Source organism: Poromitra crassiceps (genome assembly GCF_964638095.1).
Source record: "Poromitra crassiceps genome assembly, chromosome: 23".
NCBI lineage: Eukaryota > Metazoa > Chordata > Actinopteri > Beryciformes > Melamphaidae > Poromitra > Poromitra crassiceps.
This window is the reverse complement of record NC_139639.1, coordinates 12078127-12150065: the sequence shown is the minus strand read 5'-3', so window position 1 is coordinate 12150065 and position 71939 is coordinate 12078127. Positions and strand designations below refer to the sequence as shown.

At 44.5% G+C, this 71939-nt stretch overlaps 4 protein-coding genes across 4 annotated transcripts in view; 1 reads left to right on the top strand and 3 right to left on the bottom strand.

Moving 5' to 3' along the window:
- spdl1 (spindle apparatus coiled-coil protein 1) overlaps positions 1-2698 on the bottom strand; it is a 50524-nt gene extending 47826 nt beyond the window's left edge. The window contains exons 1-2 of the mRNA XM_083658783.1: positions 2620-2698; positions 14-181 (exon numbers count right to left, since the gene is read on the bottom strand). Of these exons, the coding sequence (XP_083514909.1) occupies positions 14-181 (168 nt within the window). The 5' untranslated portion in view covers positions 2620-2698. The remainder of the gene's footprint in view (positions 1-13; positions 182-2619) is intronic.
- A 2282-nt stretch (positions 2699-4980) lies between these two features.
- Positions 4981-21406, bottom strand: tmub1 (transmembrane and ubiquitin-like domain containing 1). The gene is made up of 6 exons (XM_083658869.1): positions 21329-21406; positions 19988-20333; positions 14966-15082; positions 14338-14473; positions 9822-10020; positions 4981-5843 (listed from the first exon to the last, which is right to left on the bottom strand). Exons 2-6 carry the CDS (start codon positions 20214-20216, stop codon positions 5673-5675), a joined length of 852 nt encoding a protein of 283 aa, XP_083514995.1. The 5' UTR covers positions 20217-20333; positions 21329-21406; the 3' UTR covers positions 4981-5672.
- A 2762-nt stretch (positions 21407-24168) lies between these two features.
- klhl18 (kelch-like family member 18) lies at positions 24169-56400 on the top strand. Its single transcript, XM_083659282.1, has 10 exons — positions 24169-24349; positions 32450-32580; positions 35850-35990; positions 39236-39434; positions 42215-42375; positions 47188-47324; positions 47956-48178; positions 48904-49008; positions 51443-51554; positions 52666-56400. Exons 1-10 carry the CDS (start codon positions 24215-24217, stop codon positions 53050-53052), a joined length of 1731 nt encoding a protein of 576 aa, XP_083515408.1. The 5' UTR covers positions 24169-24214; the 3' UTR covers positions 53053-56400.
- A 2224-nt stretch (positions 56401-58624) lies between these two features.
- On the bottom strand, positions 58625-66346 carry bfsp2 (beaded filament structural protein 2, phakinin; the record flags this gene model as incomplete). Its single annotated transcript, XM_083658960.1, has 7 exons — positions 58625-58763; positions 60063-60307; positions 60850-60978; positions 61487-61651; positions 62665-62821; positions 64835-64917; positions 65921-66346. 7 exons carry the CDS (start codon positions 66344-66346, stop codon positions 58625-58627), a joined length of 1344 nt encoding a protein of 447 aa, XP_083515086.1.
- Positions 66347-71939: the final 5593 nt, after the last annotated feature.

Genomic DNA, 71939 nt, shown 5'->3' with positions numbered 1-71939 from the left:
TGTAGGGTCTGACCTCCAGAGCGTTGGTCATCTCCACTCTCTGCTCCTCCAGACTGCTCTGCAGCTCCATGTTTTGGGTGAGGAGGTCCAGGCCGGCCTGCGCCGCCTGCTGCACCTGCTCATCTTTCTGCTTCAGCTGGCTCCTCAGCCTCCGCACGTCCTCCGAGTATGACTCACACATCTACAGGAAGAGAAGAGAGACCTTAACACATCTACAGAGAGAAGAGAGAGACCTTAAAATCGAGCTGAACCCAATTTTTTTTTTGTTCAAATACCTGGGTATTCAGTGCACCTATTTATCAAATACCTGGGTATTCAGTGCACCTATTTATTCATGTATGCAAAGAAAATCACTCAAATCCAATTTCTTTACTTTTCCACATCAAAAGTTCATTTTTCAAGATTTAATTGATAACAGTAATCTACGGTTTGCTGACGTCACATAGTACTATCAAATTTCTACCCCATTTCAACCAATCATATCACACATAGCAGCTGTCAATCAATCTTTATTTCAGGAGAATTTTCTCCTCCAAATGAAGGATAAAATGGCGCCTAGTGCATGTAATATGGCAGAATTTCTAGCCCATAAACTAACTACTAACTTGGCCAATTGTATGTCACATACAAAATAAAGCAAACGGTAATGTATAAGAATGCAAAGAAATGTAACTGGCTCGTTAAACTCTTGGGGGGTTGCCCCTCTGAGATTCCAGGCGGGCAGGCAGCACTCATGATGGATCAGTGTCCACTCCGCTCCACACAGAAGCAGCTGGCTGCCTGGTACTCGGCGGATCCCACTTGCGTAGCACCACAATACGCTGAATCGGGCTCGGCACCACGAGGGGGCGCCAGGGGGCTTTGCACCCTCAGTTCAATTTTCTGCCCCTTCACTTTATTATTATTACCGTAGTTATTATTATTAGTTATTAATACAACGTATCTAGCCTACTTGAGAGCACAAAAATGAATATATAAAAACATATTCCAAAGTGGTAAGTATTAAGGCTTCATTTAAATGTAGCCTGCAACAAGTGCAAGGCTTCAGTCCTTGATTAATTCAACAGGAGCCATTTTTTTCTTTTTCTTTTGAATGCAATGTATTTTTCATATGGGGACCATATGAATGGCGACTCGCTGTTTCCAGAGAGCTGATTGGTAAGCAGGTGGGTCTTTCATGGGTTTTGATCTTATCCTCTGAACTTAACCTGCTACAAAGCAGGTTAGCGGTCAGTGGTGGCCGGCCACTAGAGGGCGCCAGGGCGCCGCCCCACCTACCCACAGGAGGGGAAAATAAAACGTTATATATATATATATATAGATATGTGTTTTTATGAGCGAGGTGAATATTAGATAGTGAGTATATAATCTGCAATAAATATGTAGATTCATAATGATCTACATGTGTACTGTTTTTGGGTCAATATTTTCTTGCACCGAATTGCCACGGACGCCGTGCGGGGACTTGCGGTTTCCACCAGTGCAGATCGGGATCTGTGTAAGTTGCACATGCGCTGTTCACTCTCAAAAACAAAGCGATTTGGGAGGGCTCTGGGCACGCGTATCTAGCGACCAGGTGGTGGTGGGGTCAGGTAGAGTGGTGATGTAGGCTAGGCTACTTAGTGACGTAGATGGGTAGCGACGCAGTATATATAAACACTAGCAGTCCCACGCCGACAGCTTTATTGTCTTCCTGCAGCACGCGCGAAGCAAAGAAGTTTGTTTTCAACTGCCATGAAACACAAAAGACGTTTTGCAAGAATGGAGAAAGAAAATTATGTGAAGTCACTCAAAACGACGCCGTTTGAGAGACGGACTTTACAGGAGAGTGAAAGAGCTTGGACCAGATCACCCTGAGCTTACCATTAAACAACAGGCTACAGACAGAGGAAGAAAATACACTCTGTCTTTTTCAGACGTTTCTAGTAGCTAGTAACGTCCGTTACTACTTGCTTGATTTAGGGCTGGAGTGGACGATAATTCAATAGCCTATTGTTTGTTGTCTTTCGGTGGAATCATCGTGATGATATGAAGTTATTTTAATAGTGACATTTCTGCTGTCTAAATTGATGAGGACAAGCAAATGTTACTTAAAAACTGATCAAATGAGGTATGGCAGGAATATTATTTGAAAATATAAGGTTTGTTTGACATCACCATTCAGTTCAATGAGATGAACACTGATTTTGCATACGTGAAACATATGATATTGATATTGAGAAGAATCCTTATGATTATCATATTGATTTCAACCCCATCGTCCAGGCCTATATTTGGTATAGCCCTCCCTGGACAAAAATGCACCAGCCGCTACTGTAAATAGCGGTAGAGCATAAGTTGCTATGGTGATCTATCTCGGTAAGAATTTAACTAGCGTAGTGGTATTTCACCTATCAGCCAGCCCCATAGAAAAACATACCTGTCTGTGTGTCTGTAGATGTGAGGAATGGCTGAGCCAGCTGGTCATATTTGAATTTTAGCGCGCCTAGCTCAGCTACAGGAGCAAGCTAACGATGCTAGCTGGCTGGCTCCCGACCATTGACTCTATATAATATCTCCGACCGACCCAAACTCTTGCTAGGCGTCGTTACAGATATCAACATGTCTTGACATTCTTACCTCTCCCGCTCCTGCTACTTCACCCACACCTCCGAACAACACAACAAACAGCTTTCCCTCTGTCGTGTTTACAACTAAACCGTGCCGCTGCTACTGCACATGCGCAGTCTTTCCAGCTCGACGCTTTGGCTTCTTCTTCTTTGGACTTGTACGGCGGATGGCATCCGCATTTGCATTACCGCCACCTACTGTTACCCAAAATGCTCCCATTCACAATTGTCAATTTTTTTGCCAGAGCCAACGGTGTTACGGCGGGCATTTTCTGTTTTTGGTTGTTTCTTTTATAGTGGCAATTAGGGTACAGCAGGCAGCTCATCTTTTTCACCTCCACCCAAAGAACCACCAAGGAACCACCAAAGAACTTTTATGGAAAGAACTGAAAGCTCCATATTGCCCCATTGCAACATCAGCGCCCAGCAGCCTCCGCCATTTTTTATTTTTGGAAGCGTGACAGCGCCAAAAGAACCTCGCACAGGCTCGCAGTGGTCAGCTGCGGTAGCGCGGGCCCCTATAATCAGCCTCTCTAAACAGTAACTCAACGGGAGAACACTCTAAATTTCGTGGATTCACATCTTTTCTGGGCGTACTGCAAATCATGATTGAAGTGGTGTAGTACAGGGATGTAAAACAACAACCATATTGTGGAAACTAAGCAAAATTTTTCGTTTTCTTTGTTTAGTTTTTTCAAGATAAATAGCTAATGCGGCTGTCGTCCACTCCGTCAGAAGTGCGTTGCCGTGGTTTTAACCTCGGGTCCTTTGCATTTACTATTTATCTTGAAAAAAATAAAAGAAAAAAACGAAAATTTTTGCTTAGTTTCCACAATATGGTTGTTGTTTTACATCCCTGCACTACACCACTTCAATCAAGATTTGCAGTACGCCCAGAAAAGATGTCAATCCACGAAATTTAGAGTGTTCTCCCGTTGAGTTACTGTTTAGAGAGGCTGATTATAGGGGCCCGCGCTACCGTAGCTGACCACTGCGAGGCGCATTCTGTTTCCAAAAATAGCCGGAGTTTCGTCTCTTTCCTTCCATGCTCTTTGGAACCACCTCGCCCTCCGTCTTCTTCTCTCCTCGCAACACCACTCTCCAACTCTCCTGCTATCTCTGCAGCGCCGTCTAGCGGCCGACTCCAGACATTAGCCTACTGTGTGTATGTAAAAATAAATAAATAAAAGGGGCAAGTGGGCAATCTCTGTCCCACGGTCTGTCCTCTGTTTCAATGTTTGTCCCATTAATGATGTCTTAGTGATGTCATAAGAGCAACATCATCTTATGAAATCACTGATGATGTCATAGAGGCGATTACTAGGCGAGATGATAAAAAAAAATCACACTCAGAAAATTATCTGTATTTTGAATGTCTGGGGTCACTATAGAGTTTTGTGATGTCAAAGTGGGCTCAGCAGCCAAAAGAGGTTGGGACCCCCTGGTTATAGTGGAGGGAAAACCCTGAAGTCAGCTCGGCCGGAAGGTTAAAAAAGACACAAAGACCACGATTAAATAAAAGAATGATTTAATAGAATTAATTTTTCTTCAAAAGCCATTATTTTACACAAAAGATTTTCCTCTACTATCCCTGCAGTCTCCCTCGCTACAGACAGACAGGTCCTATCCCCAGCAGGCTCTGGACCAAAATGAGACAGTGACCGAGGCACGATGAGAAACGAGAAGGAGCTAAAAAAAAAAGTCTTCTGTCGCTCAGCAGAGAAAACAAATCTGATGCTAATGCTAAGCTAACAGTGTTTTCACAGAGCGAGTCATGCAACGCCACTACACCAGGTCAGAGGTGGACCGTGGAACAGCAGCCCAGTGGCCAGAATAACATGTTGGCAGTTGGGGTTTTCTGCAAAACACAGTGTCAAGCAAAAACACCTCGCACATCAACATTTCACATTAACCCACATTTTCCAACGGCCATTTGAACATGTTGCAACAAATAAAAATGTGGTTATGGTTAGGCAACTAGAGAGTGCCAATGTCACATCCTATTCCGGTTTAGGCATACGAACCAAGGGATTTCATGCGCCATTCATCTTTTGTAAAATGCTTATAAAAAGGTTTTACTTGGTCAAACCAAGCGATTCAGCTATATTTAGAAACAGGAGAGACAATAGGATATTTCACTCAGACAAAAAAATAAAAAGAAATCTGTTTTATTTTTAAATACGGCTCTCTGGTGTGAAAGGCAAGCGTTTACAGCCTCCATCAACCCCGGCCACAACGCCCTTACTGGCCACCGCGCTATTTCAACAGCAGACTCTATAACGTTGATATATATATATATATATATATATATATATATATATATATATATATATATATATATATATATATATATATATATATACACTGTATATATAGACATATAGACACATCAAGAAAATGTCAATATGCAATGTCATCTTTTGGCTCACAAATGTTGGCATTCTGCGTGGTTTGCAGAAATGTAAACTGCCAACATTTTATTCAGGTGACCGGGCTAGGACCAGAGCGGGCGTGGCCTCAGAGCAGACCAAAAGAACCTCAGAGCGGGGGCGTGGCCTCAGGCTGGGACCAGAGGAACCTCAGAGCGGGGCGTGGCTGGGGCTCAAAGAGTCTCGGGGGGATGGGGGGCTCCTCCTCTTGAAGCTGTGTTTCCAGCCATTCGGAGAGCAGAGTCACTCCCACTTCTGGGTTAGGCATACAAACCAAGGGATTTCATCTGCCATTTTATATTCCCATAGAATTTTTTACTTGGTCAAACAATCAGTTGAGACCATAGAACATTTCACTCAGACCACAAAACAAAACAAAACAATGTTGATTTTTTTTGTATAAATATTGTCTTTGTTTTGGTCTGAATGAAATGTTCTCTGGTCTCTCCTGATTCAAAATATACCTAAATTACTTGGTTTGACCATGTAAAACTACTTTTATAAGCATTTCACGAAATGTCCATGGGGAAATCAATGGCAGATGAAATCCCTTGGTTTGTATGCCTAACCCGGAAGAGGGTGTGTCTTTGGCTCTCTGTCGTAGAATGGTTGCCAGCCAATCAGAGCGCAGCGTCTAGCGGCGGTAGACGCCAAAGGCGAGGAGGCTGAGGAAGACGGTGAGGCCCAGGAGTGAGGCAGTGGCGGGCGCGGTGAAGACGTGACGGTACTGAATGTGACAGTACCACAGAGCTGACAGCATCAGCACCAACACAGGAACCATCAGACTGCCCACATTCACAGCCACCTGCAGGGAAGGGGAGGGGAGGGAGAGAGAGAGAGATAGGTAGATACTGTAGATTCTTTGTCCTGTGAGAAAATTGGTTTGCAGCATAATCACAGGAATTTCATCACATGCACGCAACGTGCGCATGCACACACACACACACACACACACACACACACAGAGAAGACATACAATCCCAATGCAGATAACAGATGTAGCCACGCCCCTGCCAACCTTAGTCAGATGTTCTATTTCTGTCTCAATGTATGTTCATTTTGGGACATATTCTTTGAAACCCTATCTGACATCTTAGGAATCGAGCTGCAGCCGTGTCCCCTGGTTGCCATTTTGGCATTCCTGGTATTTATTTTAAATTTGCGCACCAAACACCTAGACATAATCGCCTTTTCCTCCCTCCTCGCACGAAGGAGTATCTTACTATCTTGGAAATCACCTGCACACATCAGCAGCTTCATGGTTAGAGGACATGATGAGTTTCCTTAAACTAGAAAAAATTAAAGGAGAATTTCGGTTTTTTACACCACGGTCCTCATTTCCAGCTTAAAATATGATGTTTTACTCACCGAAATATGTTTGGCTTCATTCGGATGCCCACGGAAGATTTTGAGCTCCGAGTAGTCTCCTCAAACAGGCTAGAACGGGAGCCTGCGGCCAGTGCGGGGCATGCTGCACGCGCTCTCTAAATGACACTTTTTCTGTCAGATCACGGTTCATTATGGTTGTAAATATAATTATTTAGCTAATAGCTAGAAGCTAAGCTAACAACAACACAGCAGTCGGTGTTGATCTGCCCCGGATGGGGTCACAGTGCCCATCTTCCCCCTCTGTGAAACCACACTTCTTCAGAGAAACCACAGAAGGGGGAAGATACGCACTGTAACCCCATCCGGGGCAGATCAACGCCGACTGCTGTGTTGTTGTTAGCTTAGCTTCTAGCTATTAGCTAAATAATTATATTTACAACCATAATGAACCGTGATCTGACAGAAAAAGTGTCATTTAGAGAGCGCGTGCAGCATGCCCCGCACTGGCCGCAGGCTCCCGTTCTAGCCTGTTTGAGGAGACTACTCGGAGCTCAAAATCTTCCGTGGGCATCCGAATGAAGCCAAACATATTTCGGTGAGTTAAACATCATATTTTAAGCTGGAAATGAGGACCGTGGTGTAAAAAAACGAAATTCTCCTTTAATTAAGTTCTCACTAAAAGGTGCTGTTGGAAAATGTACTGAGGGGAACCCTTTCTTTCATATGTAAATAGCCTTCAGAGGCTTCCAGCTGAGCAGCAGGTGTAACTCACCTTCCTTTTTTGTTTTTTTTGGGGTTATGGTTTCTTTTGTTTCTTTTCCCTTTCCTTATCCCCCTTCCCCTATGTGTGTGTATGTATAACACATGTTTTCACCCTGCTCACAGTGTACCTACCCCTTGCTCTTAAAGCAGGACTAAACCCCCCAGATTTCTTGCAAAACTGTATTCTACTTGATTTGAAAACTCTGCAGGCAAGATGGCCGCCTATACTCCCTCCTTTAGCTGGCAGAATTCCTCCCCCATAAACTAACATATCTTGGCCAATAAGTATGTAACATACAAAATAAAACAACCCATAATATCTTAATTTGATGTAGAATGCAGAGGACATGTAACTGTTTAGTTAAACTTGCATTCCAGGAATATTGTGCTCTAAAGATAACGTTAGTGGCAATATCAATTTGGTCATTCAGTGGTGGTTTTACTGCCATATAACATAACTAACTAGCAGCTAATATTAGCCACAGTAGGCATTACCCATGGATGCATTGGTCTTAAAGGGCTCGCGCCGCGTGAACTATGGTAATAATCAATGGGGAAAAAAACAATTTTTCACATGAGTGGGGCGCGTGCTAACCCCACCGTGACGTCACGATGTACCAAATATCCCATTCAATTGAGGGCACAAAAAAAAGCAGTGTTCAACCCATAGAGGGAACTTATGCTGCTGAAAATGATACAAATGGTACAATGGTAACAGTTTGGTCTCAAATGTGGAAATTTTGATCAGAATTCTTCACACACCACCCCCAAAGTCATATTGGTTAAAAGCTGAAAAAAAGTGTTTTGGGGTTTAGTCCTGCTTTAAGTGTTGTAAATGTATGTATGTGTGTGTATGTATAACACATGTTTTCAACCTGCTCACAGTGTATGTATGCATAAAAAATACAAACAAAATTAAAGTAACACCAAACACAGGAGAAAACCTTGTTGAAACAGTGTCCAAACTATTATTATTATTATTGTGGTGTTAAGCTTGAAGAAACTCACAATCAAAGTAGGCTACATGATATAGGCTAAACTAAATAAGGCAGTTGGTGAGAGTTGACAAATTAGGACAGCCTAACAGTTATCCTAAAGTTAGGACAGTATTTTTAAGATTTTGGGATAATACGCTGGGATTATACGCTTTTCCTATCTTAAATTAGGATAAGAACATTGACTTAGGAACTGTTAATCTGTAACGGGTATGTGTCCTCACAGAATCCTGGTTGATCAGCCACTCGTCGTGGTCGTTGGGTAATTCGCCTAGTTCGTCGTTGCTAACATACATTGTCTCAGGGCTGCCCACAAGGGCGCTTTGGAGGTCCCACCTAACCCGTTCCAGCATGCCAACTGGTCTGTGTTGTTGGCCAGTGCCTCCGGTACGTCTCTCTAGTTGGTCTATTGGACTAGAGCTTGGTATACTTGACATGGTTTTATCTTGCATAACGTGTCGTGAACATCTCTCGAACGTACTGAGCTGCCATGTGGCGCAAACGTGGCATCAATGACATCACAGATGATGTCATAACAATTATGACATCATCGGCATCGTGATTATGACATCATCAGCATCATGATTATGACATTGGCATCGTGATGATATTCGTGACTCTGATGACGTCATCGCCAAGACGTCACATCACCGGTGCGGACATTGCATCCGATGATGTAATGTGTGCCCCCATTGTGATCTCATACATCATTGATGATGTCACTATTTGCGGTAGCTCCAGGGAACCAGCCGGCCTGATTGGCCCTGGATTGGGCCCCTTGGCCTTGACGGCCGCCCTGCCGCGAATAAGCACCTAACTGGGAATCTTTCTAACAGTAAGGCTGAGGGAACATAGATGAGGCAACATAGAGCTGAGGGAACACAGGACTGAGGGAACACAGATGAGGGAACATAGAGCTGAGGGAACATAGAGCTGAGGGAACACAGGGCTGAGGGAACACAGATGAGGGAACACAGGGCTGAGGGAACATAGATGAGGGAACATAGAGATGAGGGAACATAGAGCCGAGGGAACACAGGACTGAGGGAACACAGATGAGGGAACACAGGGCTGAGGGAACATAGATGAGGGAACATAGAGATGAGGGAACATAGAGCTGAGGGAACACAGGGCTGAGGGAACACAGATGAGGGAACACAGGGCTGAGGGAACATAGATGAGGGAACATAGAGCTGAGGGAACACAGGGCTGAGGGAACACAGATGAGGGAACACAGGGCTGAGGGAACACAGATGAGGGAACATAGATGAGGGAACATAGAGCTGAGGGAACATAGATGAGGGAACATAGATGAGGGAACATAGATGAGGGAACATAGATGAGGGAACATAGAGCTGAGGGAACACAGGGCTGAGGGAACACAGATGAGGGAACACAGGGCTGAGGGAACATAGATGAGGGAACATAGAGCTGAGGGAACACAGATGAGGGAACATAGATGAGGGAACATAGATGAGGGAACATAGAGCTGAGGGAACACAGGGCTGAGGGAACACAGATGAGGGAACACAGGGCTGAGGGAACATAGATGAGGGAACATAGATGAGGGAACATAGATGAGGGAACATAGAGCTGAGGGAACACAGGGCTGAGGGAACACAGATGAGGGAACACAGGGCTGAGGGAACATAGATGAGGGAACATAGAGCTGAGGCAGGGAGGGAGTAAAAGCCCACCTGTACGTTATGAGCAGGGCCGTGGTTGGGCCCCTGGGTGGCAGGGCCGCGCCCCCCGGCGCCCCCCTGTGGGGACACGTGGCAGTGCAGCACACAGCCGTGGGTCAGCTGCAGAGAGCCCAGTGTCTGACCATCATCCTGCAGCAGCTGCCCCGCGTAGATCAGACGCACCTGCTGCTCCTGACCTGCAAAGTAGGTCCTGAGAGAGAGAGAGAGAGAGAGGCCAAGGGTTATAAAGCAGGTCAGGTGTCAGAGGGCATACTCTCATGCCAACATTTTTGACTAGTACTCTAAAGCCTACAAAATAACTCTACAGCCGGAGGCAGAACTCGCCATCTTCGGCTGCTCTGAGTCCTCTCTGAACTTCCCTACAGCTGTGCAACAATCTCTGACACTGGGGACAACTGTCACCAAAAGACTCATTCTGAAGGAATGGAAGTCTTCCTCTTCACCTTCTTTTCAGGTGTGGCTAATGGACATGATCTCTGCTATCCACCTTATTTCTAGCGGCCATGATGGCTATGCGTTTTTCTTCCGGTGTTATCCTCCCAGCCTTGTTGCTGACAGCTTGAAACCCGTCTGGGCGAACGGAGCAAATCACTAATCAGGTCCAGCTTGGCAAAAATCTCGTCGATAAATAGTCGATAAATATCCCTTTAAGAGCGCAGTGCACAGCCTACTGTGGCTAATGTTAGCAGCTATCTAGCTATGTTACATGGCAGTAAAACGCCACTAAATGACCAAATTGATTTAACTTTTAACCATTTCGAGTAACACTGTTTCCATACGGACCCCCAGCGTTGGTTAGTTGTTTATAACGTGACTATATTTATAACTTTTATAACGTACTCCAGTTTCCGGTTTATAATTCAGGTCTGCAGCCGAGTATAACAAAGGAAATGGCAAGCTGCAACAATAAGTCACGTTAAACCGGAACTTGTACCCACAATTCTTTGTACAGTGGGACATTCAAAAGTAAGGTGGATACAGATGGAGAGACTCAGGTCCCTGAGAAGAACCAACTCGCTTGGAAGGTTCTCAACTATCTGGGACCCGTTTTTGGCCGACTTCAACGAGGTTAAGAATGACCAGTGACTGAGGTTCCTCCTGTGATGAGGTGAAGAGTGACCAGTGACTGAGGTTGTTTTTGGCCTCCTGTGATGAGGTTAAAGGGATAGTTCGGTTTGTTTGAAGTGGGGTCCTATCAGCTAGTGAGATACACTAACTTAATTAGGTACTGTGTTCAGGAGTGAGTGCGCATTGTGGAACGAGACCGCGCACTCAGCGCAGCAGCCAAACCAGCCTTTTCTCTCTAAGTACGGGGGTCAACAACTAAAACGTAATTTAGCCACCTAAAACACCTAAAACAACGCCCACCTAAACAAATCGATATCTGTGTACATGCACGCTCTATTTTGACAATTTTCAGCGCTTTACTTTTCCGCAAAACAGCAGTTTCATTCGGCACTGCTTTTTCTCCCAACCGTACAACCACCGTATTCCTCCGCTAAAGCCAGCACAGAGCACAGAGCCGCGGTTTACAAAACAGGAAGGCTTAGAAGAGAGATAAAACACTGTCAAGTCACCTGGCCTCTCTGGTCTGGGTCGTTTTCCACAATTTATCCTGGGAATGGTGAATAAGGTCTGCAGCCAGGGCACCCAGGCATTTAGGCAGCAGGCGCATCTCTCTGCCTGTTCACTCTCTGCAAAAGTTCCTCTTCTGTATTCTCTCTGGTTCATAATTGTATCCTCTTGTCACTAAGGTGAATGGCATATCATCCTCGCTATCAAAATCACTCATATTTTCGTTCGTGTATTCTATTTGTTGTGTCTTCAAACCGGGAGAAATAAAATAGCCTACCCCCAAATAACTGCGGAGTAATCCAGTGCTGCGGCTCGGAGCTGGCTTTTAGCGGAGGAATACGGTGGTTGTACGGTTGGGAGAAAAAGCAGTGCCGAATGAAACTGCTGTTTTGCGGAAAAGTAAAGCGCTGAAAATTGTCAAAATAGAGCGTGCATGTACACGGATATCGATTTGTTTAGGTGGGCGTTGTTTTAGGTGGCTAAATTACAGTTATAGTTTTAGTTGTTGACCCCCAGTACTGAGAGAGAAAAGGCTGGTTTGGCTGCTGCTCTGGGTGCCGGATCTCGTTAGACGCTGCGCCCCGCTTCAAGACCACTGTACCTAATTAAGTTAGTGTATCTCACTAGCTGATAGGACCCCACTTCAAACAAACCGAACTATCCCTTTAAGAATGACCAGTGACTGAGGTTGCGGGTGACGGATGGCTCGTCCAGCTGGTATCTTATGGACCCTTTGCGTGGGTGGGATCCCTTGATTATTATTTCACCCCATAATCATCAAAGTAAGTATTTGACCCATTTTCCTCAAGCCACATATCTTCTGAACATCCTGACACTAAAATGCACTAAAATTTTTCAGACAGGCAGATCAGGAGAAAATGTACTTTGTTCGAGCCCCTGTCTCTGTCTCAGCAACACACTCGCCAGATTTGGCAACAGGAGCTAAAGTTAGCAGGGAGCGATTAACTAAAGCTACATGTGAAGTTAACAGTAGTAGTAGCTAAATCTGTGGTGGAAAAAAAAACAATTTCAGCTGATATCTTAGTTACAACTTGATTGAGCTAACAAGGGGTGTGTTTATATGCGTTTGTGGAGTTTTGGGAGCTCACGGTCTCTAGCTTGCTTGCTAGGTCAGCATCACACTTCAAGGGGAGAGCTGACCACCCCCATTTAGAAGACCGGAAGAGTATATTTCATACTACTGGCGGAGCCTGGAATGAGCTCTGTATATAGTCCATTATCTCTGGTAGTGGTATTAAAATAATGAGCAAAACAATAGAGAAAGTCCTAAATTAGAGGAGAGAAGTATGTACTTTTTATGTATCCCACGGTGTGCATGCATGTGTACCTTTTTATGTATCCCACGGTGTGCATGCATGTGTACCTTTTTATGTATCCCACGGTGTGCATGCATGTGTACCTTTTTATGTATCCCACGGTGTGTGTGCATGTGTACCTTTTTATGTATCCCACGGTGTGCATGCATGTGTACCTTTTAATGTATCCCACGGTGTGCATGCATGTGTACCTTTTTATGTATCCCACGGTGTGCATGCATGTGTACCTTTTAATGTATCCCACGGTGTGTGCGCATGTGTACCTTTTAATGTATCCCACGGTGTGCATGCATGTGTACCTTTTAATGTATCCCACGGTGTGCATGCATGTGTACCTTTTAATGTATCCCACGGTGTGCATGCATGTGTACCTTTTAATGTATCCCACGGTGTGCATGCATGTGTACCTTTTAATGTATCCCACGGTGTGTGTGCATGTGTACCTTTTAATGTATCCCACGGTGTGCATGCATGTGTACCTTTTAATGTATCCCACGGTGTGTGTGCATGTGTACCTTTTAATGTATCCCACGGTGTGCATGCATGTGTACCTTTTAATGTATCCCACGGTGTGCATGCATGTGTACCTTTTAATGTATCCCACGGTGTGCATGCATGTGTACCTTTTAATGTATCCCACGGTGTGCATGCATGTGTACCTTTTAATGTATCCCACGGTGTGTGTGCATGTGTACCTTTTAATGTATCCCACGGTGTGTGTGCATGTGTACCTTTTAATGTATCCCACGGTGTGCATGCATGTGTACCTTTTAATGTATCCCACGGTGTGCATGCATGTGTACCTTTTTATGTATCCCACGGTGTGCATGCATGTGTACCTTTTAATGTATCCCACGGTGTGCATGCATGTGTACCTTTTAATGTATCCCACGGTGTGCATGCATGTGTACCTTTTAATGTATCCCACGGTGTGCATGCATGTGTACCTTTTAATGTATCCCACGGTGTGCGTGCATGTGTACCTTTTAATGTATCCCACGGTGTGCATGCATGTGTACCTTTTAATGTATCCCACGGTGTGTGTGCATGTGTACCTTTTAATGTATCCCACGGTGTGCATGCATGTGTACCTTTTAATGTATCCCACGGTGTGCATGCATGTGTACCTTTTAATGTATCCCATGGTGTGTGTGCATGTGTACCTTTTAATGTATCCCACGGTGTGCATGCATGTGTACCTTTTAATGTATCCCACGGTGTGCATGCATGTGTACCTTTTAATGTATCCCACGGTGTGCATGCATGTGTACCTTTTAATGTATCCCACGGTGTGTGTGCATGTGTACCTTTTAATGTATCCCACGGTGTGTGTGCATGTGTACCTTTTAATGTATCCCACGGTGTGCATGCATGTGTACCTTTTAATGTATCCCACGGTGTGTGTGCATGTGTACCTTTTAATGTATCCCACGGTGTGTGTGCATGTGTACCTTTTAATGTATCCCACGGTGTGCATGCATGTGTACCTTTTAATGTATCCCACGGTGTGTGTGCATGTGTACCTTTTAATGTATCCCACGGTGTGTGTGCATGTGTACCTTTTAATGTATCCCACGGTGTGTGTGCATGTGTACCTTTTAATGTATCCCACGGTGTCCTGTGGTCTGACCTGGGCTGCTCTCTCCGTGTCATTGAGGAACTTGAGTCGTACCACCATGCTCCCCTCTGTGCCCCCCTCTCTGTGTCTCAGGCCGTCTGGCTCTCCTCCCTCTAGTAGTAGGGGGCAGGGGGGAAAAAAACGTCCACTTACCATGTCGTGAAGGGGGAGGGGCATTCATATGGACTCATGTTGTATCATGTGTCATCTATGTTTCGCTCTGATTCGAGCAATATGTGAAATTCAGCATTCAGCATGTTTGGTTATTGTTAGCTAGCAGGTAGCTACAATGCTAACAACACGGGTTGCTATAGCAACCCGTGCGGTATCTGTTCAAAATACGTTGAATGGAAGGACAGTGTATCAGCATGAGGTAGCAATACTTATTTATTTTAATTGAAAAGCATTTTGGGTTATGTCAATTACAATTAAAGCCGATCCTTGAACCTATATTCATTGCAAAGTATAATGAAGGGCAGAATATAGATTATTTTGGCAGAAATGGGGCAATACGAAACAAAATGGGCAGGCTCTCAGTATCGGCAGATTGTGTTTGCGAAATCGTCTGTTATTGGCCAAAAGTTTCCATATGTGTGCACCCTTACCTCCAGCCTCCCTCTCCACGCTCCCCTCATCCTCCTCCTTCACCTCCTCGCCGGGTGGGGGGGCAGTTGCGGCGTCAGCAGGGGGTGGAGCCTCCGAGCCATCGCCAATGTGAGAGTCTGGAGCAAGATTATTATCGTTAGCGAAAACTATAACGAAAACTAGGTGTGAAAATTTTTCATTTTTCAGTTAACGAAAATGTTGCTTCACATGTACTTTTTTTGTTAAAAAAAAAACTTACAAAAAAACTAAATAAAAACGTATAAAAAAGTATTTTCAAAACATAAAAACTAAACAAAAAACTAGCAAACTCGCTTTACAAACTAATCAAAACTCAACTGAAAACAACAAGTTAAAACAGATTAGAAATAAAAGAAAATAATGAAAACTGCAAAAACTATTCACAGGTTGCAGTCACACTTGAGGAACACTAGCAGAACACAAACATCAATAGACCCTTTTAGAGTGGACGTCACAGGGTTAGCTGCGCACGCATCGCGGTATCCAAAACTCCACGTAACTCAAGCCGAAACAACGGAGATCCCCGGAATACAGGAAAAAGACGTCTTGTGCCTTGTGTGTATGCATGTAGACGCTGGACATTCCCACTAGGAATATGACGATGTCTCTGTCTGTCACTGCAACTTTGCGATGTTTGGATCCTAGACCCATCCTCCTGACAGCGGGTGAAGAAACCTCACCCCATTGAAAGAATTAGCGTATTTGTGTAAGGTAACCTGTCTGTTGCTGGCAAAGCTTTAAAATATGTGGAGGGCCACTGTCTTGTTGTTCTTGTTTTTGATTGTCTGTCATTCTATGTCTAGTATATGTCTATATAATATAGTCTATACTTAACTATGTTGGAAAGCCTCGTTTGTATTGATGTCTGTATAGATTAATTGATGCTTGAGATGGTGGGAGAGCATTTATGTGTGTATTTGTTAATTGTTTCGTTGAATGTTACCTTTGTTTTGTATTCCTGAAATGTTTCATGTATTGTGTTCGAGGACCCCCTCGTAAACGAGATGCTGCATCTCAAGGGGCTTATCCTCAGACAAAATAAAAATGTCTATATATATATATAACCACTCAGCTACCGGTTCAGTGCTGTCCGTACCCCTAACCCACACCATAACCCTAACCCACACTCTTACCCACACCCTAATCCTAATCCTCTTCATGTTGCTTGGGCGGAAGTCGCGTAGTACTTTTTTCTTTTGCCACTGAGGGGCAACTGAGGGGCACTAGTCTAGCAGACGTGCTATATGGTTGTATTGGAGTGTAGTGGAGAGGCTGCTCGCCTGGCTGCATAAACACAGCCTGTGAAAGCTGCGTAACAGTGATGCAACAGTTAACCAGCATTCTTAATTTAATAATTACTAACTGACTAGTATTTCTCATACCGACTAGTGAGGGAGTGGGCGTTTAAACATTTAAGCAACTAGTCGCCAGCATCCCTACTTAAAACATCCCACCCAGGTGTTTAAGTAAGCGAAGCAGGTTTGGAGGTCCCACCCTTCTCCTCCACCCCCCTCTCTCTGACACTGTGTTTCAAGCTGCTCTCTCCATAGTGTGCCACAGTTTCAACAATGAGGATATGAATTCATTCTCCATTCATTCCCAGACGTTTCTCAAACTGTGAGTGGGTGTGCATGTGTGTGTGTGCGTCTGTTTTACCGGCTTTATAACGCTATCAACCTCGATACGAGACGCTCTCTCTCTCTCTCAGCCTGTGTCTCTGTCTGTGCAGACGGGGGACACACCTCGGTGCAAACATCTTGTGCTCTAACACAGTGGTCCCCAACCACCGGGCCGCGGACCGGTACCGGGCCGCAACGCATTTGGTACTGGGTCGCGAGCCGGTCCAAAAAAATAAAATAATAATAATAATAAACATAGACTATAATATTATAGGCTGTGTGTGGTAGTTGAAACATAGTTTCAAGTTGACGTTTATTTATGTTTGTAGTTGAAACAAAAACAAAAAATACTGTAGGCTACATAAATGGAAATGTTTGATCAAATATCTACTTTTAGAAATTGTATAGGCTGAAATCAAATCACTGCATAATTGTGAAAGTGTCTTTATTGACAGATGAAAAGGCTGTTATTTACCCTTTGTCACCACCAGGGGCCTGTACTACGAATGTTGGATAAGAAGATCCAGGATCTGTCCCTTGATCTGCTTTGTCTAAACCAGATCAGCTCGATTGTAGTTAACTTGTACTACGAACATCGATTGCCACTCGTTAACTCGAACCAGGTTTTTCTAATCTAGCTGGCAGCTCGTGCACATGAAAATGCCCGTGCACTGGAGCTCGTGCCCGCAAAAGAGGCGTGGTTTTTAACAACTGCCAATCACAGTGCAATATGGACTGCTCCAACTCTGACAGCGCCAGACACGCCTATTTCCTCATTGAATGAAACCGCAAATACAAATCTGCGTTGGATATTATTACTGTTCCCGAATGACTGTCTAAAGTGACCACTTTTATCCACACCAGTAATTTCTTTGAAGAGCGGTTTCGTAGGCTATCTACAGCTTTCTATCTACAGTCTTTTGTGGAAGCAATGTGTAATCTATCTCAGTCCAAAATCTGTATGTATAGACCATTTAGGCTCAATGAATAATAATGATCTCATGATGTGTTTAGTTGCACTGTGCGACTAAACACATCATGAGATCATTATTATTTGATTGAATAATTCCTATAGGCTAATCAATTAAAAAAGAATGATAATAATGTAAGGTGCTGCAGCGACCTTAGGTGCTGCAGCGACCTGCGACCTGCGACAACGTTACAATAAAATAAAAAAATGCTTCTGAACTGAATCGACACGGTACGTGCGGGCATAGATTTAATTAATAAAAAAATAGCCTATTTTGTGGTCACATATATAGGCTAGGCTATTGTCAGCAGAGTCGCATATCTCCATATTTCATATAATGATGCTGGAAATATGAAGTTCAATCACATCATACAGGCCAAAAGCAACACAGTTGCAGCTGCAAAATGCAGGAGTAGCCTAGATATGAATCATCTTAATATGATTAAGATGATTAATCATCATGATGATATGTGCAGGTGATCCCATGTTAAATTGCTTAGATGTAGTAGGCTATTCTAGCATGTAGGCTATGACCATTTCAATTCCAACCCAACGTCAGTCTCAGCTCCCTTGCGCACACGGCACTGTGCGCTTTGGAGACGTTTATGTAACCTTTTTATGCCGGTTTAGTGATATTTCTCCACTCACTATTCAGCTGCAATCGATCAGCGGGGTCAAACAATGTATCTAGGCTACTTGAGAGCACAAAAATGAATATATAAAAACATATTCCAAAGTGGTAAGTAGGGCCTAATTAAATTATTCGTCCTTGATTAATTCAACATTACAATTCGTGCTCCTTCCTAGATGGGAAACTCATCCAGAAAGGGGTTGGCCATTTTTCCAAACTGCTGATTCGATTGGTTCGTGGGCGGTGTATTTAAGGTCTAATCTTATCCTTGCAACTTAACCTGCTGCGGACCAGGTTAACACATTGAGTGCCAGCGACGCCATATGGCGTCATTAGAAATTTACCGTAGAGTGCCAGCGACGCCAAATGGCGTCAATAACTCGAAATTGTTTTTTTGACGGGGGGTGTCCATCTCAGCTTCTTACATCGCCTCTTACAATATGAGAGCTATTGAATGTGTCTAACCTATTTTACAGAACCCTTAGGTGGCGACAGCGCTCTCCAGATGAGAGAACGTGGAGTAAAACACACAGAAGAAGTCGTTGGGGAAAAGGAAATCGCATCGCATCCGTCCGTATGCAGCTGCTTCATTGAAGCATAACGTTTAGCTGTGCCCCTGCAGCAGCCAATCTGCTATCACAATTGAGCACCTCGGTGTGCGCTGCAACAGCCCATTCGCATGATCAGCCGTGGATTTGTTATTATTCTCAACTGGAAGCATGGGAGCTGGTACACGCGGCTGTAAAAAAGCTGGATCTAGCGGACTTTTCAAGTGCTGAGCACACGCAGAGCAAACAGCAGAGCCGAGCAGAGCAGAGAGACACTCCTCCCACAACGGGGGGGGGGGGGGGGAGGAGGGGGGGAGGTGGGGCACGCAGAGCAGCACACAACACTGACCCAGACAGAGCCAGACAGCAGGACAGGGTTGGCAAACGCAAGCCAGAATATCCGATGCCCACCAGCAGAAGCAAGAAGCTGCAACCAGCAGCGCACGCAGGGGCCAGCGCTGCTGGTTGCAGCTAAAAATATTATTCTTCCAAACAAAATTCCCTGGCCTTCACTGTTTTATTGAAGGAAATTATTTTTGAGGTGTGACTACATCAGAAAATTAGCTTCAGAGTCAGTGATGTGCTTGAAATGTTTAATTTCACAAAAGGCTCATTATCTCAGCTCGTAGAAAAAAAAGTCTGTTTTTCGTTCAATTAAGCTATCTTCTCCGGCTCATAACTAAAGAACGGAAAATGGGATCAATAAACTTTTTTTTGCAGGTGATAGAAGAGAGTCTCATCGTTATTTGTGCGTGTTCAGTGTTTACATAGTAGTTATTAAAGAAATTATATGACTGTTTTAAAATGCATTGCGGCCTATGTGGCACAGCAAGCAACCTTTTGCCCAAGGGCCGTGGCACTCAAAGTGTTAAGTGTGAAGCATAAGTTGCTATGGAAATATATGTCGGTAAGAAGTTAACTTGCTTTGTAGTACGGCTAAACCAGGGTTAAACCTGAAGTTACCTCGCTAAACCACTAATCTTGCTTTGTAGTACAGGCTCCTGGTGAGTAAATATATATGTAACTAAAACCATTAAAATTGACAACCGGTCCGTGACTTTTTTCTCCATGTATCTACCGGTCCTTGGCACAAAAAAGGTTGGGAACCCCTGCTCTAACACACATAGTCACTTATAGAAGCGGCTGCACCGTTTAAAAGGTCCTGTGCTGTGTTCGGTCCTCAAGATGGCCACCTCAACAAAAACATTCTGTGACTGCAACCCATGAATAATAACCTTGGTCTGAAGAGGAGCCAGAAGAGGGGGGCAGGTCCAGGGAGGCGTGGCCAGAGCCAGGGGGTGGGGTGGAGGGTGTGTGGCCTATGCCGGGGGGCGGGGTGAACAGGTGCTCAGGGGGCTCAGGGGCGGGGCTAGTGGAGGCCCAGGCCAGGGCCAGAACCAGAAGCACCAACAGGGCAGAGAAGAGCAGGGTCACCTCATCCCCCACGCCCTCTATCAGAGCCATGACACACAGGCCACACCCACTGAGGCGGACAGGCCACACCCACTAACAGACAGGCCACGCCCACTGAGGCAGGGACAGAACAGGCCACGTCCACTAAGGCAGGGACAGCACAGGCACCTGGGAGGGAAGAGAGACAGTTTATAAACTATAAGTGCACTGGGAGAGCACAGACCTCCGCCAAGGCAAATACTCCAGTCCAGTGTGCTATGATGATATGCACATTTTGTGAGTTGGATCGAAACCCTGAAACCACCAACATCCCCCAGCCACTCCCCCTACCTAGCCCTCGAACCAGACAGCAAAATGCCTGGACACTGAGCTGAGATTAAACAGGTGCACATAAATTAAGCAAAAAAAACAAAAACATATCTGGATTATTTCAGGGGTGGGGTGGGACCCCCTATATTCCCACCATGTCTAGGACTACAAATACACTTGACTTGACTAGCTTTTGTCACAGTAAATCAGCTGATGAAGTTGACCACCCCCTACAATAAACTGGATTCTAGGCGCTGACGATGGATATCGTAATTTAGGCTCATTTTAGGACCTTTACTCCTGTTTGATGAGAACATGTTTGATGTAATTTTAAAGCGTAGTTTCTTAGCTTTCATTCAAGCCCAGGTGTGAGTCTGTCTGACCAATAAAGAGGTCACATGATGGGCTCTTATAATGTCCGTAACATCCAGAGCTGAGCATCTCCAGACGGTCCCATGCTCCGTGCAGACATCCAGTCTGTTGTTGGTGTCTGTCAGTGAACAGCTGACACAGCGACACTAGCTGCCAGCTATGGAGGTAACGCAAACTCAGCTTAGCCCTATGGAGCTATTAGCTCAGGATAGCTGGCTGGTAGCCTCAATTAAGTCTAGTCTCGCGTTGAGCCTAGCTGGCTGGCAGCTACTTGCGACATATACGACGGATAAGCCTTTAGCTTTCGTTTAGCACTTTTAGCTATGTATTGGCTAAAGCTAACCCCAACCCTTCATAGCAGTCCAGCTCGCTACGTAACGTTAGCTTCATGAAGAAAAACAATCAGACCTGTGGCTATGTGACGTCACACACACTGTTCTGCTGTGTTGTGTTGAGATATGATGGTGAGAAACGTTACTCACTGTTTGGGTTAGAAAGCAGCACATAGCAGGGAGCTCCCGTTAGCCAGCAGGCTAAAGCTACACAAGTCTCTACTATTGTTGCCGCTAGCGACAATACGACGAGGAACAATAAGCATTTCCGGTGGCCTTTTTCCAAAGTAAAATAATCTTTCTGCACAAGCCTAGAGCACACAGAAGCCATTGAAAAATGATACATTTGCACACTAAAACTATAAATTAAGCATTTAAACGAAGCTATACAATACAAATGTTTCTGTATAACAATAACTGTTTTAAGTTAGATCACCAAATGATTCCCGAGCGCGGCGCACGCTGCCGCTCACCGCTCCCCAAGGGATGGGTCAAATGCGGAGAACAAATTTCGCACACTCAGGTGTGTGACAATCGTTGGGACTTTAACTTTAACTTAACTTTAACTTTAATAACACTGAGAACATTCTTCTCAGTATCTAAAATTTAAATGGATAAATGCTCTTCACTGGACTGCATAGCCTTTACAAATTGTGACACTGGATGGGTGTGTGTTCAAAGTGGCAGCTTGCCAAACATCCGCACCCGCTCAGAAAGACCTCTATGACACTCTCAGCTAACCTCTATGACACTCTCAGCTAACCTCTATGACACTCTCAGCTAACCTCTATGACACTCTCAGCTAACCTCTATGACACTCTCAGCTAACCTCTATGACACTCTCAGCTAACCTCTATGACACTCTCAGCTAACCTCTATGACACTCTCAGCTAACCTCTATGACACTCTCAGCTAACCTCTATGACACTCTCAGCTAACCTCTATGACACTCTCAGCTAACCTCTATGACACTCTCAGCTAACCTCTATGACACTCTCAGCTAACCTCTATGACACTCTCAGCTAACCTCTATGACACTCTCAGCTAACCTCTATGACACTCTCAGCTAACCTCTATGACACTCTCAGCTAACCTCTATGACACTCTCAGCTAACCTCTATGACACTCTCAGCTAACCTCTATGACACTCTCAGCTAACCTCTATGACACTCTCAGCTAACCTCGGGAGGAGGCCGTCAAACCCACCAAAGGCACTAATAGTGACATTTCTGGACAACTATTGGACACAGGACACCCCGTGTCTAAAGTGGCAGCACAAACGAGTGCATATATAGTTTGTGCTGCCACTTTGGACACGGGGGTGCCCAGTGTCCACTAGTTGTCCACAGAGACAAGGTGGAGCAGCTGTCAGGGTGGTGCAGGGACAACAACTTAACACCGCCAAGACCAAGGAGCTGATCATCGACTACAGGAAGAATAAAACAGTAATTTAACCGCTCTATATCAGTGGGGTCAGCGTGGAGAGAGGGTCCCGACGTTCCGATTTCTGGGCATCCAGATCAAGCAGGATCTGACCTGCAGCACCAACACCAAGGAGCTGACCAAAAAAGCGCAGTCTCTACTTCCTGAGACTCCTCAGGAAGAACCATCTCCCCCAGAAGCTGCTTGTGGCTTTCTACCACTGCGCCATTGAAAGCGTGCTCACATACGGTGTGTGTGTGTGTGGTATCACGCCATACTCTTGATAAGAACCACAGAATTTAGAAAATTCACTTGCAAAAACACAAGTCTGAGGGAGGGTATGGCCTTACCAGTATTTAGGGACTACTACTGGGCTGTCAATGTTAGGGCTCTGACGTACTGGCGGCAAGGGACTCCGGGTAACTTGGCTTCCGGGGGCTCCCTGTGGTTAAAAATGGAGGCCGGCTCCATTGTCAACTCTTCCTAGCCAGCCATGCTATTTGCTAAGAATACAGAGACTTTAGAATTTTTAAATTTAAGTTTTGTCATGAACAACTTCAACTTGGAACAACTACCAGATGTTTCTGTCCACACGCCAATTTGTTTCAATCAAACTTTTTTAGCTCCATGGTCAGACAGAAATTACCATGACTGGAGTGAGAAAGGACTCATTTCCATCAAAGACCTATATAGATGGTAATTTCATCCTTTGATCTACTGAGGAAGTTTGAGTTGCCTGGCACGAACTGGCTCAGATTGTTTTTGTTTTTTGTTTTTTCTCTTTTAACAGGGACTTGTTTACATTATTTATATTTAATCTGTTTTTAGTTTGAAATGACAATGACAATAAAGGATCTTGAATCTTGAATCTTGTCCGGAAATGTCACTATTAGTGCCTTTGGGGGGTTTGACGGCCCGCCATCTCTTTTCTTTTTTACTCCTAGGCTACTGGGTTTAACTGAGAGTGTGATGTCATAGCGGAGGTCTACCCGGGCTTGTGGATATACTGTTACTTGGACACGTGGTTCTCTCATTTTCAGGACTTGTCACGCACTTGACATGACCACTGATGACTCCGACTTGGACTCCAGCAGCATTCATGCATTCGGATTCGGAAGTGGGAGACAAGGACCTGAATTGTTAATTGATGGACGTTTTTGTAATGGCTGTAGGCCTAATAATTTGTCATAAAATATCTTATTCAATTTCGTGCAATTAAGGGCAGGCACGAGATGTGACTTGACTACAACACTGCTCACCGACTCTAGATTAGGATTTTATTTTGAAGTTTGTGACCGGAAGTATCGCTGTTTACTGCGCTGAGGTCTTCCTGCCTGTGTACGGCGTCTCGCTGGGCTCAGCTCGTCCTGTGTGTGTGTGTGTGTGTGTGTGTGTGTGTGTGTGTGTGTGTGTGTGTGTGTGTGTGTGTGTGTGTGTGTGTGTGTGTGTGTGTGTGTGTGTGTGTGTGTGTGTGTGTGTGCGTGCGTGCGTGCGTGCGTGCGTGCGTGCGTGCGTGCGTGCGTGCGTGCGTGTGCGTGCGTGCGTGGGTGCGTGCGTGCGTGCGCTCGTGTGAGCGTATGTGTGTGTGTGTGTGTGTGTGTGTGTGTGTGGGGGATGAGGATGGGAGAGGTCCTGTGTGAAGAGCTCGAGGATTTAGTTCATTTCTCAGTGCATGACCTGCCGGCGCGAGGCTATGTCGTCATGGAGGAGATCCGACGTCAGGGGAAGCTCTGTGACGTCACTCTCAAGGTACACTGGCAAAGATATAAATGTAGCTAACAGCCCTAACAGACAAGCTAGCATGCTAAGCTAGCAGCTTAACATGCTAACAGACTGGAGCCGATGATCAACACGGTAACGCCTAGCGAAGAGAGACAGACAGGTGAGACAGGCTGTTTGTCCCTCACAGGGCAGTGAGACAGGCTGTTTGTCCCTCACAGGGTAGAGAGACAGAGAGGTGAGACAGGCTGTCTGTCCCTCACAGGGAGTGGGACAGGCTGTTTGTCCCTCAGAGGGCAGTGAGAGTCTGGCTGGCTGGCTGGCTATCTGTCTGTCTGTCTGTCTGTCCGTCCCTCACAGGGCAGTGAGACAGGATGTCTGTCCCTTACAGGGCAGTGAGACAGGCTGTCTGTCCCCCACAGGGCAGTGAGACAAGCTGTCCCTCACAGGGCAGTGGGACAGGCTGTTTGTCCCTCACAGGCCAGTGAGATAGGCTGTCTGTCCATCATAGGGCAGTGAGACAGGCTGTCTGTCTGTCCCACACAGGCCAGTGCAGTGAGACAGGCTGTATGTCCCTCACATGGCAGTGAGACAGGCTGTCTATCCCTCACATGGCAGTGAGACAGTGTGCTTCACTTGTCATGTCAGTTGGTGTTATGTAGCCAGTGTTGTGTCATTGACTCTACAGTATGTCACTGTTGTCTTGTCAGTTGACGTCTTGTTGTCACTTGTTATATTGCCTGTTATCAGTTGTCAATGACGACTCATCTACTTCCTGTATTCAGAAAAGGAATGGTTATTTTCTTGTGAGGGGGTGGGTGCAGTTTGTTACTACCCTGACTGAAACCCCACCGCACACTACTGGTTGTCATGTTTCAGTTGCCAGTTGTCATGTTTCAGTTAGATTGCCTGTTGTCATTTGTCATATTGTCAGTTTCAGGTTCCCAGCAAACACTAGGCCAGTGGTTCCCAACCTCAGGGTCGCGACCCTAAGTGGGGTCGCCTGGAATTCAAATAGGCTCGCCTGAAATTTCATTAATTTATTTTTTTTATTTTTACCAGACACAATTTAATATACCGAAGATGATTAGGGTCACTTGCGATTTATTGTATTTTATTTATTTTAGTTCTTGATCATTTGTAAGATTTCAGATTTGTTCTCTTGGGTGACACCTATGGCGATGAGTGGTAATTGCAGGTGACATCCACACTGTTGCCTTATGTGACATTACTGATGTCACATAATACTGCAAAGTATATAGTACTTTTCAAGGACCAGCCAGAGCAAAGGGGATAAATCCTTGATGTGTCTGCATGTGTGTCTGCATATATGACTAATAACTAATACCAATTAATTATGTGTTATGCAATTATAGCTTATTAATTATGAAATGCCAATCAATGGAACTTAAATTTTCCACATCACTGATGTCACATAATGTTACTATATACTGCAAAGGCTTCCATCATCGGATCATAGCCTCAATCAACATTGTGAGTGACTCTTAATTATTATTATTTTTAGATGAAAATGAGATTATAACTTTAAATCAGTATTCTGAGAATAAAGTCAGAATAATGAGATTAAAGTCAGAATTCCGAGTTACTGTCAGAATTTAGAGAAGTTTTGAGATTAAAGTCAGAATTCTCAGATTAAAGTCAGAATTATTGGGGAAAAAGAAGCATACTATGTGACATCACTGACGATGTCACTGATGATATTATCGATGGTGTACCGGAATGAGAAATGAGGCAGAGAGTTTACTCACCTACTTTCAATTCAACTGTATCAATGAGGGGAAACAAGGTACAGTAGGTAAAGTACTCACTTTGGATAGTTTACGCAAACTTTACGGTACCCACCTGTATTTACCACTACTACACCACTGTTTATTTGCTTTTTCTAACTGAATGTTGGTATTGGCAGTGGTAGAAGGAGATTTTAATTCATACATTACATTACATTACATTATGTCATTTAGCAGACGCTTTTGTCCAAAGCGACTTACAATATCACATCTCATCAAGAGCACAGAAAAACAAACAATGCAACTTTGCTGTAAAAAGTAGTCTGGGGCGGAACAAGGAAGTAACATGTCACATTAGTAACTAGTCTGTAAAAAGTAGTCTGGGGTGGAACAAGGAAGTAACATGTCACATTAGTAACTAGTCTGTAAAAAGTAGTCTGGGGTGGAACAAGGAAGTAACATGTCACATTAGTAACTAGTCTGTAAAAAGTAGTCTGGGGTGGAACAAGGAAGTAACATGTCACATTAGTAACTAGTCTGTAAAAAGTAGTCTGGGGCGGAACAAGGAAGTAACATGTCACATTAGTAACTAGTCTGTAAAAAGTAGTCTGGGGTGGAACAAGGAAGTAACATGTCACATTAGTAACTAGTCTGTAAAAAGTAGTCTGGGGCGGAACAAGGAAGTAACATGTCACATTACTAACTAGTCTGTAAAAAGTAGTCTGGGGCGGAACAAGGAAGCAACATGTCACATTACTAACTAGTCTGTAAAAAGTAGTCTGGGGCGGAACAAGGAAGTAACATGTCACATTACTAACTAGTCTGTAAAAAGTAGTCTGGGGCGGAACAAGGAAGCAACATGTCACATTAGTAACTAGTCTGTAAAAAGTAGTCTGGGGCGGAACAAGGAAGTAACATGTCACATTACTAACTAGTCTGTAAAAAGTAGTCTGGGGCGGAACAAGGAAGCAACATGTCACATTAGTAACTAGTCTGTAAAAAGTAGTCTGGGGCGGAACAAGGAAGTAACATGTCACATTACTAACTAGTCTGTAAAAAGTAGTCTGGGGCGGAACAAGGAAGCAACATGTCACATTACTAACTAGTCTGTAAAAAGTAGTCTGGGGCGGAACAAGGAAGCAACATGTCACATTAGTAACTAGTCTGTAAAAAGTAGTCTGGGGCGGAACAAGGAAGTAACATGTCACATTACTAACTAGTCTGTAAAAAGTAGTCTGGGGCGGAACAAGGAAGTAACATGTCACATTAGTAACTAGTCTGTAAAAAGTAGTCTGGGGCGGAACAAGGAAGTAACATGTCACATTACTAACTAGTCTGTAAAAAGTAGTCTGGGGCGGAACAAGGAAGTAACATGTCACATTAGTAACTAGTCTGTAAAAAGTAGTCTGGGGTGGAACAAGGAAGTAACATGTCACATTAGTAACTAGTCTGTAAAAAGTAGTCTGGGGCGGAACAAGGAAGTAACATGTCACATTAGTAACTAGTCTGTAAAAAGTAGTCTGGGGTGGAACAAGGAAGCAACATGTCACATTAGTAACTAGTCTGTAAAAAGTAGTCTGGGGCGGAACAAGGAAGCAACATGTCACATTAGTAACTAGTCTGTAAAAAGTAGTCTGGGGCGGAACAAGGAAGCAACATGTCACATTAGTAACTAGTCTGTAAAAAGTAGTCTGGGGCGGAACAAGGAAGTAACATGTCACATTTAGTAACTAGTCTGTAAAAAGTAGTCTGGGGCGGAACAAGGAAGTAACATGTCACATTACTAACTAGTCTGTAAAAAGTAGTCTGGGGCGGAACAAGGAAGCAACATGTCACATTACTAACTAGTCTGTAAAAAGTAGTCTGGGGCGGAACAAGGAAGTAACATGTCACATTAGTAACTAGTCTGTAAAAAGTAGTCTGGGGCGGAACAAGGAAGTAACATGTCACATTACTAACTAGTCTGTAAAAAGTAGTCTGGGGCGGAACAAGGAAGTAACATGTCACATTACTAACTAGTCTGTAAAAAGTAGTCTGGGGCGGAACAAGGAAGCAACATGTCACATTAGTAACTAGTCTGTAAAAAGTAGTCTGGGGCGGAACAAGGAAGTAACATGTCACATTAGTAACTAGTCTGTAAAAAGTAGTCTGGGGCGGAACAAGGAAGTAACATGTCACATTACTAACTAGTCTGTAAAAAGTAGTCTGGGGCGGAACAAGGAAGCAACATGTCACATTACTAACTAGTCTGTAAAAAGTAGTCTGGGGCGGAACAAGGAAGTAACATGTCACATTAGTAACTAGTCTGTAAAAAGTAGTCTGGGGCGGAACAAGGAAGTAACATGTCACATTTAGTAACTAGTCTGTAAAAAGTAGTCTGGGGCGGAACAAGGAAGTAACATGTCACATTAGTAACTAGTCTGTAAAAAGTAGTCTGGGGCGGAACAAGGAAGTAACATGTCACATTACTAACTAGTCTGTAAAAAGTAGTCTGGGGCGGAACAAGGAAGTAACATGTCACATTAGTAACTAGTCTGTAAAAAGTAGTCTGGGGCGGAACAAGGAAGTAACATGTCACATTTAGTAACTAGTCTGTAAAAAGTAGTCTGGGGCGGAACAAGGAAGTAACATGTCACATTACTAACTAGTCTGTAAAAAGTAGTCTGGGGCGGAACAAGGAAGTAACATGTCACATTACTAACTAGTCTGTAAAAAGTAGTCTGGGGCGGAACAAGGAAGTAACATGTCACATTACTAACTAGTCTGTAAAAAGTAGTCTGGGGCGGAACAAGGAAGCAACATGTCACATTACTAACTAGTCTGTAAAAAGTAGTCTGGGGCGGAACAAGGAAGCAACATGTCACATTACTAACTAGTCTGTAAAAAGTAGTCTGGGGCGGAACAAGGAAGTAACATGTCACATTACTAACTAGTCTGTAAAAAGTAGTCTGGGGCGGAACAAGGAAGTAACATGTCACATTACTAACTAGTCTGTAAAAAGTAGTCTGGGGCGGAACAAGGAAGTAACATGTCACATTACTAACTAGTCTGTAAAAAGTAGTCTGGGGCGGAACAAGGAAGTAACATGTCACATTACTAACTAGTCTGTAAAAAGTAGTCTGGGGCGGAACAAGGAAGTAACATGTCACATTAGTAACTAGTCTGTAAAAAGTAGTCTGGGGCGGAACAAGGAAGTAACATGTCACATTTAGTAACTAGTCTGTAAAAAGTAGTCTGGGGCGGAACAAGGAAGTAACATGTCACATTACTAACTAGTCTGTAAAAAGTAGTCTGGGGCGGAACAAGGAAGTAACATGTCACATTAGTAACTAGTCTGTAAAAAGTAGTCTGGGGCGGAACAAGGAAGTAACATGTCACATTACTAACTAGTCTGTAAAAAGTAGTCTGGGGCGGAACAAGGAAGTAACATGTCACATTACTAACTAGTCTGTAAAAAGTAGTCTGGGGCGGAACAAGGAAGTAACATGTCACATTACTAACTAGTCTGTAAAAAGTAGTCTGGGGCGGAACAAGGAAGTAACATGTCACATTAGTAACTAGTCTGTAAAAAGTAGTCTGGGGCGGAACAAGGAAGTAACATGTCACATTTAGTAACTAGTCTGTAAAAAGTAGTCTGGGGCGGAACAAGGAAGTAACATGTCACATTACTAACTAGTCTGTAAAAAGTAGTCTGGGGCGGAACAAGGAAGTAACATGTCACATTAGTAACTAGTCTGTAAAAAGTAGTCTGGGGCGGAACAAGGAAGTAACATGTCACATTACTAACTAGTCTGTAAAAAGTAGTCTGGGGCGGAACAAGGAAGTAACATGTCACATTACTAACTAGTCTGTAAAAAGTAGTCTGGGGCGGAACAAGGAAGTAACATGTCACATTACTAACTAGTCTGTAAAAAGTAGTCTGGGGCGGAACAAGGAAGTAACATGTCACATTACTAACTAGTCTGTAAAAAGTAGTCTGGGGCGGAACAAGGAAGTAACATGTCACATTAGTAACTAGTCTGAGAAGTAACAAGTAATATTAGTGATTTTTCCCCTTATATAATGCTGGATATTATATAATAAAAACACCCAAAGATTTTGCTACTTTTTTTGTTAAAGCTGCAGCTACAATTAACCTACCACTTGTTTCGTTTTTTTTTCTCTTAAAATAACAAAAATAACTGTTAAGAGTACCGGATCGATAAGCAGCACCCATAAGAGTAGTATTGTTAATTCCTTAACGATACCCATCCCTATTGTGGAGTGAGCCAATGTCGGGGACAAAATCCCTTATCTGCAAATACCTGAAGAAGTCTTGTCTAGGCAATCCTATTTTATCGGTAAGTTGTTGAAATGAGGCAAATATACCGTCAATGTACAGATCTGAAATGGTCACAATACCTGCATTTTCCCATACCTTGAAAGAGGGATCAGAAATGGAGGGGAATGAAGTCTTTCCTGTAAATAGCATCAGTAGATACAATGAACTCCAATCATTATTATCATCCTATATGTTTCCCAATGACATCTGATGAACGTATTAACGTTGCTCAGTTGTTGAGACAATTGTTTTACAACTAGCTCAACTCGAGATAGCCTGTGTTGCTAGCTGCTGTAATTGACGTTACGCTGCACAGCAACTGTGTTGGCTCTATAATGTGCAGGGAGCCAGAAGGGACTATTTTATTTACAACATTATGATTTATGAATAACAGCCATTTAAATTGGAGTTGTAATATTTGTTGTAATTATCAGTTATCGTATCGGCTATAAAACCATATCATGCATCCCTAGTTGCTGTTGCAGCAGTTCCAGGTTCTGCATGTTAATCCTCTTTGTGCTCCCTCAGCTGGAGGGGGGTCTTTTATCTTTGAAACATTCTTAAAGGGATAGTTCGCTTTGTTTGAAGTGGGCTTGTATGAGGTACTTGCTGACAGTCAGTGTAGTAGAATGCAGCCGCCGTGGTCCCAGTTTGTAGAAAAGGAGACCAGCCGCGTCAGGCAAGTAGAGCTGTCTGCTGAGTGTGAAGGAGGCCATGAGCAAGAAGGTAGAAAACAACAGAAAAAATACATGAAATGCTTCTATACCTTTCACCTGGCATAATCCAAGTGTCCACAAGCCCTGAGATGCCAAGTTGACAAAAAAGGCATCATTTACACCCTGTTTTTAGCTGAAATCTTCAATGTAGCCAGGGGGTGCAGCAGCCCCACTTATCGTAGCTACTGCCACTACAGTGAAGATTTGACAGGATGTAAATGACGTCTTTTTAAATCAACTTGGCATCTCAGGGCTTGTGGAGATGTGGATTATGCCAGGTGAGAGCAGTATGGAAGCATTTTATTTTTTTATTTTTTATGTTTTTGCTCATGGCCTCCTTCACATTCAGCAGACAGCTCTACACAGCCGCTCTCCATTTCTCCAAACTGGGACTGCGCCCCCTGCATTCTACTGCATGTAGTCCACTGACTGCATGTAGTCCACTGACTGCATGTAGTCCACTGACTGCATGTAGTCCACTGACTGCATGCAAGTACCTCATAGGACCCCACTTCAAACAAACCAAACTATCTCTTTAATTCATAATTGTTCTAATGGTTTCAATGGTTTTAACGTGTTATTTGCTTATAGAATGACATTCTTTTATGTGAATATTGGGCCTCCTGAATACAGTTTGTAATTAGATTAGATTAGATTACGTTTATTGGATTAGATGTTATTGGTGTTGTGGGGAACATGGCAGCAGCAAAATAGAAATGGAAAAGTAGAATCTAAATTAGAATTATAGCAAAATGGAGGTTATTAAACTCAACACAACCAACAACAACAACACAAGAACATGAATTACAGAAGTAGAAAAAAAAAGTGTGAAGATATGAAGCACAGCATTATGAGGGAATGGAAAATAAATCCAATGAGAGATTTGGTAGAAAAGAGAGAAACATGAAGAGAGCAGTTACAGTGTGTAGGTCAGTGTGTAGGTCCTACATACTGTAGGTCAGTGTGTAGGACCGGACCTACACACTGTATATACTATACAGGATGCCATGTAAATTGCTATTGGCCTTATCAATATATTTACTAATAACTGTGAGGTTAACTGACATCACAGACAATTCACAGACTGTGAACTGTTCCCACGGGTCCTTCAAATCCTCTCAAGCTTGTGGATTTGAGTTGTAGCCTAAGGGCTTGAAAGTGTTTTTTGTAAATAGGGTCATTGAAAGTGCTTGAATTTATATTATTTTGTGCAAGAATAGAAATTGAAGGAATTCTCCCTGGAAAGTCCTTGAAAAATCCTTGAATTTGATGTTTAAGGTGTGTGTGTGTGTGTGTGTGTGTGTGTGTGTGTGTGTGTGTGTGTGTGTGTGTGTTTGTGTTTCAGGTGGCAGATCATAAGTTCAGCGCTCACCGTATTGTCCTGGCCGCCTCCATCCCGTACTTCCATGCCATGTTCACCAACGACATGGTGGAGTGCAAACAGGACGAGATCGTCATGCAGGGCATGGACCCCAGGTACACACACACACACACACACACACACACACACACACACACACACACACACACACACCACACACACACAGACAGTTGAAACCATGTGAACATTTCACATCATGATAGTGACCAAAACTATCATGGTTATCAGTATTATAACGGTGTTGTTGAAATGTGCTAAAAATGTACTGATACACTTACTGAAATCGTTTCACCAAGGCTGCATGTCTGCATCTGGGAGACTGTTGCTAACGTTGGTTGATGATGGACAGTATTTACCAGGGCCTAAAATTTATTTTGCAAACTGTGGTGGAATTCCCCCCTTATGTTCTTCAGATAGGGGGGATTTATAGACTTTGGGTGACTGATTAGATTTTGGTGGTCAAAGGTCAAAGTTCAAGGTCACTGTGACCTCACGAACGCCATTCCCAAGTTCGTTAACACCATATCTCAGGAACGCCTTGATGGAATTTCTTCCAATTTGGCTCAAACGTCCACTTGGACTCAAGGATGAACTGATTAGATTTTGGTGGTCAAAGGACAAAGGTTACGGTCACTGTGACCTCACGAATGTCATTTTCAAGCTCATTAACGCGATATCTAAAGAATGCCTTGACGGAATTTCTTCAAATTTAATTCAAACTTCCACTTGAACTCAAGGATGAACTGATTAGATTTTGATGGTCAAAGTTCAAGGTTACTGTGACCTCACGACCGCTCGTTTCATGCTCATTAACGTGATATCTCAGGAACGGCTTGACAGAATTTCATCTAATTTGCCTCAAACGTCCACTTGGACTCAAGGATGAACTGATTAAATTTTGGTGGTCAAAGGTCAAGGTCACTGTGACCTCATGAACACCATTTTCAAGCTCGGTAACGGCATATCTCAGTAACACCTTGACGGAATTTGGCTCCAACGTCAAAGTCTGGACAGACATGTTTGTCGACTGCTCACTTGTTGGCAGAGGCATATATTCGCGGTGCGGTCGTTCTAGTCTGAATATGATTTGTTGCCTTCTGGCAGACGTTACAGAGCTAGTCGATGCAAGAGCAACTGATATAAGCTCTCCTTCCTCCCAACCTCATTTGCACCCTACCGTCCTCTACGAAAGGAAGTATTGCAGCTTCAAGCTCTTGTTATGCTCTTTTATTTGATTTTATTATTATTATTATTATTAATTATTTTATTATTTTATATTCTACCTCTTAGAAGTATGGTCGTGGCTTTCTCTTTTACTATTCTACCTCATGAGCTAACAATGTATGCAATCTTCTTATACCGTATGTACAGTACACTTTTGCATCTTGGCTTATTTTTTGTATCTTCGGAAATGTCTATGAGTTCAACAAATAGTGCAATGGGGCTTTTGCAATTATTATGTCTAAAGCTGTGTTCACACCGATATATTTATTTTTCTCTCTGTCGCTTGATTCAACCCTTTGGAATCGCTCTGTCGCTGTGTTTAAATCACTCGTCAAAAGGCACAATAATTGACGGACATCTGGGGGCTATAACGTTACGCAATGTCATGATGTTTGTCCACTACGAGCCACCGTAGTTGTTTACAAGCTAAGCCTATCAGCGTGCTCCTAGCGCGAGCTCTATACCGGTAGTACAGACTTCACTTCATGTCAGCTGTCAGCCTGTCAATCAGCTGTCAATGCGGTTTGTTGCCACACAATAAACCCGCGGTTTGTTCCAAGCCAGTGTGATCCTTGACTCACTCTGACACGGCAGCCAATCAGCGTTGAACAGCGAGCGACTGATGCCAGCGAAATTTCACTCGAGTTGGGATATTTCATCTCGGGCGACGAGCGAATTCTCGCTCTATCGCTCTGTCTCTGTCGCTCGGACGCCCAGCGATTTTTCTCCCGGGCGAATATACGCTCAATCGCTCGTTTGCATTGACTTTGTATGTAAACTCGATGCCAGCGAAAAACTTTAATAGCTCGGTGTGAACGCACCTTTAGAGTGCTCTCATCTCTGTGACTTTGACGCAGGGTTAGGGTTAGGTTAGCTGTAGTGTCTCTGTGTCACTTTGTTCCTGGCTTGTTGATGTCGTTGTTTGTATGTTGGGGTGTGGCTGTGTGTGTGTGTGTGTGTGTGTGTGTGTGTGTGTGTGTGTGTGTGTGTGTGTGTGTGTGTGTGTGTGTGTGTGTGTGTGTGTGTGTGTGTGTGTGTGTGGCTGTATGCACTTTTTGCCCAAGACAAATTTCCCCGAGGACAATCAAGTTTATTTCATCTCTCATCTCAAAAGAAAGACAAGAAAAATACAAGACAAGAAAAAAAAAAGTACTTTCCAGTTTTATTTTTTGTTTTTGCTCCAAGTGAAATGTTTTATGGTCACTCAGGGTCATGGTTTCAGGCTTAAAACTCTTTATATAAGAATTATTTGAGACATCTATGGAGAAAATGAATGGGCGAATTATCTTATCGAACCGGAGCTGCAAAAAGGTGGGAGGTCTGTTGAGCTCTATAATGTAAGCCTGGGGGCCTACTTTTGTCATAGCTTCTTTAAATTCTCAATTCCACTATTCCGTCCTTGATTGTGTCGCTGCCTTAATGCTACAGTACCATCAGCCTGTCTTAATGCTACCATCAGCCTGTCTTAATGCTACCATCAGCCTGTCTTAATGCTACCATCAGCCTGTCTTAATGCTACCATCAGCCTGTCTTAATGCTACCATCAGCCTGTCTTAATGCTACCATCAGCCTGTCTTAATGCTACCATCAGCCTGTCTTAATGCTACCATCAGCCTGTCTTAATGCTACCATCAGCCTGTCTTAATGCTACCATCAGCCTGTCTTAATGCTACCATCAGCCTGTCTTAATGCTACCATCAGCCTGTCTTAATGCTACCATCAGCCTGTCTTAATGCTACCATCAGCCTGTCTTAATGCTACCATAAGCCTGTCTTAATGCTACCATCAGCCTGTCTTAATGCTACCATCAGCCTGTCTTAATGCTACCATCAGCCTGTCGCTGTGTTATCACTGCCTTAATGCTACCATCAGCAACGCTGGAGACCCATCCCAGCACAGTGAGAGACTGGTCCCAGCAGAAACCAGTACAGTCACTTGTTTCTCTGAAGGCTTTCTGGAGAAATGAAGGTGAAATGGTTAAAAAGCCTGGGACTGAAAAATGTATTCTTCATTGTTTTATATTGTCTTTTATGACATGACTTGAACCTCAACACAGAATTATCACCTGTCTGACTGTCTCTCATCGGTCTCTCTGTCTGTCTGTCTCTCTGTCTGTCTGTCTGTCTGTGTGCCTGTCTAGCGCTCTGGAAGCTCTGATAAACTTTGCGTATAACGGCCACGTAGCAATTGACCAGCAGAACGTCCAGGCGCTGCTCATCGGTTCGTCCTTCCTCCAGCTACAGAACGTCAAGGACGCCTGTTGCTCCTTCCTGCAGGAGAGGTAAGTCCAGACGCTCTTTTGAGATGAGCAAGTTCTGTGCACTTTTTTTTTATGTCTTTTTTTATTTCGCCTTTATTTACACAGGGGCCCTAAATTGAGAGCGAGCTCTCATTTTCAAGAGCAAAACACATGTCCTGGAGCCTATTCCATTTGTCGGGGGCATAGAATGAGAAGGCAGTCTTTCCCTGTTCAAACCTCACATGTGAAGTAGACAATCTGATATGAGACCTTGAATGCGTTTGATAACTTGTATTATGCCTATAGAGAATTGAGGACAGATACAGAGGAAGCTTTCCAGTTAAAGCTTTTTAAATAAATAAAAAGGTAACCCTTCCTTTTACAGTCCGGTAATTACCAGGCATTTTCCTGGTAACTACCAGGTATTTACCCGGTAATTATAAACTTAGTTGTACCATGTACATTCCAAAACGTTAACCTAGAAATAGGGCGGTAATTGTTCAATTCGCTCGGGTTTCGACCAGCGACTTGCTTGGCCCGTTGCATGATGGTTAGAAAAAGTTGTCCGACTTGCTCCACCTGCACGACTGCGTGAGCCACGGGACTTTAGGAGTGAGGTGTCTCTCCACCAACTGCACCTGACTGCACAGCTCAGAGGATGACAGGAAACACGTTGAGCTGAGCGTCCACTGAGGAACACCTGGATGTCAGCACTTCCGGCTCTTACATGTAAAAGTCAATGGGATTTTTGTATGGGGATTTTGGTTAATGCTTTAAATAAGGTTTTGTTTATGAAACAGCAAAGTTTGTGTTCAGCAAGATAATGAGAACCACTTTTATGCCTTTTGAAGCAGAAAAGCATTTTTTATGCGGTTTTCAGAAAATGCTTCAAAAGTCATAAACGTGGTTCTCATTTGTGAAGATTACAGTATCTTGGTGAACACAAAGTTCGCTGTTTCATGAACTTTTGTCATCCATTAACCGGAATCCCATGCAAAAATCCTATTGACTTTTACACGTAAGAACCAGCAAGTGCAGGGAGGCTTACATATTTTTGTAAGCCTACAAAAATATGTCATCCCTGCGGTACTCTATCGGTTCATCACAGGTGTATCACACACCCACAGTGAAGTGTAGAAACGTCAAATGTATATCTATTCCATATTTTACATAAATACCACCTGTAATGCCTACATTCAAATAAAAATAACGTAACTATGAGCTATGTCCTGCCGGTGAAACTCCTTGCTGCCAGGTGAAAAGAAGCAGCTGCACATGTATCGGAGAAAGCGCATGTATCGGAGGAAGCATGTGCTAGTCTACAACTCCCCAGATCAGCAGAGGCATTTTTGTCCAGAAGGGCTATAGCATGCCGTACTACCAAAAATTGGACTGGGTGATATGGTTGAAATCAACAGAATGATAATCATAAGGATTTTTCTCAATATCAATGTTGTTCATGCTAACTCATTGAGTGCCATGGACTCGTCCATGGCACTCAATGTTCGTCAATTGGTTTAGTAACGTAGAGTGCCAAGGCAGAGCAGCACACAACAGACCCAGACAGCAGGACAGGATTGGCAAACGCAAGCCAGAATATCCGATGCCCACCAGCAGCAAATCAAGACCAGCAAGAAGCTGCAACCAGCAGCGCACGCAGGGGCCAGCGCTGCTGGTTGCAGCTAAAAAATATTATTCTGCCAAACAAAATTCCCTGGCCTTCACTGTTTTATTGAAGGAAATTATTTTTGAGGTGTGACTACATTAGAAAATATTAGCTTCAGAGTCAGTGATGTGCTTGAAATGTTTAATTTCACAAAAGGCTCATTATCTCAGCTTCTAGAAAAAAATGTCTGTTTTTGGTTAAATCAAGCTATCTTCTCCGGCTCATAACTAAAGAACGGAAAATGGGATCAATAAACTTTTTTTTTGCAGGTGATAGAAGAGAGTCTCATCGTTCTTTGTGCGTGTTCAGTGTTTACATAGTAATATCACACAATATTCTGTGGGCCTCGAGAAATCACTGAAAACGCTCTGAAACTCTGGCACTGGGAGCGTCCGTTCTCCAAAAGTGGCTAGCACTCAATGAGCTAATGTAGGTTATTTAGCATGCTGTATTTAAACTCACTTTATGGAAATAAACAAACCCTCAACAACAAGGATTCTGACAGGGATCATTTCCATAGTGTGTGTTTGTAAAACATACCACTGTACAGAGGTTACACTTCCTCACACCATAGGCTATTCACCTTATTCTTTGCCCATACAAGGACGCTTCGGCATGACGTCATTTCGGAATCATCTTTCCGGTTTTAAACACGGAAGTAGAGTACGCCTACCGCAGTCATTTAGACTTGCCAAAAAGCTGTTTTCAAGCTCAAAAAAACAAACTGTTTTAAAGTTTTAATATTTGTCGGGTGAGAACATAACATATATGTGACCAGTTTATCAGAATAACGCCTATTGGAAATCCTTAACGAGCAGCGAGGACCGGGAGCGCTGAGTGTGCTGACACCGGTCGGACTAGCTATCTGTCAAACCCTACTGTAGGCTACTGGCAGTGAGAAAACACTGTCGAAGTGCTTTTGTAACGTTAAATGCCGACCGGGTACAGCCATCGGCTCCTCGCAGCAGTAACGTTATGAACATGTAACTGAAGTTGGCCGCAGTGTAGCTTAATTCTGAATGTTGCCAAACTTCATTCATACTGACGTTTTATTTTGAAAATGGCCGCCAACTAGCGTTGAACCGGAAGAACAAATACGTTGCGTCGAACGCGGAAGAGAGAAAAAGTGGGCGTGGTGAATAGCCTATTGCTTTTACTACTGTAGTGTGTTGGTCATGTTTAACAACAAGTAGGCAGTTACAATAATGTAACTGCTTTGTGGTCAATTCCTAATGTAGGCTAAACATTCATTTTTTAGAAGTTATAAGTTCTTTGTACAATTTACAGCATTCGTTTTTATGCACAGCCTGTGAGGTCCTGTGCAGCTGTGCTTATCACAAAAAAATGTAATAAAAAATGTAACACTACATGTACAGTATATCATTCACTGGAATAAAACAAATTGTTTACTACTTACATGTCATATAACTGAATTGCATAGAAACAACTCACCAAAATTGACTATTGCACAACCAATTTGCACAACTAATGACGCCACTGCTCCATAAACTTGGAACAGATGTAGTGGGGTAACTTGCCTAAGATGGATTTATACATTAAAATTAAACTAGTGAACTTGTTGTAGTAATGAACCGACTGTGTGCTGTGCTGCCCCCTGCAGGTTGCATCCTAAGAACGTGCTAGGCGTGCGTGCGTTTGCGGAGACGATGATGTGCACCGTGCTGTACGACGCGGCTAACAGCTTCCTGCACCAGCACTTCGTGGAGGTGTGTCAGTCAGAAGAGTTCCTGAGCCTGAGAGCCGAGGAGCTGCTGGAGCTGGTCGGCTGTGACGAGCTCAATGTCCAGGCAGAGGAGCAGGTCAGAGAGCTTCTCACACCACGCTGAAGTCAGAGGAGCAGGTCAGAGAGCTGCTCACACCACGCTGAAGTCAGAGGAGCAGGTCAGAGAGCTGCTCACACCACGCTGAAGTCAGAGGAGCAGGTCAGAGAGCTTCTCACACCACGCTGAAGTCAGAGGAGCAGGTCAGAGATAGGGCTGTGCGATTAATCGATTTTGAATCGTAATCAAATTAATTAGTTAGGACGATGTTAAAAAAATGAAAATCGTAAAATCGTTTTTTTTTTTTTTATTATTAAAAATTAAAAATTTTAATTTAATTTTCACTTTAACTAGGGTAATTACATTACGCGGGGCGGCTCTCTCTCATGTACGCATGCTGCTACTTGTCCATTCTCCCCGCTGTAAAGTCTAGAGGCTGTGATACTGGCTACTAAAGACAGCAGCGCAATGGACTTATTTCAACACCTCCACCAAAAAGCACAGAGTGAGCACTGAGCGCAGCTTGTTGCACTGCGGGCTGTAGCCTACAAGATAACGATTGCCACAACACACACACGCGCGCACACGAACACAGACGTTATCACCGGACGATGAAACGTTGCCTTTACAGTTCACATAATAACAAAACAACACGTGAGGCCACCGAGTACTGATAGATTGGCTGTATTCATGGCAGCTGTCAGCCTCAGCTGACTCACCTGTCCCAGTGTGTCTGAATTTCCCCCTAACTGCTATCGCAGTTCCACGCATTCCTGTTGTGACTTTGTGTTATTCTAGTACAGATATAACTCCGAGCACGGGTGGTCGCTTAGACACTAATATAATTATCTCACGGACTCGGAGGAACACGCAAATCCACCAGTGTCAAGTTAGCAAGCAACAGCCAGGAAGTTAAGCATAGCAGCGGCAAGCTAAAACCTGCCTTCAGAGTAAAAGCGTAAATTGTCAATTATGGAAAAAAGGGGGGAAAAGAGCTCTGCAGGGCAACAAATGTTTAGAGAAGTATAATAGTATAATAAATCGAAATCGAAATCGAAAAAATCGAGTTTTGAGAGAAAAAATCGTCAATTTTAGTTTTAGGCAAAATCGCACAGCCCTAGTCAGAGAGCTGCTCACACCACGCTGAAGTCAGAGGAGCAGGTCAGAGAGCTGCTCACACCACGCTAAAGTCAGGAGCAGGTCAGAGAGCTTCTCACACCACGCTGAAGTCAGAGGAGCAGGTCAGAGAGCTTCTCACACCACGCTGAAGTCAGATAACCCAGAGATATTCAGTTTACTGTCATAGAGAAGTAAAGAAAGCAGAAATATTCACATTTAAGAAGCTGGAAGCGAACATGCTTTTTTTTAGGTTTTGTTAAGCCCTTCCAACTCCAGGCATCTTATTTCTAGGTTTGTGTGTTTGTTCAACAATTGCATTAAGGTCCCCACTGAGAGGATCAGAGAGGCGTGGCAGGAGGAACTTGGTGTGGATCTGTCTGAAATCATATGGGACAGGAGTCTGTGTGTGGTCCAGCTCTGCTCAGTTAATAGCAGACATCAACTGATCCAATTTAAAGTTGCTCATCATCTTCATTACTCCAAGCATAGGTTACACAAGATATATCCTTCGGTCTCACCACTATGTGATAGGTGTCGGGTGTCGGAGGGCACACTGTCCCATGCTTTTTGGTTTTGCCCTTCACTATCAGGATTCTGGGCTAAAATATTTGACTGGTACTCTAAGGCAGTGGTTCTCAAATGGGGGTCCGCGGACCCCCAGGGGTCCGTGGCACTTTGCCAGGGGGTCCGTGAAAAGTTTTCAAGTAAAAAAAAAAAAAATTTTTTTTTTTTTTTTTTTTTTAATAAAATGCTACATGTTACTTATTCCTTCTCAAACTACTTCCTACATGGTGCTAGTCTATCAAAATATCTTGGCTGTCATTGTGTTGCATAGTGGTTTTCTGTACCGTTGACAAATTGTGATATTGTAAGTCGCTTTGGATAAAACAAAAGTGTCTGCTAAATGACGTAAATGTAATGTAATAAAAAAAAAATATATATATATTTTTTGCAAAATCTTCATAGTTCAACGAAAATAGTTTATGCTTTAAATCTAAAATGGTTCATGGATTACATTCTAATAACAAACCTATCAAATTAAAAGTCAAGCACATTACCGTGGAAACAATTAAGCTTAGCCCAAAATCACAAATCAGAATGAGGGGGTCCCCGGTATATTTTCTATCTTGTAAGGGGTCCTTGGCTGAAAAACATTTGAGAACCTCTGCTCTAAGGCCTACAAAATAACCCTCCAGCTGGAGGCGGAACTCACCATCTTCGGTTGCTCTGAGTCCTCTTTGCTCCTCCCAACGGTTGTGCAGCAATCTCTAACACAGGGGATGACTGTTGCCAAGAAACTAATTCTGAAGGAATGGAAGTCCTCCTCTCCATCTTCTTTTCAGCTGAGGCTGACAGACATGGTCTCAATTATACGTATGGAGAGACTCAGGTTCCACAGGACCAATTAATTGAGGACATTTTTAGTTATCTGGGACCCGTTCCTGATTTATTTTGATGAGGCTAAAAATGATAATTGACACAGTATTTATTTTTATTTTTATTGTAAGCAGACAAGCATTTTACAGGACTCGTAGCACCACTTTGAATGTATGTATATATGTATTTTTTTTCTTTCTCTCTTCTTTATTCCTGTTCTTGTTTTTATTTTGCTTTTTTTATGTTCGGAAAACGTAAAATGAAATATTGACGATTATTTTTTAAATTAAAAAACTTACTATAATAACCTTGGCTATGTGTAGGTGTTCGAGGCAGTGTTGGCGTGGGTGCGGCACGACAGCGCACGGCGTGAGGCTCTGCTGCCCGAGCTGCTCGCTAAGATCCGCCTCCCGCTGTGCCGACCTCAGTTCCTGTCTGACCATGTCCAGCAGGACGAGCTGGTCCGCTGCTGCCACCGCTGCAGGTGACTGCGCACACACAAACACACACACACACACACACACACTAGGGATGTCAGTTTTTGGTTCATTTTACTTTCAATTAACTGACACCAGTGATACGCCAACTTTTTGGGAGTTTAGGCCATTTGCCATATTGTCTATATTAAAACTAGAACGTACATGGCTTTATTTTCCATCTGTGTGCAGTCCAAGCTGTGGTAGAGCCCTCAAATGCTATTAGCTTAGCACTAACAATGGCAGTCAATGGGCCACTTGCCTACTACGGTTCAAAATGCACATTCAAACAGCGCCATAAAGACCCGTCCCATTCACTCGTCTGGTCAAAGCAGAGAGGAGCAGAGGGGGGCGGGGTGGGTGTGTGTGTGTGCGTGTGTGTGTGTGTGTGTGTGTGCGTGTGCGTGTAACGAGCCCACAGCATAAGAAGTTCACACATGCTCCTGCACTTGTCTGTAACGAGCCCACCGCATAAGACGTTCACACGTGCTGCTGCACCTTGTCTGTAACGAGCCCACAGCACAAGAAGTTCACACGTGCTGCTGCACCTTGTCTGTAACGAGCTCACAGCATAAGAAGTTCACACGTGCTGCTGCACCTTGTCTGTAACGAGCCCACAGCACAAGAAGTTCACACGTGCTGCTGCACCTTGTCTGTAACGAGCCCACCGCATAAGACGTTCACACGTGCTGCACCTTGTCTGTAACGAGCCCACAGCATAAGAAGTTCACACGTGCTCCTGCACTTGTCTGTAACGAGCCCACAGCATAAGATGTTCACACGTGCTGCACCTTGTCTGTAACGAGCTCACAGCATAAGACGTTCACACGTGCTGCACCTTGTCTGTAACGAGCCCACAGCACAAGAAGTTCACACGTGCTCCTGCACTTGTCTGTAACGAGCCCACAGCATAAGATGTTCACACGTGCTGCACCTTGTCTGTAACGAGCCCACAGCATAAGAAGTTCACACGTGCTGCTGCACCTTGTCTGTAACGAGCCCACAGCACAAGAAGTTCACACGTGCTCCTGCACTTGTCGGTAACGAGCCCACCGCATAAGATGTTCACACGTGCTGCACCTTGTCTGTAACGAGCCCACAGCATAAGATGTTCACACGTGCTGCACCTTGTCTGTAACGAGCCCACAGCACAAGAAGTTCACACGTGCTGCTGCACCTTGTCTGTAACGAGCCCACAGCATAAGAAGTTCACACGTGCTGCACCTTGTCTGTAACGAGCCCACAGCACAAGAAGTTCACACGTGCTGCACCTCGTCTGTAACGAGCCCACAGCACAAGAAGTTCACACGTGCTGCTGCACCTCGTCTGTAACGAGCCCACAGCATAAGACGTTCACACGTGCTGCACCTCGTCTGTAACGAGCCCACAGCATAAGAAGTTCACACGTGCTGCTGCACCTCATCTGTAACGAGCTCACAGCATAAGACGTTCACACGTGCTGCACCTCGTCTGTAACGAGCCCACAGCATAAGAAGTTCACACGTGCTGCTGCACCTCATCTGTAACGAGCTCACAGCATAAGAAGTTCACGTGCTGCACCTCGTCTGTAACGAGCCCACAGCATAAGAAGTTCACACGTGCTGCACCTCGTCTGTAACGAGCCCACAGCATAAGAAGTTCACACGTGCTGCACCTCGTCTGTAACGAGCCCACAGCATAAGAAGTTCACACGTGCTGCTGCACCTCGTCTGTAACGAGCTCACAGCATAAGACGTTCACACGTGCTGCACCTCGTCTGTAACGAGCCCACAGCATAAGAAGCTCACGTGCTGCACCTCGTCTGTAACGAGCCCACAGCATAAGACGTTCACACGTGCTGCACCTCGTCTGTAACGAGCCCACAGCATAAGAAGTTCACGTGCTGCACCTCGTCTGTAACGAGCTCACAGCATAAGACGTTCACACGTGCTGCACCTCGTCTGTAACGAGCCCACAGCATAAGAAGTTCACGTGCTGCACCTCGTCTGTAACGAGCCCACAGCATAAGAAGTTCACACGTGCTGCACCTCGTCTGTAACGAGCTCACAGCATAAGACGTTCACACGTGCTGCACCTCGTCTGTAACGAGCCCACAGCATAAGAAGTTCACACGTGCTGCACCTCGTCTGTAACGAGCCCACAGCATAAGAAGTTCACACGTGCTGCTGCACCTCGTCTGTAACGAGCTCACAGCATAAGACGTTCACACGTGCTGCACCTCGTCTGTAACGAGCCCACAGCATAAGAAGTTCACGTGCTGCACCTCGTCTGTAACGAGCCCACAGCATAAGAAGTTCACACGTGCTGCACCTCGTCTGTAACGAGCCCACAGCATAAGAAGTTCACGTGCTGCACCTCGTCTGTAACGAGCCCACAGCATAAGAAGTTCACACGTGCTGCACCTCGTCTGTAACGAGCTCACAGCATAAGACGTTCACACGTGCTGCACCTCGTCTGTAACGAGCCCACAGCATAAGACGTTCACACGTGCTGCACCTCGTCTGTAACGAGCTCACAGCATAAGAAGTTCACGTGCTGCACCTCGTCTGTAACGAGCTCACAGCATAAGAAGTTCACACGTGCTGCACCTCGTCTGTAACGAGCCCACAGCATAAGACGTTCACACGTGCTGCACCTTGTCTGTAACGAGCCCACAGCATAAGAAGTTCACACGTGCTGCACCTCGTCTGTAACGAGCTCACAGCATAAGAAGTTCACACGTGCTGCACCTCGTCTGTAACGAGCTCACAGCATAAGAAGTTCACACGTGCTGCACCTTGTCTGTAACGAGCCCACAGCATAAGAAGTTCACGTGCTGCACCTCGTCTGTAACGAGCCCACAGCATAAGAAGTTCACACGTGCTGCACCTCGTCTGTAACGAGCTCACAGCATAAGACGTTCACACGTGCTGCACCTCGTCTGTAACGAGCCCACAGCATAAGAAGTTCACACGTGCTGCACCTCGTCTGTAACGAGCCCACAGCATAAGAAGTTCACACGTGCTGCTGCACCTCGTCTGTAACGAGCTCACAGCATAAGACGTTCACACGTGCTGCACCTCGTCTGTAACGAGCCCACAGCATAAGAAGTTCACGTGCTGCACCTCGTCTGTAACGAGCCCACAGCATAAGAAGTTCACACGTGCTGCACCTCGTCTGTAACGAGCCCACAGCATAAGAAGTTCACACGTGCTGCACCTCGTCTGTAACGAGCCCACAGCATAAGAAGTTCACGTGCTGCACCTCGTCTGTAACGAGCCCACAGCATAAGAAGTTCACACGTGCTGCACCTCGTCTGTAACGAGCTCACAGCATAAGACGTTCACACGTGCTGCACCTCGTCTGTAACGAGCCCACAGCATAAGACGTTCACACGTGCTGCACCTCGTCTGTAACGAGCTCACAGCATAAGAAGTTCACGTGCTGCACCTCGTCTGTAACGAGCTCACAGCATAAGAAGTTCACACGTGCTGCACCTCGTCTGTAACGAGCCCACAGCATAAGACGTTCACACGTGCTGCACCTTGTCTGTAACGAGCCCACAGCATAAGAAGTTCACACGTGCTGCACCTCGTCTGTAACGAGCTCACAGCATAAGAAGTTCACACGTGCTGCACCTCGTCTGTAACGAGCTCACAGCATAAGAAGTTCACACGTGCTGCACCTTGTCTGTAACGAGCCCACAGCATAAGAAGTTCACACGTGCTGCACCTCGTCTGTAACGAGCTCACAGCATAAGAAGTTCACACGTGCTGCACCTCGTCTGTAACGAGCCCACAGCATAAGAAGTTCACACGTGCTGCACCTTGTCTGTAACGAGCTCACAGCATAAGAAGTTCACGTGCTGCACCTCGTCTGTAACGAGCCCACAGCATAAGAAGTTCACACGTGCTGCACCTCGTCTGTAACGAGCCCACAGCATAAGAAGTTCACACGTGCTGCTGCACCTCGTCTGTAACGAGCTCACAGCATAAGAAGTTCACACGTGCTGCTGCACCTCGTCTGTAACGAGCCCACAGCATAAGAAGTTCACACGTGCTGCTGCACCTTGTCTGTAACGAGCTCACAGCATAAGAAGTTCACACGTGCTGCTGCACCTCGTCTGTAACGAGCCCACAGCATAAGAAGTTCACGTGCTGCACCTTGTCTGTAACGAGCTCACAGCATAAGAAGTTCACACGTGCTGCACCTCGTCTGTAACGAGCTCACAGCATAAGAAGTTCACACGTGCTGCACCTCGTCTGTAACGAGCCCACAGCATAAGAAGTTCACACGTGCTGCACCTTGTCTGTAACGAGCTCACAGCATAAGAAGTTCACGTGCTGCACCTTGTCTGTAACGAGCTCACAGCATAAGACGTTCACACGTGCTGCACCTCGTCTGTAACGAGCCCACAGCATAAGAAGTTCACACGTGCTGCACCTCGTCTGTAACGAGCTCACAGCATAAGAAGTTCACGTGCTGCACCTTGTCTGTAACGAGCTCACAGCATAAGACGTTCACACGTGCTGCACCTCGTCTGTAACGAGCTCACAGCATAAGAAGTTCACACGTGCGTACTTGTACAACGGAGTGACAATAGAAATCTTGAATCTTGAATCTTTCCTACCTGTATAACCGTTGGTATTCCTCTGAAAACATTCTAATATATTTGTATAGTTGCACCTCATCTGATTTGCGCCAAAGAACTTACAGTGTGGCTAATCAACGTGATTAGACATGGTCATGATTCAGCAACACATGAAATATCTTCAAAATGACAAGATACACTGCATGTTTGACACATCGATGTGATCCAGATGTTTGGATGTTTTGTACAGAGACCTGGTGGACGAGGCCAAGGACTTCCACCTGATGCCGGAGCGCCGGCCACACCTTCCCGCCTTCAAGACCCGACAGCGCTGCTGCACCTCCATCACAGGCCTCATCTACGCCGTGGGAGGACTGAATAGCTCTGGTCAGCTTCACCTAACCCTAACCTTAAAGCAACACGCCAACATTTTGGGAGATTCGCCTACTAGGCAATTTGCCATATTAGGCAATCGGCATCTCGCTTGTTCAATTCCTAGGCTCGCCCGCTGCGTGGGCTCGCCCGCTGCGTGGGCTCGCTAGCTATGTGGCGCTATGCGGCCACGCAGCTCGGCCGCAATGCGAGCTGCGTATGCGAACTGCAGGGCGGGCCTAGAAATTGAGCGCCTAAATTACACAGTGAAATATTTCAAGTAAAACAGCTACAAACAGTTTTTAAACACTGCTGCAGCAGACTTTTAAAACCACCAAGAGGATTGAAGCGATCCAGGTTTGCATCTTTCTGGAGCTGATTCCAGAAAGTGTTTCTTCATACTAGAACTGCATGTGCATATTATATAAAAACTGGTTTGTTGTAATGATTCCTGCTTCTGCCCGCCGCTACCATTGACTTTTTTCCTGCCGTGTCCTGTCCTGTCCCAATCACAGGATAAATAGTGAAAATGACTGCCATCCCGTGGGAATCCCACCGGAATCCCCCCAAAATGTCCGCCTCTAGTTCAGAACTCTTGTGTTCATCTGAATAATAACCTGATGCAGCTCCTCTGTCTCTCCACCAGGTGACTCTCTGAACGTGGTCGAGGTGTTCGATCCCATCGGAAATTTCTGGGAGCGCTGTCAGCCAATGAGGACGGCCCGGAGCCGAGTGGGCGTGGCCGTAGTCAACGGGCTGCTGTACGCCATCGGTGGGTACGACGGCCACTCACGGCTCAGCACGGTGGAGGTGTACAACCCAGAGACGGAGAGCTGGACCAGAGTCTCCAGCATGAATAGCCAGCGCAGGTCAGACCTCTATTAGATCTAATAGATCTATTCGACCTCCACACCCTGTCTCCCTGTTAGATCTAATAGATCTCCACACCCTATCTCCCTGTTAGGTCTGCCGGTTCCTCTGCTTTCTATTCACACATCTCCAGACTTTACTTCAGATAGAGCCTGAAGAGTATTATTATATCCGTTAATTTTACCTACTAATGTCAACATCGTTTGAGCATAAAGCCTAACCTACTTACAGACATGGAGCATTCCTCCTGGCGCCCCTGCAGTCATGATTGTATAGGCTACTTTTTTACTTTCACTCATGCCTTTCTTGCTGCATGAGGTGATTTCCCCTGTAATTTTTTTTATGAATGAGCTGACCATTCGCACCGTTCCGGCTTGCCGCTCCTACGCTTTCAAGTGGAGGCGGGTTGCCGGGTAACCCGGCGCTGTGACTAGGTCCACTGGCGGAATGAAAGGCGTACAACAATTACCCACCAACCCGCGTTCACAACTTTCACATCAAAGACGCGGATCCTATTTTCCGTGCATTTTGCGGTTTTCAAGGCCGGTGTGAAAGCGGCTAGTGGCTTGTCGAGTTGTCTTGATGTTCTTCATTTAGACATGAGCCTTGACATTAATGACTTGGACTTGACGATCTACATTGAGACTTGGTGACTTGATACTTGATGAAATGGACCTGTTCCTGGTGGAAGCAGAGTTTATAGTGTTTGTTGTGTCCTCTCCAGCGCCATGGGAACAGTTGTGATTGACGGGCACATCTACGTGTGTGGTGGCTACGACGGGAAGTCCTCCCTGAACTCAGTGGAGTGTTACTCTCCAGAGACAGACAGGTGAGTGTTACTCTCCAGAGACAGACAGGTGAGTGTTACTCTCCAGAGACAGACAGGTGAGACTCTGGACTTTTTTTTTTTTTTTTTTTTTACATATAAATCTGATGTGTTTGATCAATTTTAAATAGCTTATTAAATCAACATCATACAAACACTTCTGAAGCGTTGTGATGTGTTCGTACAAACAGTTATGTGGCATCATAGCCCTAAAATGTTCTGCCGTTCCACGAAGAAAATTGGGGGGTCAAGCAGTTAAAACGCTCTCCTACCCGTCTCCGATGTCCCATCACAGATTTTAAGATATAATAATCTCCCTACGGAAGAGAGCTGATAACCACCTTTGTTAATATATTACACATTACTTTAAAAAAAGTAATGTCTTACTTAACTTAATTGCTCCCTGGAGCAAGTAATTTGTTACACTACTCGTTACATTAATTTTGCTTTAGCACAGAGCTACCTCGAGGGGCTCCAGAGTAGTCCCCAGCACAGAGCCACCTCCAGGGGCTCCAGAGTAGTCCCCAACACAGAGCCACCTCCAGGGGCTCCAGAGTAGTCACCAGCACAGAGCCAACTCCAGGGGCTCCAGAGTAGTCCCCAGCTCAGAGCCAGCTCCTCCAGGGGCTCCAGAGTAGTCCCCAGCTCAGAGCCATCTCCACGGCCTCCAGAGTGGTCCCCAGTGGTGGTCCCCAGCACAGCGGCAGCACAGCGGCTCTCTTTATCAGTTTGTTCAGTTTGAAGATGGTAGAAGATATGCAACATCATTGTAGACTACAGGAGGGGGGGGGCGCACCCCCCCCAATCACCATCAACGGCACAGTGGTGGAAAGGGTGGACAGCTTCAAGTACCTGGGAGTCAACATCCACCAGGACCTGACATGGGCCGGTCACACCGCCACTGTTGTCAAAAAGGCCCAACAGCGACTACAAGGACTCAAGCGCCTGAAGAAATTTGGGCTAAGGCCAGAAATCCTTAGGGACTTCTACAGAGGCGCCATTGAAAGCCTGCTGACTGGCTGCTTCACCACCTGGTACGGGAACTGTACCACCATGGACCGCAGGGCGCTACGAAGAGTGAGACGTGCGGCCCAGCACGTAACAGGATGTGAGCTGCCAGAACTGCATGAATTGTATAACCAGCGGTGCCTCAGGAGGTCCCTGAAGATCATCAAAGACACAAACCACCCCCACAACAGCCTGTTCTCCCTGCTACCCTCAGGGAGGAGATACAGGGTCCCAAAAGCACGCACAAATCGCTTGAGGAACAGTTTTCTCCCGCAGGCCACGAGACTCCTTAACATACACAAATAGTGTAGTAGCTGTACTGTACCGTACTGTAGCTGCTACCATTATGTATGTCTAATGTTTAATTGTATGTTTAATTAGGTATATGCTATTAGCACCTGTACATCATATACGTCGAATTTAAAATGTTTAAGCACATCTAAAGTATGCACATGACATGTGCACCTATGTGCAGTGGATATGCCACTGTCTCTGACTTGTCTTATCACTCTACTGCCTTATTGCTTGTTGTGTCTCTTGTTGTTTTTGCACTCATATGCCCTGTTATATTTTTACTATGTTGTAAACAGAGTCTACAGCACAAGAATTTCACACGTGATACTTGTACCATGGAGTGACAATAAAAATCTTGAATCTTGAATCTTGAACATCTTGCAGCACACATTGAAGGATCTGAGCCTCCTCAAAAAGTAGTCTGCTCTGCCCCCTCTTGTATACAGCCTCAGTATTATGTTTCCAGTCCAGTTTTTTGTCCAGGTGAATGCCCAGGTATTTATTTGTAGCTGTCCACCCTCTCCACCTCCTCCCCCCCGATGGAAATAGGGTTCGGCTCAGTCCTGGTCCTCCCAAAGTCTACAACCATCTCCCTCATTTTGGACACATTTAGGAGGAGGTGGTTGATTCCACAAGTCACAAAGCGGTCCAGTTCCCTGAACTCAGTCTCCTCTCCACCACCGACACACCCCACAACATAATAAGGACATACACAAGATCTTTGTTTCTGAAAGACGGCGAACTTTGACAGTAGACCTACAAAATAATAAAATGGAGACAGCGACTTGACAAACTGAATTACTGGACACGCTATCAGCCGGCTGGAATCGAGATGAGACGGGCCAGTTTACACCGCTGCAACTTTTCCCTGCAACGTTCTAAACGGTTTTGTCTCATTGCAAATCATTGGTGTACCCTGGGCTTTAGTCCACAAAACATTTGTGGAGTTTCACAGCAAAACACTGTTGCAGAATTCTCCTAAACAATTTAAGTGGATGGTGACCAACTTTCAAACGTAAAAGTAAATAAATCACAATAAAAGCATTCCGTTAGTTTGTCAGTGGAAAAGTTCTCATTTTAAGGAGCTGTGCAGGAAATGGAGTTAAAAGTTTGTTTGTCCCTGCTGGCTCTCTAGGTGGACAGTGGTGACGGAGATGAGTGCCAGCCGCAGTGCAGCCGGCGTCACGGTCTTCGATGGACGCATCTTTGTCTCCGGCGGCCATGACGGTTTACAGATCTTCAACACGGTCAGTCGATCACAGAAGACAGACAAACGCACACTGTAACAGACCAGACAGACTCACAATAATAAAAAACATGAGATTCATACACTCGTTTGTCTCATTATAATCAGCTCAGTGTAACAGCTGTGTAGTAGAGATCAATTCTACAATCAGAGTGGTGTTGGAATGAGTCCTAAAACCAAGAAACCTATACAGATCATAAGACGTCACTCACATCACAGCTTTTGAATGTTGCATTGGAGTCAGAGTAGACTTTTGGGCCAGTTCTATTGAAGTGAATGGGGCAGGAAGGGTAAGTATCTGTCTCGTTTCACCTTTGATTGAAAAATGGTTCCACCAGATTAAAGAAAACACATGACGTGATCTACTCAAGTAGTGAGTATTATTATAGTCTATATATATATATATATATACACCGTAAATCCTCTAATAGTGGCCTCTATTCCATTAAAGGCATCTACTGTAATAATGCCCGGGGATACGGTCTGCACGGACAAATAAAGGCCTCCCTCCAAACAGGCCTCTGATTTGTTTTGTTGCCACAGGGCGTATTTTCACTGTGAGGTCACTGTGAAGCTGAATCTGATTCTTATTGACTGTGCTGAAAACTGGACATTGGGCACATTTACCGGATATGTTATATTTTGCTAATACCTGTGGTATTCCAGTTTACTGATCTGATTGTTATTAAGACAACTTACCATAACTGTGAAGTTAATTTATTTGCTTTGGGTTGGTTTTCTGCAATATTTTGCAATAAAAGTCAGGAAATTAAAGGAGTACGGTATGTCCATGAGAGTTTAATATTAAGAAATAAAGGCCTCTACTCTAATATAGGCCTGCCTCCAACAAAGGCCCGGGGCTCTCTGCGGCTCAGTAAATAAAGGTCACTATTAGAGGATTTATATTTATATTTATATATATATATATATGTGTATAGATATATATGTGTGTGTGTGTGTGTGTGTGTGTGTGTGTGTGTGTGTGTGTGTGTGTGTGTGTGTGTGTGTGAGAGACATGTACATGTACATGTAACAGTAATCCCCACCTCTGGTCCTGACATCAGACCAGATGTCTGTCCTGTCTGTGTTGTAATGCCTCCTCCATTCTGCAGGTGGAATACTACAACCACTACACAGACCGCTGGCACCCTGCTTGCAGCATGCTGAATAAACGCTGTCGTCACGGGGCGGTGGCTCTGGGCAGCCAGCTGTACGTGGCGGGGGGGTATGACGGCTCCGCCTTCCTGAGTGGGGCCGAGGTGTTCAACTCTGCCTCCGGCCAGTGGAGCCACCTGGTGGCCATGAACACGCGGCGCAGCAGAGTGTCTCTGGTGGCCACGTCGGGCCGGCTGTATGCCGTGGGCGGCTATGACGGACAGTCCAACCTCAGCTCTGTGGAGATGTTCAATCCTGAACTGAACCTCTGGAGCTTCATGGTGCCCATGCTGTGCCACGAGGGGGGCGTGGGGGTGGGCTGCATACCCCTCCAGCCGGCCTAGCCCAGACACCCAGAGTTACCTGGAGATTAAAGATGGGATCTCTGATGCGGGACTGTAGGAACTGAGAGCTGGGTATCGTTTAAAATAATTTACATACCAGTACCAATACCAATATTACAAAAAGGATGGAATGCAGGTATTGTTTGACTGGGAAGTTTCCATACTACTTGGTATCGGGTTATATCAGTCGCTATCTTAAAGGTATTGAGTACTGATACTCGGCTCTATCAGGGACTGTAGGAACTGAGAGCGGAGAAGAGGGCTAGGACTAGGTAACATTTAAAATATTACCTATACCAGTACCCTTAAAGTGGTACACCGATAGAGTACTTCATTCGTTTTACATTTTCGTGGCATTTTGGCACGCTGAACTACCAACTCCGTCCCATACACCATCAGCTCCATCGCCTAGTCTACATCGTCAACTCCATCCATTACATAGCCTACACGTCAGCTCTGTCACATACACCGTCAACTCCATCACATTCACCACACCACACTCCACGCCTCACTTCACCACCACAGACTGTATGGGTTGTAGTTGCTATGTGGTATTAAATCAAAGAATGCTTGTGGTGATAGGCTGCGAGCAAAACCATACAAATAGTAATTTTCTTCTAGACCTGTGATCAAAAAGGATGGAATGCAGGTATTGTTTGACTCGAGAAGTTTCAAAACTACTTGATACTGGCTTATTTTGGTCGATATCTTAAAGGTATTGAGTTCCGATACCCAGCTCTATGCGGGACAGTAGGAAGTGAGAGTGGGGACAGGGACGCGCTCCTCTGTGCTCGCTGAGCATTACCAGGTACGACGGGCGCTCTGAGGCTCCGCCCACTCCACTGCACTGTGCACAGATGCTATAAGGTTCAAGCCTGTGGGATTATGGGTAAAAGCTATAGAGTTCGCCTTTGCGGGTGAAGCTAGCTAGCTAGCATTCTGCAATTAGCAAGTTTGTGGACTGATTAATCTAACATTAAATGTTGATTTTGTACTTGATTCAAATGACTAGAATATCAAGACTCAAGAGGAACTAACTTTCCAAACGAAACCTTTTACTTGAAACAAGGTTGGCTGCTTATACTCATGTTCTCTTGTCTGTCTCCATGTCTGTTCATTTGACCCTTTCACTGATCAGACATATTGATTAGTCTGTACACTGATCAGACATATTGATTACAGTAACACATGGTACGGGACAACAGGCAGTGGCACCAAACTAAGGGGCTGTTCACACATAGCATTTCCCCCCAACCTCCAGCTCTCTTTCCTCATTAAAAGCAACAGGAAGCGGCAGCGAAGTGGCCGTGAGGCACACAAAAGGCGGACGATCCAGAAAAGCCGCAGTCTGCGTTTTCCCCTCAGAGTGGAGCGCTTTCAAAAGCTGAGAAATGATCTCCAGGTGACGTGAATCACTTTTTACCAGCCGGCCAATCATAATGACAGAGATGCTGGCCGTTTCCTATAGCAACAACAAATATGGAGAACGTGGGTGTGGCGGTGGAGAAATAGGAAGTAATCAGTGAATTGACGTTACTGTAACAGCGATCATAAAGGCAGTACAGATATGGATACCGGACATGTATTGTAAATATCTGGTAAGCCTTTGCTTGTTGCACAACACTGTATTCTGCTAGAAGAGCTAACCAGCTGGTTACTGAGCTAGCAGCTGCTAAGCTAATGTCAGGGGAAGAGCTAACCAGCTGGTTACTGAGCTAGCAGCTGCTAAGCTAATGTCAGGGGAAGAACGAACCAGCTGGTTACTGAGCTAGCAGCTGCTAAGCTAATGTCAGGCGAAGAACGAACCAGCTGGTTACTGAGCTAGCAGCTGCTAAGCTAATGTCAGGGGAAGAGCGAACCAGCTGGTTACTGAGCTAGAAGTTGCAGGGTACGCGTAGGGTCTTAAAAGTATAAAAAAAAGCGTTGAATTTAATATTCTCAAAATAAGACCTTAAAAGTATTGAATGTCATTCACAAACTAAGTATTGAATTTACATTTACAAAGGTCTTAGAGGATTTCCCCCCCCTGTTTAGAGGATTCCCCCCGTTTTGAAAATGTCAACTGAGCCGACTGTCTCACTGGCAAACGATGCACGTCTTCTGAGCATTTGTGCAGTCGGTAGAAGTGTTGCTAATCTGGCAACACGACTGGCTTGTTGATTCCTCCTCGCCTGCACTGTTCAAGGCAAGCAGGTAACGCTAGACTTCCGAAACCAGCCTTTTGATAAGCCCCGTTGCTAACGCTTTGAGTTAAGTTTTGTGAAGAATCAAGCTTTATTTAGCAAGAATTTGCAGTAGCTGTTTACAATACCGTTTATAGTAGAACATTTTGATGCACTGTGGGCTCAATTTGTGATCAATCGAAAATCTGTTTGAAAATTTTGTGTAGGACAGTCTAACGATGCAGATGCTGTTTTGGTGTCGTTTGAAGGGAAAATATGGGAGTAGGGTTTAATTAGTTTTACAGTTTTTGTAGTTTTGCTGTCTTTGGACTTCATATGGCCGTAGGTTGCAGTGTACACAAGTTTCTCCTCACTTGGGCCAATATTTCGGTGAAAGTTGCGCCGTAGCACGTATGCCTGATTTGTCATGAATTTTCAAAGTTTGAAACTAGACGGTCGCTGTAGCGCCACCATCAGGACTATTGGTGCCAAATTCACGTAGACGAAGTTTGGCATGGGAGTGGAACCTTTGTGAAAAGTTTGGTTTATTTTCATGCATGGGAAGTCCAACTTCCCGGAAGAAGAAGAATATTGGCAAATTGGCGGCAGGGCCACTGTTTAGTGGCTGGCCTGGTCACTAATAATGTATTATAATAAAGTATTATAGTATTATAATAAAATGTTTTTTTATCAAGTACTTGATAAATAATTATTTTCTATGGTTTAAAAGCCATTACATTTATCCATTATATCCTTCATACTTTTGCCAGTAGGCTATGGCAGTGAAGTTGGCATTCAATTTAATTCTCCGTGGTCTTAAAAAGGTCTTAAAAAGTCTTAAATTGAACTTGGAGAACCCTGGGGGTACCCTGTGCTAAGCTAACGTCAGGTGATGCTAGAAAAGCTAACAGTATAACAGGTGGCTATACTGAGCTAGCAGCTGCTAAGCTAATGTTAGCTAACATTATCATGATCTGCTTTTTATTTCTCCACACAAAAAGCGCTCCAGGCAGCAAAACACGTCATGTGTAAACAGCCCCTTAACTGGTTGACAGGATCAAGGTCACATCAATTATGACTGTGGGATGTTTTGGTTGTTGAGGATCTGTGATTTCTCCTGTAGGGCTTCAATATTTTCTGTCTGAAATATCTCATGTTGTCCTGTCTGATTAAAGGTGCTGTAAGTGATATTTTTTGTTAATTTAAGTGTTAAATAGGTCTACATTCCGACATCTGTCACTGATATAGAGTGTTTGGTGCTAGACCTAAACTTAACTATAACTCATTCAAAAGCCTTGATCTTAGTCTGTCACACTAACCTACCTCCCTCCTGGCCCATACTCTGAATTTCTTGTAGTTCTTATCAAGTTTAGTCCTTAATACAGATAAAATTATTATAGCAGGTATTCGTGTGGACGTTGACAGTAGGGGTGGGGAGGGGAATCGATACACCATAGTATTGCGATATTTTATCGATATAGACGATATTTGGACGCCAAGTATCGATATAAAAAAAATGCAGGCCATGCCAGGCCACCCGGCATCTGCCCGAAGCACCCCCTGGTGCAGTCCGCGCCTGCAGTGGCGTATTGAGTCCAGAGAAGCTTAATCATGTAGCCTACGTGTGGGGCCAAAACAAAACAAAAAAAACACTGCATGTTTTACTTCCGGTGAGGTCGAGGTCAAAGGTAGGAAAAGGAGTTAGACAATATATCGAAATATCGCAATATTCAATATATCGCAATACTAGCATATCACAATATTATCGTATTGTTTTAGTATCGTATCGTGGGCATCTGGTGATTCCCACCCCTAGTTGACAGTGAATTAGATTCTAATTCAAAATTAAAATTAACATGAAATTATAAAAAAATAAATAGTGCCCTGCCGCCTCAGTGATAACAACAATGCTAAAGTTGGATTGTTGGAAACTATTTTCCAAGGGCACTGCCGCTAAGCGCTGCCCATCGCAATTCCACAATGGAGACCTGCGCCACCAGGGATTGGGAGGCTGGCCAGCGAGACTAACTTCTCATAGGTCCCCCCGCCTAATCCTATCCCTGTGTGTCTGTCATGTTTGTCTGTTGCATTATCAGCGTCGCCTTTGTTAGTGTATAGTGTAAAGCTTGAAAATCGCTATACAAGTCCCATGTATTATTATTATTATAACCCTATACATCATTTGACTGAGAATATGGGGCTCCCCCTACAGGCAACATGGAGGCAAGGTAAACATGTCCATATACTACCCACATTGTAATGATATAAAGCTGGTTGAAAATTGGCAATGTATTTTAATTTGGCACAAACGTTCTTCTTTCGCTTCTTCAGGAATGATGAAAATGAGTTTGTCATTGTGAGTTTATTGAAGCTGACCAGGGTTGCACTCAACAAGCTTTCAGCACATTTCCTTATTGTATTTGTTGCTGCTGTGTTCACTTCTTTACCATCGTAGTTAATACAGTCAGGTTTTGCGATTATTCAAGACCTCTTGAAGTCAGAAAGGAGATTTTTAAGCAATGTCCCCAAACGGAGTCCTGCCAGGAGAACGTTTCCCATCCATGTTAAGTTCTTCTTCCTCTCCTGTAAATGTACAGCAGGTCTGACGGCACCGGAGGGCTTCTCAAAACATTTGGACAGCTCAATTTGTAAGAAAGTCACCTTCAACATTGTACTTCCAACATGATGCACACCACACCATCATATACAATCCTTTCAGTGGTGTAATAGTACTTAAGTATTTTTTGGGAGTGTCTGTACTTGACTTGAGTATTTATATGTCTGTCAATTTTAACCTTACTCCACTACATTTCCCCTAAGCATCTTAGTTACAAAGTAAAATCGGAAGAAGCAAGCAGGTTTGGTGAATCAGTGCTCCTAATTTGCAAGTTACGATGCACACTCAATTCCAGTTGGTGGCGGTAATGCACCATAACATTGTTTGACAACCCTATAAAACTCAAAGATTTCCACTCATGCCTACTTGTACTTTTACTTTCAAGTAGATTTAATATCAGAAAATTACTTTTCATACTTAAGTACAGTAAATATCAGATACTTTAAGACTTTTACTCAAGTAATTTTCTAATAGGTCACTTTAACCTCAACTAAAGTCATTTTCTGGTAAGATATCTAATTCTACTCAAGTTATATTCTAATAGGTGAATTTAACTTCTACTAAAGTCTTTCTGGTAAGATATCTGTAATTGTATTCAAGTAATATTCTAATAGGTGACTAACTTGTACTAAACTACTAAAGTATTTTTCTGGTAAGATATTTGTACTTTTACTCAAGTGATATTCTAATAGGTGACTTAAACTTGTAGTAAAGTCATGTTCTGCTAAGATATCTGTACTTTTACTCAAGCATGGCTTTTAGGTTCTTCATCCTTCCCTCAGAGCTGTAGATATCACGTGGTCTTTGGTGACATGTCTGGTGTAAACACGGTGGTCCAGAAGGTCCTGAGCTGGGTGTGGTGGTGTTCCTCAGATCCTCCACACAGGGGCAGCAGACTGGGCATCACTGTGCTGCAGCATCGGTCCTGGATTCTGGAGCAAGACTGGAGGTTCCCTTAGGCTCTGAAGGCTGGCCTGAGGACCTGGAGAGGTGGTATTATGATGACTGATAGATTGTTCGTTTATTTAGATCCCCATTAGGGACCGTTCAATATTTAGAAGGGGGGGGGGGGTCATGGATTTGGAGTGCTCTGTAAAAAGCTGTGACCCTTCTGACCAAAATATATATATATTTATATATTTTCCTTGACCCTCCACAAGTGATTGTAAAATATGATTGACCCTCCCCGAACAAATGTTATACTATTTTCGCTTGTGAAACAATGTTTAGTGACAGTGTCAATGAAATAGGCAGCGCGAGGGCATCACACATGCATGGAACAAAGTTAGACAAAGCACATAAACAGCTGAACTTGCGCTATGAGATAAGAAAGGCCACACCATGAAATAAAATATTAAATTAGGATGCATATTAGACCCAAAATTATTATAATTATCGCTGGTATGGTCAAATTGAGTGAGATCGTGCGGTTAGGGTTGGGTATTAGTATTCTATGCTAGAATACAATTTTCCATTCCTTAACACAGAATGCTCACTTCTATTTCGGTCAAGGCAGCCAGTGCAGCTCTCCATGCAGGCATGCGCTGCGTATCCACAACAAAACAACCAGATTTTTTATTTGTTTTGTTTTCTCCACTAGATAGTCCCCTAGATTCTGTTTTCTCCACTAGATAGTCCCCTAGATTCTGCTTTACAACAAACATGCTTTCTCTAACTTGGCCCAGTTGTCACTGTGGCATTGTTATTGCCTGCTGGTAGGCTACAGATGCGCTTCATAACACACATAATAGGCTACTGCTTATTGCGAAGTTAATAGCAATATACAAGTTCATATTCTCGGCTTGTAGCGTGTGATTCGTGGGCTGTAACAGATAAAAGCAGCTGCAGGCATCAATGCACAGATGAATCTTCTTATATATTATATTCAAAGGGAGCAAGTAGGCAATGTTTGTTCTCTGTTTCAATTGTTGTCCCACCGATGATGTCATAGGCATTGTGACATCATCAGTGATGTCATAAGAGCAATAAATGGGAGCTTGGGCTCTGTGTGTTTCTCTGTCCCACTGTGATGTCATAAATCCACTGTGACATCATCAGTGATGTCATAAATCCCACTGTGACATCATCAGTGATGTCATAATTGGGAGCTAGGGCTGTCCGGGCTCTGTCTGTTTCTCTGTCCCACTGTGATGTCATCAGTGATGTCATAAATCCCATTGATGAAATCCCACTGTGACATCAGTGATGTCATAAATCCCATCAGAACTCACGTGTTGGGGGCGTTGGGGTGGTAGCGGCTCTCCTCCCCATCCAGGATGCCATGGTATGCTCCGATCTCATGCTCCAGACGCAGCTTGTTGCTCATCAGGGCGTCATAGCCGCGGCGCTGCATCTCGATGTCACCGCACACGTCGCTAAGCTCCGCCTCCAGCTTGGACACCACCGAGCCCATGTTCTGAAGCTCCAGGTTGTGCCAGTGCCGCGCGTCGCCCAGAGAGTTCTCCAGACCTCGCTTCTACACACACACACACAGGATGCTGGTGAGTTTGGTTTACTGACTTCGATTTCAGTTTGGTAGTTTTACTTTAGCTTTGGTTTGTAGGAAATTAGTTTCTACTGTAGGTTTTATTATTTTTGTTAAAATTTTGTTCAGTAAAATATTTCTTGAGGATGTTTCCTCCTTTGTCCCTCTCCTGTCTTCTTGTTCTCTCCTCTCTCTCCTCTCTCTCTTGTCTTGTTATGGTTGTTTTTTATAAGCTTTCTTTGTGCTTTACTGCCGCAAAATGTTTTTCTTTGGCTGCTAGTTCAGTGAGTTTTGGTCATAGAGTGATCAGACTAATACCCTTGGAATCTGTGGATTCTCAAATTTCATTTGTTGGACTCTTACTGATGCAAACGCACAGAAAAAATCAAACCCATTACCGCGGCACTACTTTTGCAGCAATAGGGTATTTCGAAACAGGTAACATCTGTAGCAAAACGTAGCTAGACATATTATCTGTAAAGTCCTCTGAGACGTGCTTGTGAGTTAGGGCTACAGTATATAAGTAAACTCACCAGGGCTCTGATGGACTCGGTCTCGGCCTGCAGGCTCTGGATCTTACAGCCGGCCACGCTGCATTCAGCCTTCAGCGTCTCCACCTCCTCTTCCTCGTGGCTCAGCTGGCTACTCACGCACTCCGCCTGCTGGAGACAGGCAGCAACACACCCTTTAGCTGCTCAATTAAAGTTCAGAAGGTTGTGTGTTCAGATCACGTCAGGGTCACCGATGTAGCAGACGCAAGAACAAAGAGACAGGTCGGCTCTCAGTTGATCCTTCAAGTCGCTGGCATCGTTTATTCCTCCATTAACTAACATACAAACAGAGTGTTACCAGGGAGAAGAGCTCATTACCGAGACCCGCACCTGAGGCAACCCATCAGTGTCCCACATGATCTGAGGCTGCACCTGTGGTTATTGTCCATCAGAGCTCGCCAGCAGCATGTTTTAGTTCACTACAACTTCACCGGAAACCAATGCTGATTTATTTTGCACATGATCGCACACATATCTGAAAACTGTAAACCGTTTTGCAGACATTAATTTAGTTTGACAGTTCATTTGAGTTGTGGACCAGAGATGTCATTTGTGCATGAATGACATCACTGGTCCACAACTTAAATCAACTTTCAATAACTGTTGATTGGTCCTGTACCTTGCACTCCAGGTAGCTGTCGGTCTCAGCTCGGTTCCTCTCTATCACTTTCTCCCAGTGGGTCCGGATGTAGGCCAGTATCTGGTCCAGACTGGTTTCTATGGGAGAGTCGGGTTCGTCCACATCGCGTCCGCCCGCCATCTGGCCGTACAACACCCGCACATCCTGCACGGATTACACACGGGTCAGACGGGTCGGGCCCGATTTGCATTGCTGCCTGGCCACCATCTTGGACAGCGTACGGCAACTCCACTGGACAAACCACATCAGAGTTGAGGTATTTATTGAGTCTGGTTAAGAAATAGCTAACAATTTGTTTGACTGCTATTTTGTCTAGCAGCTCTTCTTCTCTTGTATGTTATGTCTCTCAGTCAAAGTTGAAGAAAGCCTAAAGGCTGTCTAGCATTAGCCAGATAGCTCCAGCTAGCCAGAGCTAATGTCTCAGCTTGTTAGGCTTAGCCGTAGCCTGACAAGAGACCGTTATGCTAAACGCCATTAACACCATTCAAATTCTCACAATTGAATGTGTCCTTGCTCATTGACAAAAGGCTATACCTCTCACAGTGAGACTTGATACCTTTACCAGATCGTGAGTTGACACTTTTCGATTCTGCATTCATATGATCCACCAAGCAGCACTTTATGTGCTGCTTTGTTCAGCTTTAAAAGTGGTGAACCCTGCTCGCTGCTGCATACTGCTGTCTAAACGAGACAGGTGTGAATACACCTGAGTTATAGAGAGCCACAGGAATGAGTCTGGAAGTAAACCTCCGGGTTCTTCAGTAGAAAAGTCTATGGGATTTAACATGGGGGTTTCGCTTAAATGCATAAAATAAGGTCTGTGGTTAACAAAGGTTTATGGAAACGCGAATCTGGGTTCTGCATGATAATCTTCACAAACGTGAACAACTTTTATGACTTTTGGAACGTAAATGCGTTTTTTTTTTTATGCGATTTATATAAAACGCTTCAAAAGGCATAAAAGTTATTCACGTTTGTGAAGAGTATTCGCGTTCCCATAAACCTTTGTTAACCACAGACCTTATTTTATGCATTTAAGTGAAATCCCCATTCTAAAACCCCATAGACTTTTCCACTGAAGAACCAAATGGCGGCGATTTCTGGATAAAGCCTACAAAAAAATGTCATCCCTGCGGTACTCTATTGAGTGACCAGACCTCCTCGTGGTTGTGCTCCAGGCCTCTCAGCTCGGCCCTCATGTTCTCCAGATGTTCCTCCAGTTCGGCCTTGGTGATGTTAGCGTCGTCTATCACTTTGTAGAGCGAGCTGATCTCCTCCTCCACCGCCTTCCTGAACGGCTGCTCGTTCTCGAACCTGCGGGAGATCACACAGCTGTTACGCCCCTTCACCTGAAACCGTTCAGGTTCGAGTAGTCCATCGATACAAAATTAAACAATTTTGTTTTAGTCATTTATGAAGTAAAAGTACATGATATGTACTTTCACAGTCAAATGACTGACTTAGGCGTAGGTTTAATAAAAAAACAAGTATATCCTAATAATATGGAACGGAGGAAAGTAGTAAATATATGAAGCTACAACCAATGTATTTGCTTCAGAAGTTAGGGTTAGTGAAGCTGGCTTGAGGTTAGGTTTAGTGAAGCTGGTTTGAGGTTAAGGTTAGTGAAGCTGGTTTGAGGTTAAGGTTAGTGAAGCTGGTTTGAGGTTAGGGTTAGTGAAGCTGGCTTGAGGTTAAGGTTAGTGAAGCTGGCTTGAGGTTAAGGTTAGTGAAGCTGGTTTGAGGTTAAGGTTAGTGAAGCTGGTTTGAGGTTAAGGTTAGTGAAGCTGGCTTGAGGTTAGGGTTAGTGAAGCTGGTTTGAGGTTAAGGTTAGTGAAGCTGGTTTGAGGTTAAGGTTAGTGAAGCTGGTTTGAGGTTAAGGTTAGTGAAGCTGGCTTGAGGTTAGGGTTAGTGAAGCTGGCTTGAGGTTAAGGTTAGTGAAGCTGGTTTGAGGTTAAGGTTAGTGAAGCTGGTTTGAGGTTAAGGTTAGTGAAGCTGGTTTGAGGTTAGGGATTAGGTTTATGGCTCATTTCCACCACATATTACAGCACAGTACGGCTCTACTCGACCTGGTCTTACTCGTCTCTACTTCATATAGACTTTGCTTCACAGCAAGTTTACTCGCCTCCGCCCACACCTGGTCGTCCTCCGCCCGTTAAAATTAAATCCATACACTGAACTTTTAAACTGGTTATGAAATACTGGTGCCTCTATATGACCTACATGGGCATAGAATAATAATAATAATACATATAGCTAGGGCGGGGTATTGGCAAGGACCTCACGATACGATACGTATCACGATAAATGGGTCGCGATACGATTGTATCATGATACATTGCGATACAATACATATTGCGATATATTGCAATACTCAAAATTTACTAAAAATTAAAAAAAAATTAGCTAAACTACAACACACTGTGTACCACCCAGGTAGTGTAATAATATGTACATCACTTTATATTGATAACTTAGTGCACAAAACTACTGAGTGTTGTATTGAGTGTGTTACTTTACTTTACTTTACTTTACTTTATTTCATTTAGCAGACGCTTTTGTCCAAAGCGACTTACAGCATATTACAATATAGCATAAAAATACAGCAATAAAATGCAACAATAAACAACAATAAACAGAAACAAAAACGGGATCATAAAATCCACACATCACTTTTGGGAGGGGCCCAGGTGTAGTTCGAAAAAGTGTGTTTTTAGTCTCCGGCGGAAAATGGCCAACGAGTCAGCCAGCATAACAGAGGGGGGGAGCTCGTTCCACCATTGAGGAGCCAGGGAGGAAAAGAGTTGTGAGTGGGCTAAGCGGCCCCCAGGGTCACGTAGTGATGGAGGGGCAAGACGAGCTGTGCAGGTGGAGGAGCGGAGGGGACGGTTGGTTGTTTGAAAACTGACCAAAGATTGCAGATAGGTAGGGGCTGACCGGTAAACTGCCCGGTAGGCCAGTACAAGAGTCTTGAATTTAATGCGGGCTATAATTGGGAGCCAGTGGAGGTCGCGGAGAAGGGGAGTGACGTGAGAGAATTTAGGTAGATTGAACACCAGTCGGGCAGCTGCGTTCTGGATGAGCTGGAGGGATTGGAAGGCCGAGGCAGGTAGCCCCGCCATGAGAACATTGCAGTAATCAAGGCGGGAAAGAACAAGTGCCTGTACGAGCCGTCGGGCTCGTACAGGCCCAGTATAGATACAATATCAATACTGTATCGATACAGTATCGATATTGTATCGATACAATATCAATACTGTATCGATAAATACTGTATCGATACAGTATCGCAGAAAAAAGTATCGCGATATATTGCCGTATGGAGCTGACCTGTCTTTAAAGTCCTCGCCGTTGGCCTGGACGTTCTCCGTCTGCAGCATCAGCCTGGCGTTGTCCAAGATGGCCTCACTCACCTACACACACGCACGCACACGCACACGCACACACACGCACACACACACACACACTACACTGTCACTGCTGCCAATCTGCCCGCAGCGGGTATTTGTGTATGTGTTTGTAGTGATCAATTAATTGATTGATTGAATCAAAGCTATATTTACAGTATGGGGCAGTGTGTTGGGCTATATTGGGCTATATTGTAGTATAATGTAGGTCAATGGTTCTCAACGTGTGGTCCGGGGACCACAAGGGGTCCTTGAGGGGGTTTCAGGGGGAATGTAGAGAATGTAGCAGAATGTCTGTTGTGATCATAGTTTCTCTGTTATCTCTCTACCTACAATACAGCCAGCCATGGAGTTCTGGACTAAATCTAAACTGAGAGTAAAAAATATTCTGAGATTTGGGTCTGAAGCGGAAAAGATACTTCTGCATCCGCCTCGACTTGGAGCCTTGCCGGCGGCAGCTAGTCCTATATACTCGGGTTAGGGTTAGGGTATATATATACTGTGTATATATATATACACACATATATATATACAGTGTATATATATATATATATATATATATATATATATATATATATATATATATATATATATATATATATATATACATATATACAGTGTATATATATATACAGTGTATATATATATATATATAATTATATGTACACATAATTTCATATATACGTACTTAAAAATAGACACACTTATAATTTCTCTACTATAATAAGGCGAGGGGTTCCGTGCAGCTCATTGAGCAGGTGATCACGAGCTGCGTGAGCACACAAAGTATTATAGAGCCCAATTATAGTTATAGTTATAGTTATATATAGCCTAGTAGTTAATGTAAATGTTTAAGTGTACCTGTGTCCATGTTTGTTTTAGCTTGTGCATGTTTGTGGGCGTATGTGTCTGAGTGTATTGAGAGCAATGCAAACCGGAGTCAAATTCCTTGTAATATACACACTTGGCCAATAAAGCTGATTCTGATTCTGATTCAGTGTGTCAGTACCTGTCTGTAGACGTCCTCCCAGTCCCTGCGTAGCGGGCCCCAAGCCCCGGCGCTGTGGGCCCTGCGGTCCAGACAGAGGCGGATCTGCTCCTCCAGCTGTTGGTTGAGGGTTTCGAGCGCGCGGACCTTGTCTCTGTACTCCATCAGACATGTGTTGAGGCTGGGGACGTTAGTGTGGGCGGCGCGGGGCAGAACTGGCGCTGCACTGCTCCTCAGACCCTGCAGAAACACGCTGCTGATGCCCAGAGCGCGCCGTGACACACGCGTGCCCAGGCTGGAGAATCCACCCACCGGGGCGGTGCCCACAAACACGCCCCGCGGCACCTGCGTGCCGCTGGCCGAGGTTATCCTCACACTGCTGGAGGAGGGCCGGGGCTCGCCCGACGGCTGGCCCAGGAATGAGGAGCGACGTCTCGGCAGAAGCATGGTGCTGTGAGAGAGCAGAAGCATGGTGCTGTGAGAGAGCAGAAGCATGGTGCTGTGAGAGAGAGTTATTTGTCTGTCACTCCTCTGTGTGCTCTGCTGGGACCTTAGTTTTTAGTTTTATTTATTTGCACACAATAAAAACAAAAAACAATAAAAAAATATATGCAAACAGGAAAACAATGTGCAGGTAGAGACAGGATTTGGTTTACCTCAGAAAACCAAATAATAAATACAGCCGCAAGCGGCCACTAGAGGGTTCAAGCTTTTTCCAACTGCAATGACATCACAAAAAAGTGGCAGTGGTTCTGGTACATGGTCCAAATATGTCCCTCAGTATATCTGCCAAGTTTCGCGATCATCGAACCAACGGGTTATTGTGTTAGGCCACGCCCACCTTTGGCATTTGCGGCACCCCCTTTTGCTCAAATCGCACAATGGCATATCAGAAATGCCATTCCAGTTTAGGTTGAGAAGTTTGGGGCCGATAAATAAATGAACTTGATTTACCGCTAATATGGTTACGCCATAGACCCCACCCACTTCCACTAATCATGACAAAACTTATGATTTTGACTAGTACATCCTCCTTGATATATCTGCCAGGTTTTGCGATCATTGGACAAACAGGTGTGAAGTTACGGCCTTTTTTGTGTTAGGCCACGCCCATTTTGGGCATTTATGGCGCCCCCTTTTGGTCGAATTGCACAAAATTCGGCACACATGGTCAGTGATGGTATCTGAACATCTCCAAGTTCCATGGCGATTCGTAAATTGGTGATGAAGTTGTGACAATTTAGCTGAGAGGCCATGCCCTCTCACAACCTTAAGGGTTAATCTCTCCAAAACTAAAGTAGATTTCAAAAATCCCAAAATCGAAATTGTAGAACTTGCTCCATAGATGCTATCTAGCAATTTTGGTGGAAATCGGTCAAACGGTCTAGGAGGAGATGTCAAAAATGTGTTTTCCAAACTCTTCAAAATATCTCAAACATTTTCCAGTCGGACCTTGAGGGTCTTTGAGGCACATTTGTAGAGCAGGTTCACCTGAACATGTGGGAAAAAATTGCTTGAAAATCAGACAAATGGCGGGGAAGTTATGGCCTTTAACGTAAAACTTTCAGGCCAATTCAAAAAATTACATTGCATTACATTACGTCATTTGGCAGACACTTTTATCCTAAGCGACTTACAATATCACATTTTGTCAACAGTAGAGAAATCACCTTTGCTATGACAGCTACAACTATTGAAGGAATAGAGTAGCACCTCTAGAAAGTAGATTGAGAAGGAATGTGTGTTTTTTTTAGAAAGAGATGTTAGTTCAAGATTGGCCCAGGTGGAGCCTGAAAAGGTGTGTTTTTAGTCTTCGCCGAAAGATGGGCAGTGATTCTGCCATCCTGACCGAAGGTGGGAGCTCGTTCCACCATTGAGGTGCCAGGGACGAGAAGAGTGGTGACGCTTTTTTTTGGATGTTTTTGTTAGTTGAGGACCAGTCAAAAAGAGTTAGCCTATGAGACACAGTAGCTACAAAATAAAAGCACACATACACGTACAATATAAAAATTAAACACACAAGAAAGACTGTCTCCTATTCAGAATTAGGTGGCAGGCGTTGGCACTTTCAATTCAAAGAGGCTTTAGGCTATTGCCAAAGCACATTGTAGAAGGTAGTAGAGTTAGTAGGCTACAAACGAGGAAAAGTATCCTCAATGTTTTAAAATACAGTAGCATCAGTGCTGCAGTGTTTACCTGAGGGCGAGGTCTGTGTGTCCGGGTGTCAAACAGGGCGAGCTGAGAGCCGTCCGGCTTTATGGGCCGACCACGGCTTCTGGAAGCGCACAGGCATTGTTTAGTCATGTGTGTGTTTTGAGGCTTTGTGTGTGTGTGTGTGTGTGTGTGTGTGTGTGTGTGTGTGTGTGTGTGTGTGTGTGTGTGTGCAGGCTGGGTGCTTCACTGCTGCCTCAGCGCTCAGGAACAGTCCATGACACCAAACACCTTGTTTGTTGAGAGTGAGAGAGACACACACACAGTCGGATGGAGAGAGAGTGAGGAACAGTACTTTAACCCTACAGGGAAAGTTAGTCAGGGTTCAAAGTAAACTGTTTAATATTGGTGTAGTCGTGGTGGCATCTGGTCATCCAGTAAAAAAGCAGAAACGGCAGTTGCAGGGTAGGTATCTGGTGGATACAGAAACGGTCTGTGCTCCAAAAAACAATGAATGAACTTACACCCCAAGTGTTGTTCAAGACAACTCGAAAAACTGGAAAAAATGAGCTCCGACCTGTAAAACACTTAAACACTTGTATAATATTGGTTGTCGAGGTTGGAATAACACGTTGGAAATTCTGGTCCGAGTTAGGGTTAGGGTTAGGGGGGCCAGTCCCCTCACTCCCTCAAGGTGTATGTGGCTGTGATATCTGCCTGTCACATGGAGATCGAGGGGAACCCTAGATAGTGGAGGCCATTGCTTTGGCCTACTCTGCTAATACTCCTACTCGGGTATTAAGGCCCACTCCATGCGAGGTGTCGCGACGTGCTGTGCGTTATTACGCAATGTGTCGGTGGAAGACATGTGTGCGGCTGCCTGATGGTCTACTCACCACATCACTTTTGTCAGGTTCTATAGTCTTGTTGTGGCACCTTGTTGTGCGGCCTTTGCGCTGTTTTGTCAGCCGCCAGGCGGCAGTGCCTTAGTCACTTGTTATGCCTTCAGGTTGCCATGGGCTACGGCCATGTAGCCCACGAGATGCTCCCTTGCAGCAAGGTTGGTTGGATATTGGCATAGTGTGAGAATCCGAAGTTCAAAACGAAGTAAAACGTAGGGGTTGTCCTACAACACAGGTTTTACAAGTGAGAACGAGGATTCTCACACATCTAGCCTTGCTGCTTTCATTACGGAGCAGCAGGTCGCTGGATGCTTATGAGTGAGGTTTCTGGCTATTGGCACGGTCGTGACGTGGCGGAGCGGGTGGCCATGTCATAGCCAGTGTTGCCAAGATGCTTTCAGGCGTAATGGGTGGTTTTATAGTGTTAAATTTTTTGAGAAAATGGACATTTATCGCTGCGATAGGAGCAGCTTGGGATAGTGTGAGAATCCTCGGTCTCACTCGTAAAACCTGGGTTGTAGGACAACCCCTCCGTTATTTTCCTTGGTGGTCCAGTCCCTACATTCCCTTCATTTGCTTGCCTCCCTGCTTGCCCATATATTCAATTTAAAGCAGCTATGAGCAAGATTTTCGATTGTTATTAAACAGTCTAAATGTAATATCGATGCCTCACATCTTACCTCTAATAGTAGACGAGACCAACGCATAGTCGTCTCGCTTGAACGCCAGTCTGTCTGCGAGAGTAGAAAGCCCTTTGATGTAGCGAGGAAAGCCATACTTCTTGTTTCGGGTCTGTTGCTAGGCAGAGCGAAACGGTTTACGGCAGCTGTAAACAGTTCCTAGGTAGAGCGAAACAGTTTACGGGCGTAGCAACAGACCCAAAACAGCTGTCCTCGCTACTTTCTGCTCTCTCGAACATCTCTCGTTATATTCTAACAGTTTGTTTGAAAGTAATTTTGTAATTTTGTGGTTATGGCCGAAGTGGCTGCCGTAAACCGTTTCATTTCACTTCCTGATCTGCCCCGGCCGCAGACAGACTAATCATCAAGACAACACTGGCCGATTCACTCGGCGTTCAAGCGAGACTATTCGGCGTTGGTCTCGTCTACTATTAGAGGTAAGATGTGAGGCATCGATATTACATTTAGACTGGTTAATAACAATCGAATCGAAAAAATCTTGCTCGTAGCTCCTTTAACATTAATTTCTGTTGAAATCCATACTGTTTGGAAGACTGCTCAGGTCATGCCTCTGTTTAAAGGGGACACGACTGAATTTAATAATTACCGCCCTATTTCTAAATTGTGCTGCTTAGCCAAGGTTCCAATTTAAAGGTCCCATCCCGTGCAAAAGCTGTTTTTACTTGTAAATGCATATATACTGCTGTCATCCCTCCCTGTAATGAGCGGTCACAACCTCAGAACTGCCACAGTTGGATTTGTCCCTATCCAGCTTCCCCCTGCAGTCTCCTTCAAGCCACGCCCCTTACACTCTGTTCCCCCAGACGGGTTAATGTGATGTCACTCGGGTCCTTAAACATACTGCGCGCGGTCTCTCTCACACAAGCTACCTGCACCATTTTGTCTATAGCCACAAAATTAACACTTCTAGCTGGAGCGACGCAAACTGTACGTGATCCAGCAACTGCGGAGGTGCATTCGGTAAGTCTAGGCATTTTGAGATGTCCTCTTTAGCGTAGCAACCGTTAAGTTAGCGATAGCGCGTTGCTAACGTTAGTTGTGGACACAACCTAGCGTGCTGGTCCACGGACGCTAATCTGATTGGCCGCTGGGAGCCTGGGGCGGGCTCTCCCTCAGCGGCCAATGGGAACTGTTAGTTCTGAATATATTATAGAAACAGACCATTCTTGGGAAGCGACGAGATGAGGAAGTGACAACTCCGTCAGAGCGAACGGGGTTGCTATAGTTTCGACAAATTAATCCAGAATCATGTTTTATGGACCAGAGACGCACGTTTTTAAGAGGTTACAGCTGCACGAATTGGGACCTTTAAACAATTGAATGTAATGGCTACAGAACTTGTGCGTGTGTGTCGGGTTAGAGAGAGGCAATTTGTGCTGTGTGAATTAGATGTTGGATTAGATGTTATGCAGAACATCTGTTAGTTGTGTGAGCAGCCTTATTGTTAATGATATTGCCTTGGGGATGTGTGTTCAAAGCATGTATAGCCTATAACTGATCAGAATCAGAATCAGAATATCCTTATTAATCCCAGAGGGGAAATTGAGGCATGCTACAGTTGCTCTCACTTAGGCATGGAAAAATTTAAACAATAATCATTATAAGAGGCATAGGAATTTACCATAAACAATAAAATAGAAGTTACGTAGCCTATATGTACAGGAAAGTGTCACACAATATGTCTTCTCCAACAGTCAGTCTCAAGTACCATTAGTAGAGTGAAATGAAATATCTGAGGTACATACTATTTCCTTATATACCGAGAGTATAGTAATAGTAATAATGATAATAGTAATAATAATAATAATGATGATGATAATAATAATAATAATAATAATTCTTCTAATAAGGCTTCTAACTGACTGACTCAGAGTGACTGTTGCTCTGAGGGAGGAGTGAAAGAGTTTGATGGACCACAGGCAGTGGTCATGGAGGGGGTGGGAGACGTTGTCCATGATGGAACGTAACTTGGACAACATCCTTCTCTCTGACACTGCTGTCAGAGAGCTCAGCTCTGAGCCCCACAACGTCCCTGGCCTTGCGGATCAGTTTGTTGAGTCTATTGGTGTCCGCTGCCCTCAGCCTGCTGCCCTCAACCTGCTGAACGCACTGGCTGCCACAGACTCATAAAACATCCTCAGATTGTCCGGCAGATGTTGAAGGACCAAGAAGTAGAGATGCTTTGTCCTTTCTTGTAGATCAGCATCAGTGTTCTTTGCCCCGTCCAGATTACTTGCATCAATGAAATGTTGTAGCCTATGCATCTGTGTGACTTCAGCACACTGT

Coding starts and splice junctions, on each gene's coding strand:
- tmub1 (XM_083658869.1), bottom strand. CDS start 20,216: ATGGCTCTGATAGAGGGCGTGGGGGATGAGGTGACCCTGCTCTTCTCT. Junction 14,474..14,965: donor CGTGGAGAGGGAGGCTGGAG/GTAAGGGTGCAC, acceptor CCCTACTACTAG/AGGGAGGAGAGCCAGACGGC. Junction 5,844..9,821: donor GCCCTGCTCATAACGTACAG/GTGGGCTTTTAC, acceptor CCTTCCCTGCAG/GTGGCTGTGAATGTGGGCAG.
- klhl18 (XM_083659282.1), top strand. CDS start 24,215: ATGAGGATGGGAGAGGTCCTGTGTGAAGAGCTCGAGGATTTAGTTCAT. Junction 42,376..47,187: donor CGCTGCTGCCACCGCTGCAG/GTGACTGCGCAC, acceptor TGTTTTGTACAG/AGACCTGGTGGACGAGGCCA. Junction 51,555..52,665: donor GTTTACAGATCTTCAACACG/GTCAGTCGATCA, acceptor TCCATTCTGCAG/GTGGAATACTACAACCACTA.